Source organism: Urocitellus parryii, chromosome 7 (genome assembly GCF_045843805.1).
Source record: "Urocitellus parryii isolate mUroPar1 chromosome 7, mUroPar1.hap1, whole genome shotgun sequence".
NCBI classification, from domain to species: domain Eukaryota; kingdom Metazoa; phylum Chordata; class Mammalia; order Rodentia; family Sciuridae; genus Urocitellus; species Urocitellus parryii.
The window spans coordinates 103,200,301-103,272,389 of NC_135537.1; positions in this window are offsets into that span (position 1 = coordinate 103,200,301).

Below are 72,089 nucleotides of genomic sequence, written 5' to 3' on the forward strand. Positions count from 1 at the left end.
CATAAATGGTCACAGCAGCATTACTCAAAACAGCCAAACACTGGAAATGACCCAAAATGTTCATCCATTGATGAATAAATAAGTGGTATAGCCATCCAACAGAATTTTATTAATATACACTTTCTAGATGAATTACATCTAAAGTAAAAATTTTAAATTGCTATGATTATTTAGTCCTACCACATTAAATATAAAATGCCCCAATTGAAAAGAAACTTAGGACTTACCAAATTCAATTGTTTTGCCATTGAGTGAATGGAAGATCTCAAATGTAATGGGATAAAATGGGGGCATGTGTGATCACTCCATTCTAGGCTGCTCTCACACCTGAGCAAGCCTGCACAGTCAGCTGCACAGAGATCCTGAATGGATAAGGAATAGGCACAGGATACCACTAAGGAGCACTCCTGGCATGTGTTCCTTTCTCTTTAATTACCACATATTTTATCCTAGATTTTGAGAGTTTTGGGGGATTGGAGAGGTTAAAATGATAACTTTCAGTTTCATAAGTTCCCCTTTTCCTCTTCTCTTATCACCACACAAACAATAATGAATGGAAACTGAACTACTAGAAGGAAGAAAGATGATCAGGGAATATTCATTTGAATATAATACACATAGTACTTTAACCCACAGGCCAACAGAAGGGGACATGGCCCTAGGCTTTCTGGGCACTTAGCTGTATTTACTGAAGAGGTTTGTCTGGAAGGAATCATCCCACCTGCAGGAAGGGGTATGAAAAATAGCTCATCTCTCGTCTCTGAAACAAAGATAATAGCCCTAGAATACTTTCACAAGACACTAGGATAGCTTAGTACAGACTGTTTCAGGTACAACTATTAAAAAGTTAGCCTTGGACTGGGGAGGTAGCTCAGGGGTGAAGTGCTGACTTAGCATTCATGAGGCTCTGGGTTCCATCTCCAGCACCCTGGGGGTGGGCATGGGGTGGGGAAGGCAAAAAGTAGCTTTGGCTAAAAATGTTAGGGTCAAATAAAAATTATAGACAATTAGAGGGGTTTAGTAATATTATTAAGATATTTCTTTTTTGTTTTTGGAAAAGGTCTCACTGTGTTGCCCACAGTCTGGCCTCCAACTCCTAGGCCCAAGGGATCCTACTGCCTCAGTTTCCGTGGAAGCTGGGATTACAGATACATGCCACCACTCAGGATTCTCATTAAATACTTGAAAAGTTATTAGAAAGCCCCCAAGAGAGTCTGTTAAACTTAAAAATAGTTCATTAGGAAAGCAAAAACATTTTATTCATCGTTGGTAACAAAAATTTTCCTAGTTAAAATAGTAAACTCTGAGGTAAAGAGAGAACGTAGGATAATTTACCATTTTCTATTGAAATGTATTAAGAACTCTTAAAAACAGTTTTATTAATCTTCTAAGGTGTTTTAATATTTTTCAACCCCAAATCTGCAGATACTTGTTATTTATTATGATTTAAAAATGATCCTATGGTCCTCCCTTTTCTCCTTTATATCAAGGCAGCTAGGCAAATGCATTCATAAAGAGCCAAGTGATAACACCAGGCTCTGCTGGAGGGAAATAAAAAATGGGGACTCTGTCGCATAGGAAAATTAATAGGCTATATTATTTGTACACTGATTTTAAAAACCTACATACAACCTCTATGAAATATCTTTTATTTTTAAGTTATGAAAAATTATGAGAATTACTAACAGAACCATGGTTGTGTTGAGATGATTCAGTCCATACAAAAAATAGTTCCAATATTCTAGTCATCAGAGATATTGCTTTTGTTCTCTGAAAAATTTAAAAAAAGAAAATAATACTTTTCTTTGCTGTCAAACCTATTCAATTTTCCTCTCAAATGAAGTTTAGATGAAAACAACGTGACTGACAAGCTCCGCACAGGCAAATCTTGGCAACCTTCAACTCTATCTCCTTGGCCTGTTAAGCAAAATTCCTTCACAAACTGTTGGTCTTTGCAATAACTCCTACAAAGCTCGTTACTGCCAGTGTCGCCGTATCCCCCATGTTGTGCATTTATCCCTGGGATGCATATCAACATGTGGCACATGTCCTTGACATGCACAGAAGAGCTGCACCCCAGGACAGCAGCATGCACGACAATAGTGTCGATTCTTACTTCTTTATGGTTGCTGCCATGTAACCGAGAAATCTAATAACTGTGACAGTGGGGCCTTTCGGTTTTTCCTTGCCTTTCCAGACAGTGAAGCTGCACAGACACTAATGAAAGGTTAAATGAATAGGAATAGCTGACAAGAGGTACAATAAAGAAGGAGCTTGGTAATCCACAGACACTGAGCAGAGATCCTTGGCTCAAGCAGAGAAAGGACAGCACATCGTCGAGCCACAATATTTAAAACAGCTTGCTATACACAGAGGCTTTTGTGTCTGGGTACACGTCTGGCTTTGGACTAAAAAAAAAAAAAGATACTGAAAAGGAATTTCAGCATGGGGCACTTTGGCAAATGTAAGGTCATAATAAGAGGAAAATGTTTTGTGTGGGTTGTTACATCTTTGTTCTAAACACAAAAAAGCAGAGACTATGAACTCATGAACCTTAAGTTCCAAGACAATACTGTACATTTTGACAACTATGAAATACAGTATCTAGAAGGCTGGCTTGATGAGATTCCCACTGCTAAGATATATATGCAGAGACTCATTTAGAAAAGTTCCACATTCTGCCTTCCTTGTGGAAGAATTCCTAATAACTAGAGTTCTAGTCTTTATAATGAATGTGATTTGTTACAAATACAACCAAAATTCTCAAGTCATTCCACTCTCCAAAACTTCCCAGTAGTTCTTATAAGGAAACTGAACTTACCATGCTAGTAATTTGTAAACTATAAGGCAAACTCTTTGCAATTTTAAGTTACTACAAATGGAAAAGGGCCTTAACTCGAATTCTTAATTTTGGACAGTTTTTTTTATTGCCATTGCCCTTCTCACTGTACCTTAAGACGTTGTATTCCTTGGGGGAATAACTCATTTTAAATTATTATAGCAAAAACATTTTAAATCACCAAGAAAAAAAATGTTGTAGAATGTCCAGGGGAAAATAAAACAAAAGGAATAAAATTGACATTTCCATGTCATTTTTTTTAAAAGAGAGAAAAAAAAAAGGTTATGTCTCTGCTGTGGCAAAAACTTGAAAAATGATGTATCTGTAATATCGTTCTTATGAATATGCATAAGTTAGAATACAGGATCACACAAATGGAAAAGGATACTGAGAACATGTTTTAAAACAAGGGGAGTTCTTTGAACAGCTAAATTAAATTATAGCTGAACTTTTGAGTGTACTGAGGGTTCTAATAAGTAACAAATAAAGACTTTTATTAGCTAGCAACATAATGAGAGCTACTGTGCAAAAGATTTTTTAAAAAGACAAATCTGGGTAGTTTATCTCACTGGATTATATTATTTACTTAAATTATAAATAAATTTGTCCAAAGTAATGCTCTTAGAAACTAATATATACATAGTAAAGAGCAATTAAGATCAATGACTCTAATATAAACATCACACATTTTCATGGAAAGATAAATAAATGTGAAATTGAATAATAAATACCGAATTTAAAACAATTTAAGTCCTATATTTTAAATTTAACTTACTTATTTATCCCTAACTTATCAGTTTTACACATGACATGAAACACTTATTTGAGCAATTTTCTCTCCAGAATATAGCAGCTGTATAGAGAACTACTTCAAACACATCACATACAGAAAAGGAGTTGTCCCCAATAAACAAAACTAACATATTCTGCTCTCAGTGATTTGGTGGAAAGTCACTTTAATAGAACTTTGAAGGTTGTTCTTCCAACATGAGAATAAGTCTTTCAGTTGATAGAACAACAATCAAAAGTTAGGTAAACCAGAACATATATATTTGATTGCATTTGCCTAATCCTCAAATGATATGAAAGGCGGAACCCTAGAAAGATTAACTGATTCCTTAATTGTTCTTATAGAAAAGTCTGTTGCTCTGTCACCGCTAAAAATACACATATAAAAAAATAACCGCACCTCCAAGCCTAAACTCTGAGCCAGGATGCATTACCTACTCTTTCTGTACAACATTCTGATTGCCAGAGTGCTTTTTATTTACCCTTAAGTATATCTAATAAAATCATTTGGCTCCCTCTAGCTCTTCAGAGAGGAGTTTACTAACCACTGATCATATATAATTCCCATCCAACAGGAAAGATTTGAGGAGGCTGTCCCCCCTTCCACAAGAAATGTTTTCAACTCTGTTTCTTGTCAGGATGTAGATGGTAAATGAGACCATCTGTGGAGGAATTCAGAAAGTACTGCTCCTTATGTATGCAGCAAGTTAAGAATCTATTAATCACTTCCAACCTAAATGTTAGATACTAAATTCTACCATTGTAACTTGCTTAAACTATGTATACATTCCCAATTAAATTTACCTATCTCGTACAAAATTAATCTTAATTTCAAAAGGAAATAACGTGAACATCCACAAAAATTCAAATCTGTGATCTGGTCTCATTTAAAAGTGTACATTTAAACACAAAATCTCAAAAAAAAAAACATTAACAGTGTATTTGTGGAGTTTATATAAAACAAAGATTCTGATGGTAATTTGTAGAAAACATTTTCATGTACCATAATATTTATACACCACACTGGTAATGACTTTTTTATTGTTTAATCTTTTCTGCAATTCAGTATTGGATATTTGGGGATGTAGTTATTTAGAAGACTATAAATAATATAGTTGAAGTATATCATTGATATTTAGTCCATCTTACAATAGCCATAAAAGCCACACAGTCCACTGGCAAATCACTCCAAATAAGTGAATATGAACAATGCTAAATCAAACTCATACTCACTGAGGCCATCTTACAAACACTTAAGGAATATTTAAAGTAGTATTCAACTTTAAAATTTAAAGGAAAGGAAAACCACTAACTTCAAGTCATCACCTATTTTGGACTCCCTTAAAATAAGAAAAATTCCCAGGAACAACAACAAAAAGAATAGCTGCCTCTACCCCACCCCCACCCCCAGCCCCTTTTTGCGCCAGTGTCCAATTTCTTCTTTTCTGAACAGCTGTATTATCCAACTTAAGTTGCTCTGCTAATTTCAGTCCCACAAGGACTAACTTGGAAGGAAAAAAATACAAGAAAAGATCAATTTGCTGGGAAAGATCAAATGAGAAAGCTGTGGGGACAGCACCAGGTCAGCATGTGGAGAACTAAGCAGACCTGTTCTTCATTAACTGCGGCTCTCTGGGGATGTCATACACTACCTGTCCGTGGGCTTTATTGAACCGCCTAACCCGCCTCTCGGGGCCAAGTGAATCATATCCTGCTGCTGACAAGTTAGCAGGGGACTGCAGCTGCAACATGAAAGTACTTTTCTTTCTTGTCTAAATCAGGCAGATTTTTGAAAAGACGACACAGCATTGACTCGTGACATGGCAAGATGAAACGAGAGGTCTGGGCCGGTCGTGGAGCTGTGCAGATAAAAGTAATCAAATGACACTCCTGGAATGCAAATTGGCAAGGCTCCAAAACGCCTAGGAAAGGGCGCGAACTTTATTCCGACTGCAGCAAACCGCCGCAGCTCTTTCTTTTTCGTACACTCGCTGGTCCTCGTCCCCTTTGACCAGTTTCTTCTACCCAACCGCCGCCGCGCCCCAGCCTCTCCTTTCCTTTCGGCTTCCCGGCTGCCCTAGTTCCCCTGGTCCCTCTTCGTCCAGGTCCTCCACGCGCCTTTAGGAAGAAGGCGAGGGAAGCAGAGGAAAACAGGGGACAGAAACTCAGTACGAGAACGTGGTGGGAGAAGAGGCCAAAAGTTGCGTGCAGCTGGGGGGGTGGGGAGTTTCTGGTGGCGGCGTGTTTTGTGCCGGCCCAGACGTCGGCTTGCGGCGAGGGCTTCCTTCCCCTTCCCCTGGTCTGGGCCGCGCGCCTCGGACTTGCGCTGGCGCGGTCACATCTGTGGGTGACACTCAGCCGACCCAAGTCGCCCTGCCCCGGAGACGCAGAAACAGACTGAGAGCACACACGCCTGCAGCTGAAGGACATTTCTTACAAGCAGGCAAAACACACTCCCAGGCCGGCAAGATTGGTGGTAGGGGCGGGTGGGGGGGAGTTAATCTTCATCATCTTTCTAATGTACACCGTGTGCCAAAAAACATCTCTGCGTTGTGCAGATTTATCATAGCTAGAGCAAACTTTCTGCTTATCTGACATGGGAGGAAGACACAGGTTTCACGTATACTCCCTTAGCACTAAGAAATCAGAATCCTGGAAGACTTGCTTGGCTAAATAACAGGTTTGATTACTGGGTCCTACTGGAAAAAAAAAAAAAAAACAACCCTCCTCTTTTCTCTCTTTCGCAAGTAGAGGGAGAGAGAGACTGCATAATTGCATTCAGAGGTCAGAATTAAAATACTTTAGAGATACGTAGCCTAGGAATTGCGGAGTTTTCTTTGATGCACAGTCTGGTCTTGTATTTAATATAAATTTTCACGATTTAAAGAAAACATGTTTTTCAGGAGCCATGGTTGACTGGGTCCCAAATAGCCACAGCTGGGCTGAAAATGTGATTAAGCTTATTCACGTGGATCCAGCTTTTTTCTTTTTAAAGGGCAGGGTCACAGCACCTGCAGATCTGTGTACTAACTGGGTCTAAATTATTGACATGTTCTAGTCTTTTTCAAAGTGGAATTCAAGTCATTTCTGCATTTGTAGATTCCATACATTGCTTTGTTTTGGAACAATTTAGTAAACATTTCTCCTATATTAGAGTAAATGCCTTAGAGTTCTTGGCACATGGATTATCTCTAAGTTCTCAATGAAAGACAAGAGTACTCCTCTCCCTATAGCATAAATTATAGGTAGATAAGATATCTAACCACTACCCATATATATTTAAATACATGTTATCTACGAAAGCTCATCTTTAAAAGACTTGATTTAAGGTGTAGAACATGTTCCTGTTTTCTCTAAACATAAGTGTAACATCATCCTATAGTTTGTAGAAACTGATTACACAAGGGATAATGATGACCAAATGTGCAGTCTGAGCAACTGAGGATCATCACAAGAATTCTCCAGAAACAAGCCAAGTTCTGATGTGTTTTCTTGTATCACGGAAAGATGAGAAAAGCTAGTTGTTAATTTCAGAGTCATTACCCACAGAAATTCATTCACGCACTTACCGCTTTGGACAAGTGACAGACCAGCAATTGCCAAACAATTGTATTCACACAGTGCATTTTTGGCTGTGCACCTATGCTGGCCAACATGCAGAAGTTACTCTATATCAAGCAACCTGTAATTTACATTCTCCTGATTGGTTCCAGATCTGTCTGTTTTGGATGTTAGCATACAAATAATTTACATGAGGCAAGATGTGTCTATTTGGGAGTCCCTGTATCTTTTTAAGACAGTTATCATTACAAATGTGGGGAATGTATTGGGCTGAAGAACAGCTCTTGGAGAAAGTGGAAGAATTTACAGAAAGAACAGAGCCTAGTGTGTAAGAACTCCACAGTTTGATTTTCTCTATCGGGTTTGCATGGCAAATGGAATAAAACTCTCAAGTCCTTACTGTGTCCTGCAAGACCTAATGCTCTATACCTGCCTCATTCTTTCAACTCTTTTGTTTCATTTGTTCATTCCTCAAGTGGACTACACTTAAGCCGTTCTTTCTCTGCCTCTAATTTACCAAGCTCCTTTCTGCTCTTTGCTCCTGTTCTCTTCTACCTGGAATGGTCTTCCATGTTTTCTGATGATTCCTTCTTAGTACTCACATATTAGCTCTAATTTTCCTTCTGAAGACTTTAGTTAAAGTGAGTAGCTAATTGCCCACCAGCCAAAATTATAATTATGTGAAAATGCCTTATCAGTTTATGTACTCATTATTTTTCTTCAACTAAAGTGTAAGCTCCAGTAGGGCAAGGACTGTATCTACCTTATTGAGGCTAGAAAGTACCAGATGCAAACCCTTATAAATATTTTAATTAATAAATAAATATCAAAATCATTACATTGATACATTCTTTGCTCTAAGAATATGTGGGGTGGGGGGAGAGTATGCTCTTTTAGTGGATGTAGCAAATGCTATTGGCTTCCTACACCAGTGATACCCAAAGTGTGATCTGGGGACTCCAAATGGTCCCTGAGGCCCTTTTATGAGTCTATGAGATCAAAACTATTTTTATTTAATACCAAGAAGTTATTTGTCCTTCTCTTATTCTTTCATGTGTATATAGCAGTTTTCAAAAGAGAAGGTGATGTGTGCTATCACAACAAACTGAAAGCAGCAGCAAGATATGGGATTCCACTTATCTTTTATTCAATCAGAGATTAAAGAGATATGCCACAAAAACATAAGTCAGTTTGCAGGTAAATGGATGAAGTTGGAGAATATCATGCTAAGTGAAGTAAGCCAATCCCAAAAAACCCAAGGCTGAATGTTGTCTCTGATATGTGGATGCTGATCCATAAAGGGGTAGGGAGAGGAGCATGGGAGGAAGGGAGAAACTTTAGATAGGGCAGAAGGGAGGAAGGGAAAGGGAGGGTGCCTGTGGATAGGGAAGATGGTGAAATGAGATGGACATCATTACCCTGAGTACATGTATGAAGACATGAATGGTGTGACTCTACTTTGTGTACCACCAGAGACATGAAAGATTGTGCCTATATATGTACTATGAATTGAAGTGCATTCTGCTGTCATGTATAACAAATTAGAATAAATAAATTAAAAATGTAAGTCAATGCCATTCTTCTCACTAAATGTATTTGTTTTTCAAAATATATATTTTTCACTTAAAAATGTATGTATGTGTGCTGGGGCTATAGCTCAGTGGCAGAGCGCTTGCCTAGCATGTGTGAAGCATTGGATTCAATCTTCAACACCACATAAAAATAAACAACTAAAATAAAGGCATTCTGTCCATTTACAACTAGAAAAAAATTTAAATGTGTGTATGTATTTTTTTTTCCTTTTGGTGCTATAACAATTTAGTACACACAGTGAATGAAGCCACAATTTTTTACAATTCTGTTGATCTAAGGTAAAAAATAGACTCCACTAAGCTAAAATGAGGGTATTGCAGGCATGTGTCCCTTTTGGAGACTTTGAGGAGAATTTATTCCTTTCCTTTTATAAATTTTATAACTTCTGGAGTCTGTCCTCATTCCTTGGCTGGTGGCCCCCTTTTCATCTCATGTGCCTCAGGTTCCATTACTGTGGCACTGATGTCTGCCTCTTTCAAATATAATTAACTGCCCTGTGGTTACATTAGACCTGTCTAGATAAGCCAGGATAATTTGCCCACCTCAAGATTCTTAATTTAAGAGTTAGAACATGGACCACTGTTATTAGGGACTTATTATTCTGTCTACCACAGAATAGTAACAACTAATGGGTTTAACATTATTTTCTTTTTTTTAATTGTAGATTTTATATTACATATATTTTACCATAATTATAATATTTGAAGAAATAGCTCTAAAGGAATATGTTAAGATGAATGAGGACAATTAAGATGCAATAGAAGGAAATATTATATTGCTGAAGCTTTTGTGTAGCTATATTTCTTCTGAATTTGAAGGAAAATGTTAAGTTCATAACATTTTCAATAAATAACTTTTTAAAAAATTCCAAATTAAAAAATTTTAATACAATAAATATCAACAGCAGCTATTGCTCACACAAACAAAAACTCCTTAGACTCTTGAAAAAAAATTTAAGAGATTGAAAAAACATTTTAAGAGGTCACCAGACAAAACAGTTGAAAAAAGGCTGGCCTACACAATAGCTTCTGTCCCTTCGGTGCCTTGGATTTAAACTCCAGGGTTTGAAATTTATCCTAGTGGCCATCTTCCCCTTGGCTGTGATTGGCTGAAGAAGCATGTTACTTAGCTCCAATGAGTGAATGTTGAGGGGAAGGGCTTCCGAGAAAGATTGTTCTACTCATTAAAACTAAAAAAGGGTTGACAATAAATTGTCTCTTTTCTGCTCTGGATATTAATGTGTGAGAATGTGCTACCTGAAACAGCTGCACTCATCCTGCCATGAGGAGGGAACTCACATACTAGGGATGATAGAGTGAAGCAGTGGGAAAGCACCTGAGCTAGCTCTTATTTATTTGTTTATTTTTGGTGCTGGGATTGAACCTATGACCTCCCACATGCTAAGCACATCTTGATTGCTGAGCTACATCTCCAACCCAGCACCTGAACACTTGATATTATTGATTTACTGAATTAACTGATCCCAGATTGCTTCAAATTTGTTTTTATGTGATATATTTAACCCCCTCATCATGTTGAGGTTGCCTTTCAATCACTTGCTGCTTAAAGCCTCCTACATGTTATGGGGGAAAAGACATGTCTCTTTGGAATTTTTATGCAAAATTCCCTTCTGTAATTTCCCATGAAATTTAGCTATTTTTCCACATTCTGAGAGAAATCTGTCAAGAAATCAGTATATGAGAGAGCTCAGAATGTGATTCAGTGGTAGAGTGTTTACCTAGCATGTACAAAGCCCTGAGTTCAATCCCCAGTACTGAGGGAGGGAGGGAGGGAGGGAGGAAGGAAGGGAAGGTGGGAGGGAGGGAGGAAGGCAGGCAAATCAGTAAATGGGGAAAAGTGTCAAAATGTCAGAATTCTCCTGTGAGAATTAAAACTTACCATTATAGAGATATAATTATTTAAAATGAATCCCCAAACGAGAAATGCTGACACAGGGAGTTGAAAGTTGCAGATGACATGTCCAGAAGTGGTTACTGTCTGATCAGTTCATTTTGTTTGTAGTTGTGGCCACATTATATATTTGTGTTCCTAGCCCTGTGTACTGCTACTGATGAGTCATTCTTCTTGCAAATTAAGGAAACATAACTGTATTTGCATAATATATTCTTTATAAATCCTATGAGTTGTGTTCCAAGAAATAACATGTTTTGGAAACAGAAGAAGTCTTTAAATTGACAATTTCAACACATGCTTTTGTGTAGTGCTGTTAACCTTACTAAGAGATCCTGAATGTTACATGATTCATACTACTTGCTAAATTCACAACAGACCATAATTCTTTGTAAATACAAAGAAAAGGAAATATACATGTTGTAGGAAAAAAACTGTACTTAAAAAAGAATTAAAGGGGCTGGGGTTATGGCTCAGCAGTAGAGCGCTCGCCTTGCATGTGCAAGGCCCTGGGTTCCATCCTCAGAACCACATAAAAATAAATAAAATAGGGGCTGGGGATGTGGCTCAAGCGGTAGCTTGCTTGCCTGGTATGTGTGGGGCCGGGTCAGCACCACAAACAAACAAAGATGTTGTGTTCACCTAAAAAAATAAAAATAAATAAAAAATTCTCTCTCTCTTTAAAAAAAATAATAAATAAATAAAATAAAGTTATTGTGTACAACGACAAAAAAAGTAAATATTTTTTTAAAAAGCAATTAAACTTCAATGTCAAGTCCAAAATCAGGGCAAACAAAATATTTTCATCATTAAAAAAGAAGATACATTTATGTGCAGCAACATATACACTAACTTTCAACTTGGGGATACTTTCAGAATCACTCTTAACAATTTGATCAATGTCCACACAAAATTAAAAATATTTTTTATAATGTGGAACCTTTATTATGAAACCAGGTTGAAGACTATCAGGACTGTTGATGTTTTCTAAATTTTAAAATTTCATTTTAATCAAAATATATTTTAAATATTAAATACTTGTGTTTGACATTGCAGCTTTAAGTGTCTTTTTTGGGGGGGCATTACTATTATATTAATGTTCCCTGTTTTTAAAATGTTTTCTATAATTAAATGTCCTTATCAGGCAGAGTTAATTTTTATACCATTGAAATATGTATCTTGGGCTGGGACTGTGGCTCTGTGGTAGCGTACTTGCCTTGAATGTGTGAGGCACTCGGTTCAATTCTCAGCACCACATATAAATAAAAAAAATAAAGATATATTTATATATAACTAAGGGAAAATATTTTTTTTAAAAAAGAAATATGTATCTTGTCATAATATATTGGTTCATATACTAATAAACCACATATTGATTATTACTTTTATTTTAGTATAACCTCCTGTGGATGGAGTATGGTTTGTCTCCACCAAAATTCATGTTGAGGTCTTATTCCTTAATGCAACTGCATTTAGAGGAATTGGGACCTTTAAGAGAGAATGTAGTCATGGGGCTTCACCCTCACAAAGCAACTAATGTAGTTCCCAAAAGAGTGTGAACCCCTTACCATGTGCCTCTTTCACATATGCCCACTTGCCTTCCACATTTTTCCAGCATATTATGACACAGGACAAAGCCCTTAACAGATGTAGCCACCTGACCTTGAATTTCCCCTGAGCCAAAGTAAATCTCCATTCTTTATAAATCACCAAATATCAGGTATTCTGTTAAAGCAACAGAAAAGAGAAGAAGAAATCTTATCACAGAAAAAGTTATTCAATATTTATGATTATGATCATTCCTTATTACTTCTTAAAGAATATTTGTGTGAAATGTCATGAAAAATAATCTATCATTTGGAGAATTCTCAGGAATTCCAGTTTCTCATTCTCAAAAGCAAAGATAGATATCTGCTGGAAATTTGTGTCATATCAAAGTATTTTAAAAGTTTTTTTTTTAACCTTAACATGTATATGTTTGCAGTGCTGGGATCAAACTTTAGGGCCCCCACATGTAAGAAAGTGGTTTACCACTGAGCTACATTCCCAGCCCAATATTTTTTTTCAAGTCTGCCTTATTTTATAGTTACCTATTAATCATTTCTTAGATAAATGCAGTAATATTTACCCAAATCCCATTCTCTTTGATGCTGATACATTTGATATTATTGGTCTTTCTAAAACACTGGTCTTAAAAGCTGGTCCTTGTTATATACACCTTAATTCCAGTGACTCAGGAGACTGAGGCAGGAGCATTAAAATTTCAAGATTGGCCTCCACAGCTTAGACCCTATCTTAAAAAAAAAAAAAAGAACTGGGATGAAGCCAAGTGGTAAAGTACCTCTGAGTTCAACTCCCAGTAATGCAAACCAACCAACCAACCAGCCATTGGTTTCTGGTGGTTCTTTTATACTTTCCTATGTTGATGCATCCCCTCCCCACCCTTCACAATCACTTCTTTCACTCACAGTGCCAGAGTGGCCCAAATGGTCAAATGTCTGTTTTCATTTTAATATGGTCTTCTTCTGTGCTGAGCCACCCCAACTGCAAACTGAACTCAATCCATTTCCATTTTCCCCAGATTCTAATCCCTTAGCTTATATTGTCTAAATGGGTCCTGCTAATAGAATGTTCAACAGATAGCTCTTACTCTTAAACTTAACCTGACACTGAAACCATCACTAACCATTCCAAATTTCTTGTTCTCAACTTTCCTTTCTCTGTCTTTACTGTTCAACCATTCACTCAAAGGCAAACCTTATACTCAACTTTGAATCATCTTTTTACTAAATCACACAGAAGTTCCTTCAATTAATTCCTCACATCCACTTACACTTTATTCATATGACCACCATTCTTTCAGGTTAACTATTACAACAGCATTTCATTTATAATCCTAAGAGCCACCTTCTACCCACATTCTAATTCATTTGCTGCCAAACTTTAGCTCTTTAAATTTTATTTTTATTATATGTCCCTCCTCTGAGTAATAAGTAGGTAAATAATCTTCAATCTTGCCCTGTTTTGTACCACATCAAGGTAAATTGTGATGTCTGTTTTTTAGTGCTCACCTTTTTTCATCCCCCACACTTAGTGCTGTGCCTGGTACTTAACAGTTGTTTGCTAAGGTTATGTTGAAGGAATGAATGACTCACCCTATTACACAAATATTCCCCCCATCCCAGCATGAACCCACTGCTCTAGTTGGATAGGCTTTCTTGCAAATGTGTATAATCACGTTTACATTTTTCTCTTGAGTCTGGATGTGTTGGGGTTTTTAGCACACCCCCCCTCCCCATTTCCTCCTGATCTGCAGGAGAGATGGGGAAAGCTGACTCCACTGGTTATGCACACTCTTGAGTTCATCTTCCTGAGTGAACTATGTATGAAGCTCATCTAATGTATACTATGCAGCCAGCAGACATTTGGGGGATATTATCTAATGCACTTGCTGAAGTCATTCCAAAGATCATTATTAGGCAATTTCTTAGAGCAATCCATGGGTTGAAGAGGCATTTCTCCCAGCGACATCATTGATGGCTATTTCATTTATGCAATACACATATATTTAACACTTACTAGATTCCAAGCACTGCTTTTGATGCTGGAGATGAAACCCTGACTCAGGTAGGCAAGGCCAACATTTACCCTGAGCTTAATATCTCAGAGACAGCCAATTAATAAGTCAACAAGTTAGATAAATGCTTTAGTGAACTTAAAATAGGGTCTGTGATCCAGAGTGACCAGGTGCTGTTGGTGTCAGATAACTGTGGAATAAAGATTCTATAGTCACGTGTCAATGTTAGGGATAAATTCTGAGAAATGTTCTATGAAAAAGACACCAAGAATTAGAAACAAGATCAGATTCACCAAATAGGGAGTCCTCTGTTGGGTTGGGGTGACATTGGAACCTTGGGTACATGGTGAGAATCTTCAAAGATTACCCTTCTTGCAAGATATACCTGAAGGCCAGAATTTCTAATCATTTTTATTTCTGATACACAGTTCTATGATTAGAGCACCATACCACCTTCCTTTTATTATTGATGTCATTCTAAATTTTAACATTTCCTAAGCATTCAAATGACAATGTATTTTTTTTAAAGTTTATGCTGGCTTATCACTTTGTTTGCTTTGCACTCAAGAGTAAGTAATGGACATGTAGGACATACAAAGTAACTCGACATTTAAAATAAATATACCAAAAGCCTGTGAAGTATTTGCTAACCACATGTTTTCTAAACCATATTCAGAAATGCTACTCAAACTGCTAGGACGTCATTGGTCCTTATTCTGACTCTCTGAATGACTTTCTGGAAGCCTCCCTGTATGCCTTCATCCTCCCAGAGGTAATGGGTATCCCCTCCAAGGAACGCTGTGTGGCCTCATCAGCAAAAAGACGACATACCTGTGGTTTGGTACAAAGTGAACTGGGCCAGGAATCCAGGGAGCAAGCTTTTATTCCCATCGTTGCCAGTCACTCTGGGATCTTGAGCTAATCAAATCCTCTCTGTGCTTTAATTTATACCCATGCAAAATGGAAAACATAATACTGTAACAGTGCTCTGAACACGCGCAGCCAAATAAGATGGGAACAAAATGTTTAGGGTATTTGATTTGCTTTAAGCTCAAAGACATGACCTGGAAATTTCTGGTCACAGAGACTAGGAACTCTTAAGGGAGCCTAATGTCAAATAGGATAGGAAGATTTTAATCCTAGACTATTTTGGATATTAGCATGTAGATCTGGCCATTATGTCTCTTCCTTTGGAGGTTGTGATGAAGAGTGATGAGAAAGCTAATCGAAGACTAGATTGCATGAATACCCCATGCAGAGAGGCTTAACATTGACCTATCCGTGCCTACAATATCATTTTAAAATGTAACAATCTGCTTTTGCTTAAACTCTCTTTTAACTAGCTGGGCTCCAAAATGAAAGGTTCCATTTCAAGGAAGTTTATCAAATCCTGACTTTAAGCAGGTCATTGTTCTCCCCACTGAGGGGTGATTATAATGTGGTTGTTTAAAGTGTATTAGGAAGATAAGCACAGTGAGGTGGGGAAAGAGAAGTGCCATCAATAAAACATAAATTAAGACTTGCAGCAAGTCCAGAGAAATGAAATTGTTCCTATGGCTGAGAAATAAGTAGGGAGTGGTATTTTAGATGGGCTTGGAAAGAATACAACTGAGAACACAATTCCAGGTAGAGGAAAATGGTATGTAAAGAAAAAGTAGAGGAAGCGAGAAATATCTATGATGAAAGAAAGATAAATAGTATATGGTAAGAACAGTTGTTTTAAAACCTGGCTGCATTACAGAATTAACTGGAGAGATTTAATAGAAACACAAACACAGATTTCTGGGCTTCTTCACAGATCTTGTGAATGAAAATTTTTCAAAGGTGGAGATCTAGATTATGTTGTTGTTAGTATTGTTTAATTTCAGTTCTCCAAATGATTTTAATGTTTCACAGAAGTAGGTTTTGCCAAATTATGAAGAAATGTGCTGTATTTGGCTATGCTATAGAATCATGTTTTCAAAGTTTATGTTTGAGAATCACTTTAGTGGGCTGGGGCTGTAGCTCAATGGCAGAGCACTTGCCTAGCATGCATGAGGTACTAGGTTCAGTCCTCAGCACCACATACAAATAAGCAAATAAAATAAAGGCATTCTGTCCACTTACAACTACAAAAAAATCATTTTAGTGATTCCCATCACATATTAATTTATTTTAATTTTAAGGTATTAACATTGTAGGATGTAGGCTGGTGGTGTACCTCAGTGCTAAAGTACTTGCCTAGCAGATGCACGGCTCAGGGTTCAATGCCCAGCATCACAAAAAATAAAATAAAAAATAATTAAAAATAAAGAATGCTGTGGATGAACAGTATAATTACAGCATAACACTGTGAATGTGCTTACAGTTTTTCTTTTGTGTGTGTATGTGTATGTTTTTGATGTTATTGTTTTGTTTTGTTTTTTGAGACAGGGCCTCATTAAGTTGCTAAGGCTGGCCTTGAATTTGTAATCCTCCTGCCTCAGTCTACCAAGCCTCCTTTCAGCCATGCAGCACACAATAAAGGGTTTTAAAAACCACATTGGGATCCCAATTCACATGCAGTAGGGTGGTTATAACCAAAGAAACAGATAATACAAGTGTTGGCATGGACCATAGAAAAATCAGGAACTTTATATACTTCTGGTGAATGGTAAAGTCACTTTGGAAAATAATTTTGTGAGTTTTTCAAAAAGGTAAACATAGAATTCATTCTTAGGTATATTACACCCAAAAGAATTAAAGAATGTATTTATTTAAAAAGCTTATATGGGAGTGTTCATATCAGCATTATTTATAATATCCCGAAAATGGGAACAATCCCAACGTCCATCAATTGATGAATGGAAAAATAAAATGTGCTATCTGCATATAATGAAATATTATTCAATAGCTGTAGAAAGGAATGAAATACTGATACATGGATAAACCTTAAAATTATCATGGCAACTGAAAGAAACTAGACACAAAAGAGGACATATTATATGACAATATTTATATGAAATGTCCAAAATAAGCTAATTCAGAGAGACAAAGCACATTAGTGGTTGCCAGGAGCTGGGGGAAGAGGAGAAGGCAAGTGACTACTAAGTGTATGAGATTACTCTAGGGTAGGGATGATGGAAATATTCTGGAAATTGACAGTGGTAGTAGTGGTTGCATAACTTTGTGAATATACTAGAAACCACTGAGTTGCACACTTTAAAGGGATGACTTTCATGGTATGTGAATTTACCTCAGTTTAAAACTGGAAAAGCCAGGCATGGTGGTGCACTTCTGTAATCCCAGCAGCTCCCAACACCGAGGTAGGAGAATTGCAGATTCAAAGCAAGCCTCAGCAATTTATCAAGGCCTAAGCAATTTAGTGAGACCCTATCTCAAAATAAAAAATAAGAAAAGAGCTGGGGATGAGACCCAGTGGGTAAGTATCTCTGGGTTTAATCCCTAGTACAAAAAAAAAAAAAAAAAAAAAAAAAAAAAAAAAAAAAAAAAACTTGAACAAAGTTTACCATTATTAGGATTTGTGCAGAGTTTAAAAGTACATGCATGGGGCGAGGTGCAGTGGTGCATACTTGTTTTCCCAGATAATGGGAAGGCTGAGGCAGGAGAATCACAAGTTCAAAACCAATCTGGACTACTTAGCCACATGCAGTCTCAAAGTTCAAAGGGCTAAGGAATGTAGCTCAGTGACAGGGCATGTGCAAGGCCCTGAGTTCAATTCGCAGCACCACAAAAAGAAAGGGCTGGGGGTAGGTGGAGGGAGGATGAGAGAGAGGAAGTAAGGGAGGGAGGGAGGGATGAAAAGAGTAGATGCCAATTAGACTACTTGAATTGGATGCCTGGCTGGATGACTAACAGTAATGTGGTCAAGTGGTGTGCTACAGGAAAGATTACTTCTCTGTGCCATAGATTCCTCATCTGAAAAATGTTGACAAAAATAATATCTATCTCATGGGGTTATTGTAAAAATTAATGAATAAATCCAAGAAAACAGTTCATCACTGTGCACTGCACATAGTAAAAGCTCAGTAAGGGGATGGGGTTGTAGCTCAGTGGTAGAGCACTTGCCTAGCATGTGTGAGGCAGTGGGTTTGATTCTCAGCACTACATATAAAATAAAATCAACATCCATTGACAACTAAAAAATATTTTAAAAGAAGAAATGAAGCTCAGTAAATGATTGCTAGTATTCTTATGAAATGCTCTTTCAAATATATGTCAAAAGTTTTAGCCAGGCTTGATGGTGCACACCTGTAATCCCAGCAGCTAGGGAGACTGAGGCAGAAGGATCAAGAGTTCAAAGCCAGACTCAGCAACAGCTAGGCACTAAGCAACTCAGTAAGATCCTGTTTCTAAATAAACTAAAAAAACAAAAAACAAAAAAACAAAACAACAACACACACACACACAAAAAAAAACAGGAGCTGGGAATGTGGCTTAGTGGTCCAGTGCCCCTGAGTTCAATCCCTGGTACCACCGTCCCCAATGTAAATAAAAGAGGAGGTAGTTGGTCAACCAGACTCTTCAAATTAACATTCTGTCTGGCCCCTAGCCTGCTTTTTTCTTCCTATTAGCACCTGTAACCCCTGACATTTAATGTTTATTTATGTTTCTCTCCCTAGAAGGGTGCCACTGTATAGGATTTTGGTGTTGATCTGCACTCTTGTGGGCACCTCAAAAGCAGTGCCTGGCCCACAATAGCTGCTCCATTGTTGAGTGTACAGAATAACCAATATTGAATTGGTGTGAGTTTAAATTCCTGTTCAAATGTGGTATAGGTTGCTTATCATCAACAATTCCAAAGCTAAGCCTAGGAAGCTGAAGCCTCACCTGTTCATCCCGAGCTTTTCTATGGTCTGAAGTATGTGCCCCAAGTTCCTACTTGGGAATCCTAAGTGCCAATGCAATGGTATTTGGTGATGGGGGCCTTTGATAGGTCATTAGGTTTGGGTGGTCATGAAGAGGGGACCTCTCAGATAGGATAGGTGCCCTCATAAAAGGAAAAGAGACTCGAGTTTATCATTTCTCCACCATGTGAAGGCACAAGGAGAAGGCTGCTGTCTGCAATTCCAGGAGAAGTGCCTCACCACCAAATGAAACCCTGTCACCTTTATCCTGGAATTTTCCACCTTCAAAACTGTGAAAAATAAATGACTATTTTTTAAGCCACTCACCCTCTTTTGTTTTGTTAAAGCAGCCCAAGAGGAATACTGTGAGGGGTGGGCTGGAGTTAAAAAAAATGTCTTTTAAATTCCTATAAGTACTTTCAGATTACAGTAGGATAAAGCTCTTTGTGTTCCGAACTCACACCCTCTGCACCAACCCAAGAGCAATCAATGCAAGTGCAAGGAACCTTCAGATTTTGCCCTCTTGCCTAGGATTGGATCTGCTATCTTACATAGCATATTGTTTTTCTTTTGGTGCACCTGGGCAGATTAACTTCTGGCACATATTGCAACTGCTTCCTTTGACCATTGGAAATTCTGATTCTGAGCTAGAGACCTGATTCCAGATCCTGTTTTGACTCATATTGATTGGTCCTGTGATACTAGACAAGTTACATAGGACAACTGAACTTCAAGGTTGTCACCAGGGAACTTATGATAATAAAACAGTCCACTGTCGTATGAATTCACGGTATGTTTAAATATTTTGTGCATTGCTGTGAGAAGTGTGAATTGGTTGAGCTGCTAACGTGGTTTTGATTGTATTATGAGAAGTTGGGATCTCCAGAGTATTTTAAGTGTATTTCCATTTGGGGAGAGTGACCTCCTCATTCATTGTAGCTTTGTTTGTAATGACAAAAGATAGGAAACAATCCAAATGTCCATTCAATGCTGACTAAATAAGTTAGGATACATGGAGTAGCAGAGAATATTATGTAGCTTTAAAAAAATAATGAAAAATCTCTTTACTGAAATTGAATCAGATATAGTAAAGAAAAAAAGCAAAGTGAGGAACAGCATATAGAGTGTGCTGCCTTTTGTGTATTGGCATATACACGGGTAAAATAAGTATAAGAGACACATAGGAAATTGAGACTACTAATTATCAGAGAGGGAGAAATGAGTGAGAGCAAGACTTTTGACTGGATACATCCCCTTGTAGTTTTTGAGTTTTTGACTGGATACATCCCCTTGTAGTTTTTGAGTTTTCAAACATGGCATGAATAACCTATTCTGAAAACAATTTAAACCATAAATGAATTACATGGTCATCATAATTCTGAAGACTTATTTCCAGAGGACCTATAAATAAAATCCAGTGTTTTAATGTGTGAATTGTGCTCAATTATAGAAATAAAAATAAATTTATTCTACATACAGAGCACATCTAACTTGCCATATGATTAATAGCTTATTTCTTAAATAGTATAATATTATTTTAGAACCCAATATTTTTATTAGAAAATACTCTTTAGGGGCTGGGAATGTGGCTCAGTGGTGGAATGCTTGCCTAGGGTGTTCAAGGCACTGAGTTGGATCCCCAGAACCACCAAAATAAAATTCTTTAAAAGTTTAAAGAAGACAATGCCTTCAGGCTCAAAAAATTAAAGGCAACTGAAGATAAATGGACTTTAACACTAGGAAACTCACAGTTAATTAGCTCCTCTTTGTTTTCAAGGCTCTACAATGATCTCCCTCTAGCAATCTTTTAAGCAGAACTAGCAGTCCACTATTGTTAAACTAAATATTAAGTCAAATAGGAGGCCACTGCATTCAGAACAAACACTTGGAGAAGAAAATCATATATACCATTTTTGTAACGCTTAAACTTATGAAGAAAAGGAACCTGTGTAAACTTCAGGTTTGAGAAGAGCTGGGTTTTGATCAATTTCTTAATCACCTAAAATAATAGAATAGGAATTTTAAAGTACAGAAATAACCCTGGTAAAGGACGAATTTATACATAAGGGTGTTGCATTGCAAAACATGGCATAAATCTTGCTAGGTGCGTATGTTTGTCATGTGACTTTGCTGTATCTTTCATCAAGAGATGCAGTCTGTCTCTCCCACCCTGCAAATTTGGGCTGACTTTAGATGATGTTTTGATCAGCATAATGGGGCAGACATGATGTTATGCAATTTCCGAGGCTAGACCTCAATGGTGTTGCAGCTTCCTCTTTTACCTCTTGGAGCATAGTTCTGAGAATACATAATGGAGCTGATCTAGCCTGCTGGAGGATAAGAGGCCACCTGGAAGAGGAACAAGGGCTCAGCCAGCACTAACTGCCACTTATGTGAGTGAGGCTAGACTTTCCAACCCAGTGACTCTCCAGCAGGATGACCTCTGGCATCACTAAGCCCAGGTAAAACCAGTCGATAAACAGCCCAGCCAACCCACAGAATGGTGGGAATTAATAAATTGCTCTTTTATGCCATTTTTTTCAGAATTGCAGGTTGCCAGACAAAACTAACTCAATTAGTAAGGTACTTTTATCTTGATCTAGCACAAACTATAATTTGTGCCAGGGTAGGTTCCTTGTTTATTTTATACTGTCACTGATATCCCTACCACTGTGCCTATTATAGTCCACCCCACACACCGTAGGCACTCAATAAATACTCGTTAACTAGCCCCAACACACATATTAGCCTTTGGGTATATTTATATTTCTAAATGTACTAATTTACTAATTTGCAAACTGTTGAAAATCAACATAATTATCATCAACAATTTGTATTGCTCTCATATCATAAGTGAAACAATAGAACATATAATTAGGATATTGCTCCCTGGCTGTGGTGGATTATAACAACTGTCATAATAATGCTGGTAAGATTACACAGTGAGCTAGCCCTCAAATGTAGGTTAATAAATGAACCGGTGGACTTCCATAAGAGAAACCCTAAGATGATTTTTAAAATTGCCACTAATATTGTACTGGGTAGGGTTATAATAAACAGATCAATGAATCTTGGCAATGGACCAGACATCTTTCTACTGGTAAACTAATAATGCCTTCTTGCAACTTGTTTGCATAGCTGTCTCATTTAATGCCAAGATCACAAAAACTGGTCCAAAATAGCAATAAATATGCTGCTTAAGAAAGAAAGCAAAAACAAATGAGGAAAACTAGAAAATATCAATATAAAATCAGTTATCTCTATGATGAAGAGCTTCACAGATGCTAATTCACTCTTGGAAGTTGACTGTCATTCCCACTTTGTGTCAAATCAGAAGACATTTGGCACGCCACCAAATATTATTCCAATAATGGAACACTAATATATTTGACCAACAAAGTGTATACTAACGCTAAAAACACACTAATCTGAATGGTGAAGTGTATATACATATATTTATCCCAAGAGGCACTCAGATGTATTACTTCTTTCTTCTTCTTTTTTTTTTTTTTTATCCTCAGAATCTCAGGAAAACCGATCACAAAATTTCAAATAGGCAGTGTGATCTGTGGAGTCAATAATGGAGAAGAAAATCAAAGGAGGCCTCCACATGCTAGTTATGGTGTACACTACAGGATGCTGATAGTAAGACAGTTCCTAGAGCACAGCTGGAGGGGCAGAAGAAGGAGGGTCAACTGTCCCAGATGGTGTTTCTCCAGTCCACCCATCCTAGAAAAAAACTCAGTTTCTAGGTTACTTTTGTTGGGAAAAGTATAAAAGGCAGCCGTACCTCAGGAAAAAAAAAAACCAACATGGCGCCTAAGGACCTCTTATTCCTACCTTCTTCTTTTCTGCAGTGGCACAAAAAGTTCCCCACCATGTGAACTCTCCCACCGGCGCCAATTTCAAATCTCGCTGGCGGGGAACCTTAGCCCCAATAAGAACTAATTCCTGGGCACCGGAGCTGATATCTGGAAGAACTTGCCAATAAACGGGTGGCCTGCCATTTATCTAAGCCCTGTCATCTCCCCCTTAGTTCTATATAAGCACACAGCCTTTAGCAATAAAATTGGAATTCTCTGGGTGAAGTGTCTTTGCGTGGGGAATTCTTTCAATTTTTTTTTTTTTTTGGTGACAGGCATGGAAAAAAGAGCAAACATTCACAAGTAGTTGAATTCATTTGTCAAAACTGGTTACCTGGGTCTGGGGATGTAGCTTGGTGGTAGAGCACCTGTCTAAGATGTGTGAGGCCCTGGGTTCAATCTCATTACTTACAACAAAGCAAACACAAACAGGCAAACAAACAAAAAACTGGTTATCTGAAGGATGCAAGTTCTCTAAGGACTCACAGAAACTTCTGCCTATCTGGCAGGTAAAATATGTCCCCTCAAATCCTGGGATCAATCATCTCTCACAACCAACTTTAAGATGCAAGTTTTAGATGAACTGAAGCATAAAATCCCTCCAAGCTAGCTGTTTGAAGACCTCTGATGTGCAGTGGAAAAACCCAGTTCTAGTTCCAGTGTATCCACATACTTACACACGGTGATACTGGCAATAGGCGAACCCTTCCATAGGCCAATTTTTAATTACCCTCTGGCCCACCTCACAATTTCTCCTTCCCCACCCGAACCCTAGCCCTATTTAAGATGTTATACCCATACATCATCTCTCTTTCAATCTCCTCTGGAAGAATCTCAGAACACACACTTGTAGAATAAATGAGGCCACCTTAGCAAAGAAAATCTGGGACTGGGTGAGTAAAGAAATTATGAATTATATAAACTCCCTTCAACTGTTTATATTTCTTACATTTTGAGTGTTATGACCTAAAATGTGCTTTTGGGAGCTGGGAGCTGCCTTTGACTACATAAAGTATGGTTATCTAATCTTTCCATTTTAAACTTCTTTTAAAAATTACAGAGCAGGGCTGGGGATGTGGATCAAGCAGCAGTGTGCTTGCCTGGCATGTGTGCGGCCCGGGTTCGATCCTCAGCACCACATACCATCAAAGATGTTGTGTCCACCGATAACTAAAAAAGAAATATTAAAAAAAATTAGAGAGCAGATATACTCAGAGTATTAAGGTGAAAAATCATAGGATTGAAAAATATAGAACACAGGTCTCTTTATTTCCACTCCATACTAGCCTCCAGTTGATATTTTGGTGCATATTCCTGACTTGGGAATAGAAGAGAAAGTAGGACCTAATTAATTGGGACTGGCTATAAACTTTGAGGAAGAAGGTAAAGGGCCCCCATGCCCATTCAAATGCAGTTTTAGAGTAAAGAAACAGAAAAGAATCTGGATAAAAACCATTGGTATTCAGTAACAGACACCTAGTATGGTGGCTGGCAAGTCCCTTGAGAAGAGAAAATAATCATTCAGTTAAATAGATACCATGTTTTTTTCTTCTGATGCACGTGCCAGTAACTGATTTCTTCTCCCTCTCCCCAAAGCTCCAGCTGAAGCCTCTGTTTCTTCCATGAAGTTTTTGCACCATACCACTCATTTTAGCCTGCAGAGAAACTCACATGTTGCTTTACACACATTGATGCTCAAATATTTGTCCTAAGAATGAACGAATGACAAAAATCCTTCATTAGGAGCAGAAAATGTGGCTTAAGATAAAACTAATAAAACATCAGACTCGGGGTTAAAAATCTACAACAGCCTATTGTAAGTATTAAATAGTCGAGTCTTCCATCAAGAGAGACTTCCATTTGAAGTAAAGATCGATTATTGATACGTAGACATTCTTATCTGCTTATTTTACTATAACAGGAAAATAAAATAATTCCTTAAATGTCTGTTGGGAGATTGCTGAGTGTAAGCAATGTACCTCTTCAGCTTTGTGTCCCTCAGCACTGAGCACAGAGCCTAGAACCTAAGTGACTCTCAAAAACTGTCAGCTGAATTATTGAGTGATCAAAGAAAGACTCCATTGAAATTAATGCCTGGCATCAACTGAGAAATTCTTTAAATATTATGCAGAATAAAGCATATTTCAATATTCCAGAGCTAAAATATTTCCTCTAATAGTATAAATTAATTTGGGAAGTATGGTCAATATCTGAGAGAAAAAAATTAAAATTGTTATTTTAATTCATTCTTGATGAAATATGTTCTTTTAAAAAAAGCTAGTAAGTTCTTATTTTATGCTTGTGATAGAATTTATGAAGGAATAAAATGAACGATAAAAACGATCCTTTTTGTAAAGTAGGTTTTTTAAAAATTAAAACTCAATTTTTTTTGTTAAAATGTCATTTGAACTTATAAAATCTCATCTGTTTTTCTTTTTAGGAGAAAAATAATAAAACCAAGAGAGTTTATCATGGTTTAGTGTCATCATGATTTGAACACTCTGGGGAAAAATATTGACAAAATTAATTTTGTGTTCTCTTTGACTCAAATTACAGAAAAATAAAATTAAAGGCATCTATCTTTCCAACAATGTAATTTATTTTCTTATACTTTTACCATATTTGTGAACTCTAGCATTAGAGCATCAGTTAAATACTTCTACACAAGAGCAACTTGAATGTTTCCTTATCTTAACAAGTAATTTGGGATTATAAGTATTAAAGCATTGAATGCCTACTAAATGCCATTTCTGAGATAAACCCAGGGATACTGGAGCCAAGATCCATTCCAACCAGAGACAAAGGAAGTCAGCTATGGATGTGAGCAAATAGCAGCTGTTTTCTTGAAAAGACTGGTCAGATTCTTCTCCCAATCAGCCATGAGATAGTTCTGTAAGATCTGCAAAGCAGAACCATCTTCAGGAAAACAGCTTTAAGAACACCAGCTTCTGGAGGTTGAAATTATTAACTAAGAAAGGCAACATACATTGAGTAGTGTATGTTCCAAGGATGGTGATATTGACATTTCTCATTATATCCATAATATCCATAATATAATATCCATTTTTAGAGGAAGATGTTGAGCTCAGAGAAGTTGATTATTGGTTTGAGGTCACACAGTTTATTAGGTAGCCTGAGTGGAGCCCCCCTAGATCTGGCTGAATCTAGAATATGTCTTTAATTGCCATGTTTTACTGGTGATATTTCCCCTCTAACACAAGAAATAAGTGTCACACAAATATTAATCTACCAGAAGAAACAGTAAATACCACAAAAGATCCCAGTAAGGGAGGAATGGAAGAATGGAGATATGACTTCTAGCAAGTGGTTCTTCATGAGAAGACTCCCAAGAAGAGTTGAATTTAACTAGGGAAAATTGAAAGATATGGGGGGGGTTCAGAGTATCAAAAGAAGTACTTTTCAGCTGAGTGTGGAAGCTTCTTGGAAGACTGAGATGAGAGGGTCACTTGAGCCCAACAGTTTGAGACCAGCCTGGGCAACGCAGTGAGACCCCGCCCCCACATTAAATAAATAAATAAATAAAAAGACTTTATGTACTGAGAAAAGCATTCCAGTGGATCTTAATGCTAATTTTCTATCCTTAATGGTATAAAAATCCTGTTCAAATCAATAGCTCAATTTCTGAGGAATAGCTCAACCCTGAAGAAAGATTCAGAATCCTTTCTTAAGATGTTCAAGGTTTTTCTCCTCTCACTGACCCTCCTGGACATGGACATTCTCATGACCAGCAGAGGAGACTTACAATCTCAGGGACACTTAAATTCCTTTTTTTTTTTGGCACCAAGGATTGAACCCAATGACACTCAATCACTGAGCCACATCCCATAGGGTGTCCCTGAGTTGCTTAGGACCTTGCTAAATTTCTGAGGCTGGCTTTGAATTCACAATACTCCTGCCTCAGCCTCCCAAGCTGTTGGGATTACAAGCACATATCACTGCACCCAGCAGTTTAACTCCTTTCTGACTCAGGAACAATCCAGGTGTCCAAAGGATAAACTCAAAATTGTCTTGTCTCAAAAGTGGAATCAATTTGACATGAACTTTTTACTTCATGAGAGCTGGGATCCTGCTTATTGTCCTAATATTTCTGGTGCCTGGGATCATGACACAAACATGGTAGACACTCAAGAAGTGCATATTGAATGAATAAATCTGCTCAGCAAGTATTATTAGACCTATGTACATCTGTGCTTTTACCCTATATGCAATAACAAAAATGAGAAGACTCTCAGATATCCCTCATATCTATGTTATTTCGACCAGGTGTGCCTAGCTACAGGAAGTTAAGACTCTTGTTGCATACTGTCATGCATAAATTATTTTCATTCAGCTACAGAGATTAGAATACAACCAGTTACATACCATTATATACACAGAAAGTAAAGGACATTATAGAAACATAAAATACTCAATATCCTCAACTTATTTTGAAGAAAAAATTCCTTCATCACATAAACTTTTTCTTCGCAACTCATTTGGTCTGTTTGAAGAAAAATTTTAATTTTTTATGTATTAATTTTATTGTAGGGTGGAATCTGTATTTTTGACAGACAATTGAGGATTATTGTGTGTAGCAGAAACAGCTCATTTTCTACCCGATTCATGTACCCTATTTGCATGGTACACAGATGTCACTGGATGGTGGCTGCAAGGTCAGCAACCACATTTTCCAGTGCTTTGCATTTAGGTGAGAATGTAATTGCAACTAAGGCTCCTAAGAGGTGGGTTTGTATTAGGTTCTCTAGCCTCTGTCTATCTGTGGACTCAATACAGGGGAATCCAAAGCCCTATAAGATGGCAGAGTCACAGGATAGGACACTTGACCTGGAGTTATATAAAGGAAAAGCCAGTAGTCAACCTGTTCTGCTTATGTGATCAAGATGTACAGTTTTTTAAAATGAGGTAACTTTTCTATAGCCCTATTTTATTCATTTATTTTTTATGTGGTGCTGAGGATTGAACCCAGGGCCTCACAGGTGCTAGGCAAGCGCTCTACCTACCACTGAGCCACAATGCCAGCCCAAGATGTACATTTTTATTGCCTGCATTCTCTGAAGTTGATGAGTCTTTCACAGCAGCAAATGTGACATGACACGTGTGTGATGTTTTTCCTTCACTCACTCTCTGGTGGAGGTGCAGGGGGAACAAATCTGACATTTTTTCTAAGGCTCACCATTATTAACTTCAAGGAAAAAAATTAAGTATAGATTAGGAGAGTATCAGAGTGTCTCTGTCCATGTTCCAGGAAACAAGTTAGAGGACAAGGCTAGATGGTGACAAGGTACGCTGTGAGCCAGGGTTGAGAGTGAGGCCATGTACCAATAGGGAGAAAGAGATATCTGGGATGTGGGGCAAAAAGGGGCAGAAGAGACTGTATACAAGAGAAGCAAAAATTTTGCACCACAATTTTAGATTCCAGATCACAGAGATGCAAGTCTGAACTGAAGGGAACAGAGTAAAGGCCTGCCTTCAGACTTGGAACTGAGGAAGGGTGATCCTTCTGAGTAAACACTAGCTGTGCATCTCAGAGCCTCCAACTGAATCTGACTGAAGAAAAGTAGGAAATCAGGCTTGTAGGACTGGAAGCCCCGACAAACCAGCTGGGATAGAGCATTCCAGAGACACAGACAACATGGAGAAACTCCAAGTAACTAAGAATCCTGATCCAAAAAGAAAAAAAAAAAAAAGCCAGGCTGATAGAGTTGACCTTGTGATGGTATTTAGGGGTCTGTCATCTGATAATTCCATTGAAACACCAGGTGCTGGCTTCAGCCCTTGGACACAGTCAATAGAAAATTTGTACACACCTCTGGAGGGAGAGCCACAGGCATGATGTTTGGCAGAACTTCTTGGCTTCTAGGAAGGAAAGGGCAGCTTTCTCCTGGGTACTTTTTGTAAATACGTGGGATGGCCCTAGACCTGGGGCAGGGACTGGCACAGACACCCTGCCATTTGGATAAATAGCTCGCTTCACCAACTCCAGAATGCTAAGCATTCTGTAGCTACAGCTGTGCACCAGCAGCAAATTAGAACTAAAGCTGATAGGTCTAACTTTTTACCTCACTTGTGTCACAGTACAGCTAGCTGCCTGACACTCCCTAGAACCAGTAAAGCCCTCAAGGCTGAAGGGAATATTCCTGTATAAAATCTTCTCTATTCCTCTGTTTACACACAGAGAAATATGTATTTGCAGCAGACTTTGCTGAAGATTAGAGGATGACAGAGAATAGTTATCACAGAGATGTGGAAAAAATAATAGAGTTAGTCATCCCACGGTGTCTGTAGGGGATTAGTTCCAGAACTCTCTCCTCTAGGATACCAAAATCTGTGGATGCTCAAGTCCCTTGTATAAAATGACATAGTATTTGCATATAAGTGCACTTCAGATCATCTCTAGATTATTTGTAATACTAACACGGTGTAAATAGTTATTATACTATTGTTTAGGGAATGACATGGGGAAAAAAAAAAGCCTGAACATGCTTAGTATGGATACAGACTTCACAGGTCTAACTACAAAGAACTTGTCAGCAACAACATAACGGAAATGTTGATTTTGATCTGCAGTCGGTTGAATCTGTAGTTATGGAATCTGTGGATGCAGAACCCACAGATATGGAGAGCCATGCTACCGAACTTTTCTGCCTGAATTTCAGCCATTAATTACTCCCCCCCCCCCTTCTCTAACTCAGTGTCTGCCACCATCCTGACCCAATCCTAACAGTTTGCAGTTTTTGTTATGGAAAATAGTTGACTTCTTACAGCTTCTACTTTTTAGTTTTCTGCCCTCACTACCTACCTGTGCTTCCTCAAAGCTGGTCTGCCTCACTTTGCACCTTCTGGCCTTCATTCCCTAGCCCCAACCAGCTTCCAGAAAGGAAGGCAGTAATGTGATCAGTTTCTTCTATAGGGTGTTGATTTAACATTTGAGCAACCATCTTATAAGTTTCGCTTTCCTGTACTTCCTCTTACTGGAACTCCCCCCAAACCCATTAGTGACCTACCCATGGTACCATAACCCTAAGCCAATCCCAGAAGGACAAGACCCCATGGGGCCATAACCTAAGCCAATCCCATGCTATTCCCAACCCACCTCGCTCTGATGCAAGCACCCCTGAGCCTATCCCATAATGCCACAACTACAAGTCCAAACCCCTATCCCATAAAAGCTGAGCATTCAAATATCTTGGGCCTCTCTCTCCTCTAGAGAGGTGGTCTTTATTTGTCAGCTCTGACAAATAAACTCTCCCGTGTATCTCTGCCTGGTCTCCATCTTTCATTTCTTGCTTACCTGTCTCTCGTTCTTCACTTTCCCCTTCACCTTCCCCATTAGGGTTGCTGAATTTAGCAAGTAAAAAAAAAAAAAAAAAAAACAAGAGTTAGGGATGGGAGGTTTGTGTAGAGGTGACTAGGTCAAGCACAGTAGTTCATTAGGTCTGTGATAATACTATGTATGATTCTATAATAAAGCGTTATACAGTATTATTCTATAATAAAGGGTTGTAAATGTTACTACACATTTGTCCAAACCCATTGAATGTACAACACCAAGAGTGAAACTTCATGTAAACTAAGGGGGTCTAGATGATAATGATGTGTCAATGGAAGTTATAAAAAATTTTGCCTCTCTGATGGGGGATGTTGATAACGAAAAGCGGGGAGATAATGCATGTGTGGGCACAGGATGTATATGGGAAATCTCAGTATCTTCCTCTTTTTAAAAATATATTTAGTAGTTGCTGATGGACCTTTATTGTCTTTCTTTATTTAAATGCAGTTCTGAGAATGGAAACCAGTGCCTCACACATGCTAGGCAAGCAGTCTGCCATTGAGCCACAACCCCAGCCTTGTATCTTCCTTTTAGTTTGCTGGGAACCTAAAATTGCTCAAACAATAGTCTTTAAAAATACAGGGATGTGCAGTTAGTTAAATTTGAATTTCATTTGGACAATAAATAAATTTTTGTATAAACATATCCCAGGTATTGCATGGAACTTATTTATATGAAAAATGTTTTTGTCATTTATCTGAAATTCACATTTAACAAACTATCCCAATTTTGTCTGGCAACCCTTTCTTTATCTTTATTTTTAAATTTACATATAAATATTGTGTGTGTGTGTGTGTGTATGTATATATATATATATATATATATATGACAGCGGAATGCATTATAATTCTTATTACACAAAGTACAATTTTTCACTGGTGGCAACCCTTTCTTTAATTTTTTTTTTCTTTATCAGTACTGGGGATTGAACCCTGGGGTACTTCACTGAGCTACATCCCCAGCACTTTTTATTTTTCTTTTTGAGACAAGGTCTCACTGAGGTGCCAGGCCGGGTCAAAACTGTAACCCTCTTGCTTTAGCCTCTAGAGTAGCTGGGATTACAGATGTGTGCCCCGCTGTTGGGCTCTGGCAACCCTATTTACCCACTAATGTGAAATCAGTTACCCTCCTTCAAAAGTAGATCAATTTATATTCTTTGGGGATTGAAATGCTTTGTATCTTTCTTATATGAAACTTCACACTTAGAACAGTGACCAGCTTGGGGTGGGAGCTCAGTAAGTATTTGAGAATCACTGACAACCTCCCTGCTAGTGTTTGTGGTGGATCAGAGTGGTTCAGCAACTTGTCTATTAAATACTAGGGACTGGGGCAGTGGGATACAGGCAAAGGTATGCCAAAACTTCCTCACCAACTGTTTTCTAAAATTTATAGTTCAAGATTAAGCAACTGTCATGTTATGAAGGGTTGTATTTTCTGGTGAAAAAAAAAAATGTTGGTATGAAGAAGAATTGGCCTGTGAAAAGACTTAGGGTATATTTAAATTCTGACTCCTTAGTATTTTTTTCTTTTTGATGAAGTCTTAAAATACCTTTTTCTTGTTAAGATAAATACATCAGAAAGGTATTTTTCTTCATTTAGAATATGATTTATAGCTTTGTCAGAACTATTAAATTTGAAATTTTGATCCAGATTTCTTATTTTTCTTTGAGTCTTAAAACTGCCAGATAAAAGGGGTTTGATTTATGTTGGAAGAAATAATACAGGAAGAAAAAAAAAGGAGGGAGGAAAGAGGAAGAAGATTTGCTAATTCACATGAAAAAAAGGAGAGAAAAATCAAATATTTACTTTCACATCAGAATTTGTTTTAAAGAATGATCTCTGGAGTAAACAAGACCCCCGCCCAAGGGATAAAAAAGACCATTATGAATGAATTGTCATTATTTCAATGAATATAAAAAGTTCAACAAATTATTCAAAACTATTCATTCCAAATTACATTTTTGAGTACCTGTTATATGCCAAACTCCCTGTACTGAGTGGTATTCTGTAGGTTGTTAAAAGATCAACATAGACAAATTAACATTTTGAAGTGTTTATTTGAGCAGATATGACCACACTAGACTGCAGATGAGTTGATTTAGGCTCCACTTGAGGTCTTCCAGGGAAAAACCTTCTTTTTTGGGGGGTGAGGGTGGCAGTTTGAGAGAAGGTGGGAGGGGGCAAGGAGGCCATTCTAGGGAATGGACTTCATTCACGTTATGTAAATGCACTACTACTGAGCTACATCCCCAGCCTCCCAGGGCGGTAGGCAGGGGAATTGCGGGGTTGGGGGGGGTTGGTGCAGGGGGGCAGGTGGGGGAGTGGGGTGAGAGGGGGGAGTGGGGTGAGGAGAGGGGGTAGTGGGGTGGGGAGGTTGGGGGTGGTGGTGGGGAGTGGGGTGGGGAGGTGCGGGGTGGTGGTGGGGAGTGGGGTGGGGAGGTGTGGGGTGGTGGTGGGGAGTGGGGGGACTTCTTTAAAGTGCACGCAGAAAGCAAGACAAAGAAAGTATTTGATTGGTTCAAGAGGAACAGTAGCATTAAATCCCTCCTAGAGATTCCTTAACCTTTTCTGATTGGTAATGTCCCTAGAATTAGTTGTGGATTTCTGATTCATTCAATTATTCTGAGTTGGGTTTTTGTTTCCTTAAGTAAGAACTGGGAAGTCTGGTGCCAACTTAATCTAATAGCTTCCCAGTTGGTTTGTTTTAGCATGGTGAAAATAAAATATTTTCCTTCAAAAAATTTTCTAACTGGTGTTTGTTGGAGTGAAAGGAGAAGAAAAAAGGAGAAGAATGTAATATTAATAAGCTTAATTCAAAAGTAAAATGTATCGGGGGGGTTAGAGCTGTAGCTCAGTGGTAGAGCACTTGCCTAGCATGTTTGAGGCACTGGTTCAGTCCGAAACACCACACAAAAATAAATAGTAAAGGAATTGTGTCCATACACAACTAAAAACATATATTTAAAAAAGTAAAATGTATCATAAGAGGAGGACAAAACAACAAAATGGAGATCACAGCCAGCTGTGGACTTTAGGAAAGAATATGGTACTTGAATGAATTCAGAGCCAAGTTCAAAAAAAAAAGAATGTGGTACTTGAATGAATTGACAATTACTCTGCTTGTTTTCAAAGGTTTTCTTAGTACAGGTATTTCCTGTTTTATTTCAAAAGAGGGTGTCCAAAGCAAAGTGAAAGACAGAGATGTGGGAAATCCAAAGTCTGTTTAGAGAAAAATAAGAGCAAACATTGTAGATGGAAATCACAATTATAATCCTAAACTTTTCAAGCAACTGGAGAATAAGGCATATTAAAAATAATTAGGAGACTAGGGTTGTAGCTCAGTGGTAGAGCACTTGCCTGGCATGTGTGAGGCATTGGGTTCGATTCTCAGCACCACATTTAAATAAATAAAAATAAATTTCCATTAACAACTAAAAGAAATAGATTCCTTAATAAGACAGTTAGCTGGAACAGTAGACACACGGATAATCTTAGCTACTCAGGAGGCTGAGGCAGGTTGGATCACAGGTTGGAGGTCAATCCAGGCAACTTGGCAAGACAATGTCTCAAAAAATAAAAAAGGGTGGAGACTTGGGGAGGGGAGTATATCTCAGTGGTAGAACAATGCTTGCCTAGCATGCTAAAGGTCCTATGTTCAACCCCTATTACTTCAAAAAAGACAACAGGCGAGTATTACATACACGGATGCTTACATACAAACATGCATACACATACCAACATAAATATAAAACATCTTTTTGAAGTGTTTTTACTTTGTTCTTGAAGAGTGTCCAGCACAAAAGCACTTTAATATCTTTATGCCCTTTATACCCAAGAGCTCCATTACAGCAATGGAAGTTTAATTCACATAGGAACTCTGCCTTTGGTTTTGGGAACATCTTCCATGTGCTTTTTGTTAAATAATATGTCAGAATATCAAGAGAACTGAGTTATAATGTTCAATGCTGGAATGCTGAATCTTTAGCTACATATGCCTCCCAGCTACAATTTCATGTTTTTTTGAAAGACTAATCCAGGCATTATATTATTGTCAGTGCCTCCCTAAATATTCCTTGCCAATTACTCTGCTTGTTTTCAAAGGTTTTCTTAGTACAGGTATTTCCTGTTTTATTTCAAAATTAATGATAAATGATAGGCTTTTGAAGGTTTAGAGAATGAATTGTGGTCCAAGAAACTTTTTTTTTTTATTATTGGATAGGCATTGCCTAAACTGTTCCAACAGTTTTCCTTCTGTTAAGTTGAAAAGGTAATTATTTTTTTCCATAGTCAAACATTCTTGAAGACTTGAAGAATATATTTGGAGAAGTTCATTTGCAGAATATATTTTCAAAACGAAAACATCACGACAATACTCTTTCATAACGAGTCTCACTTTTTACATTTATTCAGTTTCTGAAGCATTGTCTTTATAATAGCTACCATCCTAGTACTTAATCATTTTAATATGCGCTAGTGCTTTCATTCTTCTTAATTGCCAAAAAAACTTGAAAGTGGAGAAACATTTTTGAATTAACAAATACCTATTTTAGGGAGGTTCAGTCAATTTTTCAATGTCGACATTGCTAGTAATGGGATGGTCGACAGAATGTCAGTTTCTATTTATTTTTCCTTTAAGGAAATGATAGTATTTCAAGAACTTATAAGATTAAACAGTCCACTGTCCAATGTTAAAGGCTACTAGTACAAAGCCTGAAGGGAAAAGAAGAGTCTTGGAATTTATCATTGTGAAAAAAAATCACATGCACTTCAAGTACAAAAGCTACAGTTTTATTCTTTGCCTGGGTTAATTAATCATAAGCGAGGGTTTTTCCTTTGGAGCCTAATGATTTTATCTTATCCCTCTAATAGTACCTGAATTCTTTCTCTTGCTTTGCTCTGTGCCTGGCTGGTGCCTCCTCTGACTCAGATTCTGTGGCCTGCAACATACAATGTGCTCAAGATCAAGAGGCTCTTTCTGGCCATGAGTGAATGTGTCTGGCGCCACTTTCGATCCCTGCAAACCTGGGCAGAGAACCAGAGAATTACACCTGGCACTCTAGGCCTGTCCAAGGAAGATGGAAACAGGGCCTGCTGAACTTCAGCTGCCAACATAGCTAAGGCTGCCTGGCCTTCCACACACCTTTGTTCTGGTCCTGAAAGATCACAGTGACCCATGTCCACACCCCAGCTTAACACAGAGCCTCTTTTCCCAGCTACTGCCACTGTCTCTGAGATCGCAGAAGCTCATCTTATGTTTGTAGCACTTTTTTGAACCATCGGATCTATAATAGACCTGAAAAAAATATTTTGTGTGTGTGTGTCTACAGGTGCAGATACACACACACACACACACACACACACACACATATGTATATTTAAAAAGTAAACATCTCAAAAAAACTAAGGGAGGGGTTGGGGTTGTAGCTCAGTGGTAGAGCACTTGCCTCACATATGTGAGTCACTGGGTTCAATTCTCAGCTCCGTATATAAATAAATGAATAAAATAATGGTCCATCAACAACTAACAAAATATTTTTTTAAAAATAACTAAGGGAGTAATTTTTTTCCCCAGAATTTAATTGTAATCCTGTGCTGCTTTGAGCAACAATCGGAAGTTTTAATGCATTGGTGATAATGATGTCCTTACATTTACTAAAGTAACTGAATTGCTTGTCACAACCACCTGGTGGGTTGGCAGTTAGGTTTATGTGCTGAGAAGTTGGAGGAAAAGTAGTAATGATTAAAAAGACATTTGAGTGCTACTCTTGCCTCTGGCTGGTTTACTTTGGACATCACAAACCCTCTTTTTTTCAGGATCTAATATTTGGGAGTATGCTTGAGAAAACAGAGCTTCAGGAAAAGCTAAGGACGACCTCTTTTTGGCTGACTCATTCTGACTTTAAAGTAATACGTCTGTACAGACCATGGAGAAAGTTCAAAATCTATTTTTATTTTTCCCATATTTCTTATTACAGAAAAAATTAATATTATAACCCATGCATTTGTTTAATTTTTACTTTTGTTTCCATGGGATAAGCACAGCGTCCTTTTGTCATGAAGGAAAATATGATAGATAGCATCACTCCTTTTTTTTCTTCTTTTTGCAGTACTAGAGATCAAACCCTGGGCTTGTGTATGCTCAGCAAGCGCCTTACCACTGAGTTGCACCCCCACCCCTGCACAGTCCCTTTTTTTCAGTCTTCTTGGTTTTCCTTCACCAAGAAGTAGAGTTAAGATTGTTACCAGTATCCACTATATTGGTCTTAAATCACATAGATAGCAACATAAAAATATTCTGCCACTGGAGATGTTGCTCAGTCATAGGGTGTTTGTCTAGCACTCCTGAGGCACAGGGTTCAATACTGTCTCCTCTGCCCCATCCCCCCCCCAAAAAAAAATCTGTGGTAGAACTGTATCTCAGAAAGAGCACAGGCTTGGTTTAGAAACTGTAATTGTTGACGTTGTACTTGGCACATAGTAGGCATAATTGGTATAACACGTCTCACAGGTATAATTAGCAAGTCAATCTTCTCTATTTGTAGGCAACTGTCAAAGTGCAAATTCTGTTTTCTCCAATTCCTTCCTCCAGATTCTATTGCTAAATCACTTATGAACTGACTAATCATAGCTACTTTGCTACTCTCCAGATTGCCAACCTTTGAACCTGATACATTTGCAAATCCCACTTTCCATTTTAGATCTTGCATCTCATGACCTTGATCCCACAAGACCCTAAGACTCTACTTTCCTATTTTCCTCCAGTGCTTCTCTGTGACCACAGCAGCAAGAAAACCAAATAGCTCCTTGAATCAGAGTTTGTGCTTGGTGCCAGTTCTCCAAACTAGCTAAACACCAGGAATACCTAGGAAACTGTTCTTCAGACTTGAGCTGATTGAGATGCAGTGGTATATCACCCAGTGTAAAAGGAGATGTGTCCCACATTTAATTAGACTAAATCACCGAGAACTCAGATGGAGTTGTTTCACTCTCCCTTATCTTCCGAGAATTGAATTTTCTTCTAAGTCATCAAGTATAATCTTAGTCCTCTTGTTCTGATGAGTAAACCTCTTGACTTTTCCCAAATTATATTGGTTCTCAAAAACCTTTTCCTAGTTCTCATGCTTCTGCCCCTTGTATCTCTTCTTTAACCCTAAAGAAACTATTCTTTCTCATCTACCTTGAGTGCCCCCCACCCCATTGTGATATCCTGACTAGACGTGTTGTAAGGCCCCTCTGGATTCTTCTCTCTGAACTATCCTCAGTGTGGACACACTGACATTCCTGTTGGCCTTGGTTGCCACGTCTTCTTCTGGTTCACCTCCAACTGCATTAAGAATTTCCTGGGAGCTGGTTGTTTGCATGGGGTCAAGCCCTGCTCTGACCTTTCCCTTTCTTGGCAGGACACATTCCTAGGGTATGATGACAGAGGGTTTTGATATTGCCATCCCCACCACTGCCAGCTGGCCCTGCCAGAGTTGCCAAAGAATTAGACTGCCAGCTTCTTGGGCCTGAGTGGACTGTGGAAGCACTCTGTCTCTGGACCCATGCTGGACGCAGCCCTACTGCAAGGGTTGTTGTGTGTGACTGATGTGTATCTCCTCACTACCTGGGACATGAAGCCAGGGGAAAGGATTTTGGTTGCATGGCAGAGCCATGAGTACTCCCAGGACATGCCTAATAGCAAGGGGGTCAGGGAGAAAGGCCCGTGTGAGGGTCAATGCCTTTATTAATGCTCAAGGGTTATCATCCTCATGACTGACTCTGTACTCCTGGCTCTACTCTTACCAAACTAAAACTGGCAATATATTGCCTGCTGGAAACTTCTCCCAACTCTCCTCACACTGTCTGCTTTAAAAGAGAACTTATTATCCCTTTTTCAAAATCTATCTCCTATTTCCAAACTTCCTTCCATTTGTCAGTAATTCCCCTTATCACTCAGGATTGGAAATATAGCCTCGTATCGATTTTCTCATCTGCTTCCAGAACACCAGCCTTTTTTTAAAATATTTTTTTTAGTTGTAGATGGACACAATAGCTTTATTTTATTTATTTATTTTTATGTGGTGTTGAGGATCAAACCCAGTGCCTCACACATGCAAGGCAAGTGTTCTACCACTGAGTTACAGCCCCAGCCCCCCAAACACCAGCCTTTTAATGATTCATTTTAACACCTCCCTTCTTTTTCATTGACTTTATGGGTGGTAAGCACAATAAGTCAATAATATTAAATATATATACTAATAGATATAAAATACCATATACAAAGATATCTGTAAATAGTATTTGCTCAAGTTAATACTCTACTCAAAACCTTTGGTGAATTCTTATTGCTTATGAACTTAAGAAGTTGGGCTGGGGGCATAGCTCAGTGGTAGAGCACTTGCCTCACATGCTTGATGCCCCGAGTTCAATCCTAAACACCACATAAAAAAAATAAACAAATAAACAGATAAAAATAAAGATATTGTGTCCATCTACAACTAAAAAGTGATTAGAAAAAAAAAGAAAATTAAGTTAAATCAAGGCTGGGGGTGTAGCCCAGTGGTAGAGCACTTGCCTAACACGTGTGAAGCACTAGGTTTAATCCCCAACACAGGGGAAGAAACAGAAACCTTAAGTCAAACCTGTCTGCTTTAAAAGAGAACTTATTATCCCTTTTTCAAAAACTCACTACATTAAAAACTCACTACATTCCAGGCCTCATCCACACATCTCTATTAACTCTTGAGTGTTCCTTCCAGGAATTCACTGCTTCCACCAATCAAATCTCTTTATTGTTCATTTAGGATTGAGCTCTTTGGATGATCATTCTGAGGACAACATTCACCTAACACACATTAACATTTCTCCCTCCTGACAGTTCAGGTCTACCCTCCAACCCAGCCGCTCCTGGCCTGCCTTCCCTACCTGCTTTTTACCTCTGGCTTAGGTCAAGCTTCTATTCAAGTCCCCCACCACCTCCCACCCAGGCAGCTCCAGGTCTCTGACTTCCCTCATTCTTTTGCCATCCTGAACCCCAGATTACATGGTCTTCTTTATTGAGTATCTTCTACCTACTAGGTGTGGCGCTGGGTTAGTAGCCATTTTAAATGTGAGGATATTGTAGCACCAACATGCCAAATGTGGTATCTTGGTATCTTCTTTCTATTCCTTTTATTTTGTCCTTTTGTTTCAGTGCACTAATATCAATATCTTCTTTTCTTAGATGTCTCTCATGGAACTATGTCTCTATCGTGCCTTCACATCAGTAGCTAGGAACGTAAATATTCAGGCTCCCTCTTAAATATAGAATTAAAATTCTAGGGGTGGGGCCAGCCCCACCTTCAGGGGATTCTGATGCTTCTTGAAGTTTGAGAACCACAACTCCAGGTCAGGGATTTGAAGAAGTCTTCATAGGCTTGTTTATTTCCCCAGGATATTTTAAGATATTATGGACCTCTCTCTTTCTGACTGCGTATTTGAAAGCTTTGGAAAATGCTAAGCCTTCATTGTGTACATACGCAATAGTTTGCTTTTTCCCTACCTGTTTTCAAAAATTATTTGGGCCAACTTGAAAAATAATAATAAAATGGAATATCAAACAAATAAAAGAAAAAGGAGGCATATATGCAAATCAGACAGTTTGCTATTGTTCTCATAGTATCTCTGAGCTTCCTGGCTGCAAGGAAAGGAAGGGAGTTGATTTCTTTCTTGTCCTATTTCTATTAGAGGAGGTCAAAATTCTATTTGTACATCTTACATGAAATTTTCCAATTGGAGCTATCTAGAGGGGCCACTTAGCTAAAAGATTAAATCCACAGCAAAGTTTTCATACCATATGCATCAATGGTTTTCACATGGCAGCTTTGTTATAGAAATTGTGCCAGTGCTTACTTAGCATTCAAGAAAGTGGAGCTATTACTAAAACATGACAAGGACTCACTGTGCTGTTTCTCATAGCTTGGTCACTGAAAGGGAAGAGTTAATGTTTCCCAGTAAGCCCACCACCAAGAAAATAATACAGAGTCTTGTCTTGGATTATGATTCATTCCAGGTGGACCCTATTGGAGACAGGAAGGATGTGAGAAGGGTGGGCCAATATCCAGAGGAAGAGTAGATATCTAAAGGGGACAGTCCCGACAGGTCCCAGGCCCTGTCTTGACTAGGCCCAAGGCCCAAGGTGAGTTTAGACTTGAACACAGGATTCCACATCAAGTAGAAGCCAAATGTAGTGAGACTGGAACTGGAAGACATCACAGTTAAGACATTAGCCAAATCTCTCCCCAATACTGTTTACCATGGAGAAGCGTTTACAAGAAGAAAAAGTGTTTTTCATGTGGGGATGGAGTGTTTTTATTTGATGCTTGATAATAAAGGACATAATAAAGATTTTAAGACTGGGATGCAGGGGAATTTATCTTCAGTAAGTCCCTATCCACACTGGGCATGGCCCTCTGTATGTGGAATCTAGATCCTATTCTCTTGAATTTGACAATCTTTGTGACCCATGGACACCAGCTGGGGAAAGATGAGAGTTAATTCCTAAGTACCAGACCACTCTTGAATATAGAGTACTTTTACCACCTTTTATAAGTCATCTTGCACATGAATTTTCTGAAGATAGCAGAAATTTTTCTGAAGACAGCACAAGTGAATTTTCTGAAGATAGCAGAAAAAGATAGTTAATATCCAAATATTTGATAGAATAAACAAGTGATGAAGAAAAAAAATTTAGAATCAACTTTCCATGCTCTGTCATTTACCAGCTACATGACCTTATCAGGTGAGATCATATATGAAAATGCTCTGGTAACTTAAACTGGTATGTAGGTTTCATACATGGCAGGGGAAATTAATCTTTTTTTAAAATTTCAAATACAATTCACACTACAGATGATGGTTATTGCAGGAAAGTTGTTTGTGCATTTCTTAGTGTGAGCCACAAATTTCCAAGTTTTCTTCAACCCTGAACCCCAACCTACACGGTCTTCTTTATTGAGTATCTGTTACCTACTAGATGTGGTGTTGGGTCAGTAGCCATTTTAAATGTGAGGATATTGTAGCACCAACATACTAAATTCTTTATCCAAGTTCTCCAGAAAGTCTAGATTTTTTTAGACATGGCTTCTATGAGAAGAGAAGGAGGGTGAGGAATACTAACAACAACAGCTGACTCAATGCTAGGCACTTTGTTTAATATTTGACAGGCACTCTCTTGTTTACCCATCACAGCCACCCTATGAGGCCAGGATTAGGCACCCAGCTTTCTAGCTGAGGAAACAGAAGTCCAGAGCCTGTGAAGGACGTGCCCAAGGTAATTCAGCTGGGATTGAAATCCATCCTTCCTTGGAGATTGGATTTTCACTATGCTCTACTGCCTCCCAGAGTAGAGCAAGGATATGAACCACTGCACCCTTACCCAAACCAACCAATTCATTAATGTCAATTTTCTGAAAAAAAAATTTCTTCCTACAATATGCCTTTCCCCAAATTTAAGTACAGTACCAAAAAGAAAGCAATCTATGTGGTTGTTACCCCTAGAGATGTCTAAGGTGATTTAGACTTATTTTTCTTTTAAAGAGAGAGTGTGTGTGTGAGAGAGAAGAGAGAGAGAGAGAGAATTATTTAATATTTATTTTTTAGTTTTTTCGGCAGACACAACATCTTTGTTTGTATGTGGTGCTGAGGATCGAACCCGGGCAACATGCATGCCAGGGGAGTGCGCTACCGCTTGAGCCACATCCCCAGCCCTGATTTAGACTCATATTGCATTTAAATGGAATCTAAAACTTCCCATGGCAGAGAGTGAATTAAAATCAAACAACAACAAAAACCCAGAAGGCTAACTGCGTTATTTTCACCAAACTAGTTTTATTTCCTATAATATGTAAAAAATGTCAACTCATCCTTCTTCTCCTTGATCCTTTTTTTAAAATACTCTTTAAGATACTATATTCATCTTTGTATAAGATGATCAAGGTGAGGAAAATAATCAAGGCAAGGAAAGGGAATTCTTTTGCTTTTTGGAATGTAGTTGGCCTGACTCTGTGAAAAGAATGCATAGAGGATTAAGTATACTTTTTCTCCCTAAATTGTGCTTGTTATTTCCTTCCTACTAGCTTCATAATTTGCAGGGCCCACTATGAAATAAAAACTAGGAGCTCCTTGTTCAAAAATTATTAAGAATTTCAAGACAGCAAAGGCAGTGCAAAAATGGGAATACAGGGCCTTTCTAACTCAGACTTCCTATGTGACTATGCAGCTCCGGAGACCATGAAGTCAGTCCTGCCTCCCAGTAACTTCATAGCTCCAGGGAGACAGTAGCAAACAGCTTGGTTTCACCGAAGATTAAAAATCTTCAGTGAATAAGCAGTTGATCCTCTTAGCGTTGTCCAGCCAAGGAATCCCAGAAGTTATTGCTTTCAGAGACACCTAAGGCATTTATTTCCCCTCTGAAATAAGAGCTTATGTAAATACATAATTGCTACAAGTCATTTGTTAAAAGACATCCAAGTGTTTTATTAAAGTCAATAATCATATGGAATGTCGTTCCCAAAGGTAAATGGAAAAGATTAGAATAACAATATTGATTTTCTATTTTATTTATGGATATATTTTTGTTCAAGAAGGGGCATCTTGGCCTCTGAGATTGGTGGCTAGTATTGCTTAGTGAGCTAAGAAGGGGAAGACACAAGAGACCAAAGGACCTGGGCAGCACAGGGAGGAAAGTCCCCATCCTGGGCTTGTCCCTGCTTCTGTGCACTCCTCATTCAATCACAAACTAGAGAAGCTCCAAGAGAAGAGGGGGACGGTACAAATTCATGAACAGTTATATCTTCTATGTAGAATTCTAGGTGGGAGCATTTAAAACAAAACAAAAAACGCCCAATCTTCTAAAGGAGATTTTTCTAAAAATTTGTTTCAATGCTTAGAATAATTACATTGTAGAGGAAATTTAAAAAGATAATCTTGCCTACTAAAATTTTAACTAATGAGAAAACAATGTAAACAATAGCAATCTTTACACTACTTCTCCCCTAGTGACTTCCACTTAGATTTTCCCTCAGAGCACTGAAATAGACAAAGGGAAAATTCAATAGAACAAATAAACAAACAAACAAACCCCAATAAGAAAGAATAATGGATAAACCCTAAATTAAAAGTGCAAAGAGATAGACTCTTAATGGAATCCTGCAAGATGAATAATCAATCTATCGGGTTTAAATTTTTAAATAAAGTGACCAGTTTTCCTTGGGTGGATTATAGGATAGAAGATGTGTAGAGAGAAAATGCTATCAAACTGTCACCAAGACCAAAGATACTTTCCTTTGAAATGGGTTTCATACTGTAGTTGAGGATGCTTGTTAAATGTTACCTTGGAAAGCAAAAGTTACCATTGACAGTATGGAGTACAGTCAATAAGAAAAACAGTAGATCAAGTACTGAGTTGTCAGATTTAGACAAAGAGAAGAAATTTTGGAGTTCCATGGGACATTGAAACTCTTCTCATTTATTCAATAAATCCTCTCTCTGTGTCTCTCTCTGTCTCTCTCTGTCTCTCTCTCTCTCTCTCTCTCTCTCTCTCACACACACACACACACACACACAAACACACACACACACACACTACTGGGAATTGAGCCTAGGGCCTTGCACATGCTAGGTAAATGCTCTGCCTTTGAGTTACAATCTTATATAATCCTAGCCCTTTTTATTTTATTTTTTGATAGGGTCTTAGTAAATTGCCTAGGATGTCTTTGAACTTGCCATCTTCCCACCTCAGCCTCCCAAGCTATCCCTCAGCCTCCTAAGTCACTGACATTATAGGCATCCACCACTGTCCCTGCTGGACTTCTCAACAAAAGGCGGCATGTATTTATGTCCCTTCCCTGGATCTGGGAGGCCAATGCCCGTGGGCTATTGAGGACCAATTCCTTGAGTTTTTAAGGAACTCCATGCCCTTGGAGCCTTGGAGCCCTGGAGCCTGATCATCTGTTCAGTTTGCCAAGTCCTTGAAGTAGCCCCTGACAGGTTTCCTCTGAAATCTTAACAAAGGGATTTATAACCACATCCTGGCTTTGTCTTTAGCCAATTTCTTGTCAGAATTCTGGACTTGCCTGAAACTCACTTTAAAAAAATATTCCTTCTTGGGGCTAGGGATGTGGCTCAAGTGGTAGCGCGCTCGCCTGGCACGCTCGGGCCGCTAGGTTCCATCCTCAGCACCACATAAAAATAAAGATGTTGTGTCCACTAAAAGCTAAAAAATAAATATTAAAAAACTCTCTCTCTCTCTTTAAAAAATATTCCTTCTGGGGGCTGGGGTTATGGTTCAGTGGTAGAGCATTCGCCTCGCATGTGCAAGGCCCTGAGTTCGATCCTCACCACATATAAATAGATAAAATAAAGTTTAAAAGCATATTCCTTCTTCTTTCTTTCCTATGTTGGGGATTGAACCCAGGGCCTCACACATGCTAAGCATGTTCTCTACTGCTAAGCTAGACCCCTGGTCCAATTTCTTTATTTTAATTACAAACTAATATACAATAAATGTGATCCTTTTTTGGTGTACAATTCTGTGCATCTTAACACATGTATATATTCATGAAACACTGGCCATCATCAGTACACAGACAATTCTCTCTCTCCAAAAAACCCCCTGACCTTCTTCTTCCACCTTAACCACTGATTTGTTATCCATCACTCTAATGTTGCCTTTTTCAAAGTTTCATACAAATTAAATCATGTAAAATGTGAAAAAAGAGGTACATTTTAGAAATAAGAAACAGAAAGCTATGGGAAAAATTAGTTGCCTACAAAGACTTATTTCTCGGGCAAAAAGCAAAAAAATTATTTACAGAAAGCATAGTTTAGTGGCACAACCTGTAATCTTAGTGGCTTTGGAGGCTGAGGCAAGAGAATCCCAAGTTCAAAGCTAACCTCAGCAACTGCAAGGCACTAGGCAACTCAGTGAGACCCCGTCTCTAAATAAAATACAAAATAGGGCTGGGGATGTGGCTCAGTGATTGAGTGTTCCTGAGTTCAATCCCAGATACCCAAAATAAACAAACAACAAATAAATAAAAAAGCACAGTTTAGGGGTAAAGTCTAACAGAAAAATATTAAATACCTTACTTGGCAGATTATGTGTCTCTATAGTAAACCAGTGTAGAAACATTGACTCCATGTGCTCAATAAAAATTAAAGTTGGGACTTTAAATACAAACTGAATTAGATGATTCAGAAAGACAATTTTCTCAAATTGCCATAAAATTAAACTGAGAATTCAATATGGCCTTAAATAGTCAAAGTTATAGGCTTTGGCCAGTGACTTCACTTTTCTGGTGAATATATAATATTTATCCTATTTATTCAACAAAACTTTCTTTGAACACGTACTGAGTGCCAGGCACTATGTTAAGCTCAGGATGAAAATGACATACAAAGAGTAATAAAAAGATAAGGTGGTAAGTGCAATAGCACAGACCTGCACAAGACAGTGAAGGAGAACCTTACCCAGGATGAGTGAGGAGAATGCACGTGTAGAAGGATGCTATTTGAAGACTTCCCCTTAACTCCATAAGTGATAGAAAAGTAGAGCTGGCCAGGCTAGGCGGGAGTGAGCAAGCAGAAGCAAAGTGCAAAGGCACTGAGATGAGGAATACCTTGGCAGTGTGAACTTGGGACCATAAGCGGTCTGCTATTTTTGGAGCATAAATTGTCAGCAGAGACTTAGGGTATATGGTCTTGGTGTGGAGATATGGAAGGGTTTTAAACATGGGAAGAACCTGCCAAGATTTTTCATTTTATGAATGAAATGAAAGAAAGCCAAAGAGCTCAGAGCTCACTTTGTGTTATCGAAATGGGTTTGAGTAGGACCATTGGAGGCTGGCACTAAAATCTAGAGAGACACAGCAAAGCCCTAAAAAAGACAAAAGTAGCAAGAAGGCAAAACTAAGCAAAGGTGAGATGTGGGAGATGGGAAGGATAAACAGCATGACTCCTAGGTTTAGCTTTGGAGACTGTATTTAGGATGCTGCTGAATGGGTTAAGAAATATAGAAAAAGGAACATGTGTGTCTTTATCAGGGTCCCTGTAGAGAGCAGAAACCACACTCACGTTGGTTGGGCAATTTTATTTACAAAGTTGTAGATAGTGTATTTAAAACCAAAGTACAGCCAGATGCCTGTGATCCCAGTGGCTTGGGAGGCTGAGGCAGAAGGATACAAGTTCAAAGCCCAGTCTTAGCAACTTAGGCCCTAAACAACTCAGCAAGACCCTGTTTCAAAATAAAACACAAAAAGGGATGGGGATGTGCTTCAGTGGTTAAGCGCACCTGGTTTCAATCCCTGGTACCAAACCAAACGAAACAAACCCCACAGTACAATACAGCCCCTTGGAGCTAATGATAGTGGGGAGAGAGTAGCAATGCTGTAATCAACCCAAGACCTGAAGGAAACAGCTACTGGAACCTAGGGACAGAGGGGCTGTTTGGAGAAGGCTGCATGACAGGAATTGTGACCTTGGTCATGGTCAGAGTGCCAGGGAGGCAGCCACCCTACTGTAGCAGGGTGGAGAAGGAGAAACACTGTGAACTCATTTCCTCTCCTTTTGATCTGCTGGGGTTGCCAATCCCAACCAGAAGCAGAAGCAATCAGGCCCCCCAATCCATACAAATGTCCCTGAGGGGCAAGCAGATCTGGTGGGCAGAATAGAGGTTATACAGCCCAGTGTATAAAAAAAAATGAGAAACATAGTTCAGTAAGAAAAGGTGGAGTTTGTGGATTTTAAGGAATATCTGGGGGCTATTATAGCATAATGTTTAGGGAGAAAATGGGCTCTGGGAGCAGAACTGTCTGTATTTGCATATGTGGTTCACTACTTAATAGATGGTGTAAACTTGGACACATTTCTTAACTTCTCTGTGCTTCTGTTTCCTTATCTGTGAAAGAGAGGATAGTAATAGTACCTATCTCATAGAGTTCTGGATTGCACCTAAGTGAATACATGTAAAGACTTTAGAATGGTACTTGGCAGAGAAAACCCCCAATAAGTGTCTAGTGCTATTAACTAGTGTTCATATGCAAATGTGAATCTGAAGGTCAAGGAAGAAGGAAGGTTAGATTCAGATAGTTTTGAGGGAAGTTATGATACTGGATGTTTTCCAGGGACAGTATCCAAAGCATCTCTGTCTAGTAAAAACATATAAAGCATGCCACATGTGTAATTTTAAATTAGAAATTAAAGAAAAAAGGAAAAATCCTATCACATTAAAAAAAGAGGAACAAGTGAAATTTCTCTTTTTTTTGAGAGAGAGAGAGAGAAAGAGAGAGAGAATTTTAATATTTTTTTTTTTAGTTTTTTGGCAGACACATCTTTATTTGTATGTGGTGCTGGGGATGGAACCCATGCTGCACACATGGCAGGCGAGCGCGCTACCACTTGAGCCACATCCCCAGCCCAAATTAATCTTCATTATATATTTTATTTCACATCTTATATTAAAAATGTTACCATTTCAAAATGTATCAATATAAAAAACCTTGATATTTTACTTTACTTCTTTTTTTTTTTTTTTTGGTTCTAGATTTTTTTCCCCCAGTGCCCAGGATTGAACCCAGGGTTGCTTAACCACTAAGTCACATCCCCAGCCCATTTTTATTTTTTATTTTGAGACAGGGTCTCCCTAAGTTGCTCTGGGCCTTGCTAAGTTGCTAAGACTGATTCTCAACTTGATCTTCCTCCCTCAACCTCCTGAACTGCTGGAATACAGATGTGCACCACTGTGACCGGCTACTTTCCTTTTTATGTTCTATACTAAGTGTTTGAAATTTGGCCTATATTTTCTCCTTACAGCACATCTCAGTTTGCATTAGCACATTTAAAATGCTCAGTAGTAACATGTGGCCAGTGGCCTCTGTATTGGGCAGAGCTGGTCTAAAGTCAGAAAAGTCAGCAGAGGTCTTTGAACAACACTCTCAATGAAGACTCTGGGGCAGAACAAAGAAACCAGAATGAAAAAGGAGAGGTTATAAAATTAGAAGTGTGTTGCAACAAACATCCAAGGCATAGAGTTTTTAGTGATTTTGGGGTTCTGCAGTTGCAGCAGCTGTCCAGTAATAACAGACTTAAATTACCTACTGAATTTAGCAAAGAGAAGATTATCAGTGGGAAGGAATTGCTTATAACAAAAATGGTAGTCAAAGGATGCATAGGAAGGATTTATGGATAGGAACGAGCTCTATGAGGGAGAGGCAAGGCCAAGGGAAAGTTTTACAATCTTTTTTTAATACGAGTGACTTGAGTATATTTATAGGTAAAGGGGTTCATGGAGCATCCGGATGGATAAAGATGTCCAGGAGGCATTTAAAAATATGTTTGGTGGGAAGTATGCATATTGGCCCTTCTCAGCTGCATCTTCAAGGAAGGACAAGCTTGTGATAGTCACTCCCTGCCTTCCTCCATCATCCTTCACTCAATATCCACACCTTCTTCCCAGTATCGCTTCTATCATAGCATCCTCCTTATCGATCTCCTTGCCTCTACTCTAGTATTACTTCCAATTACTTCCTTCACACTCACACCAGAGAGTTTATATTAGGTCACATGGATGACTGAAACAATTTTCTATTTGGCAAACTTTTACTGGGAGGAACTTGTATGGTTGTTGGTGACTCTTCAGTATTCATTCCTTCTTTCTCTATAAGACTTTCATTTTCACTTTGAAAGTCAAGTGACTTAGCCTGACATTGGTTGTTTCTTAGGTGACTTTTGACCTAGGCCTGCCAATTAGACTCATTCTTAAGTTCTATTTGAAATGTTACGATAAGGGTGTTCTGAGAGGGTCTAAAGGGTGTGGAATGCAGATGTGAGACTTAATAATTTGCCCGTTATATAAATTCCTCCATGAGGAAAGCTAGTCTGAGGATAAAGTGAACAGAGAGGAAAGGAGAGCCAAGAATCACAGAAAAATGGATCCAGAGACCAAACTATGAGAAGAAACTCTAGCTAAAGTCGTATGTGGACATTTTATTACATAAATCAATAAATTACCTCTGTGTGTGTGTGTGTGTGTGTGTGTGTGTGTGTATTGGAAATTGAAACCAGAGCTTTGCACATATTGTGCAAGTACTCTACCACTTAGCAACTTCCCCAGTCCTTATTTATTTATTTATACCAGGGATTGAACCCAGGGGTGCTTCTTAACCATAAAGCCACATCTCCAGCCCTTTTTACTTTTAATTTTTAGCCAGAGTCTTCCTAAATCGCTGAGGCTGGCCTTTAACTTGCAATCCTCCTGCCTCAGCTTCCTGAGTTGCTGAGATTACATGTGTGCAACCCACCTTAATTTTTTAAACTAGGTTGAATTACATTTTATATATCTTGTAACAAAAAAAAGAGTTTGCAATATTCCAGGATTTATGCTAGAAACTTGAGTCATTGTGCCACTTAAAACTCTTCAATGGTTTTGCTTCCTATACTTTAAAACATCTAGAGCATGTGTGGAGAATTATAAATAGCTGGGCAAACAGGCAAAGTCATTGCATGGAGGACGTTTTTGACACATCAAATGAAAATGGAAACACAGCATAGCAAAACTTGGGGAAAAAAACAAAAGCAGTTCCAAGAGGGAATTTAAAAAACAATTTTTAATATACGTTTTTAGTTGTAGATGGACACAATGACTTATTTTATTCATTTATTTGTTTTTATGTGGTGCTGAGGATGGAACACAGTGAGTGCTCTAACACTGAGCCACAACCCCAGCCCCAAGTTGTTTTTTTTTTAAAAGACGAACAACATCAACAAACCTATAGCTAGACTAAGAAAGAAAGAAGACTCAAATAAATAAAATCAGAAATTAAAGCGTAGATACTAAAACTGATACCACAGAAATACAAAGGATCATGAAAGACCATGATGAAAAATTATATAACAATGAATTAGATAACTTAGAAGAAACAAACAGATTTCTGGATATATATAACCTTCCAAGAATGAATAAAGAAACACAAAAATTGAAACAAACCAATAATGAATGAAGAGAATGAATCAATAATAAAAAGTTTCTCATCAAAGAAAAAGCCCAAGAACTGGTGACTTCATTGCTGAATTCTACCAACATTTAAAGAACTAATGTCAATCCTCAAACTCTTCCAAAAACTGAAGAGGAAAGTGTACTTCCAAATTCATTTACAAGGCCAGCATGACTCTGATACCAAAACCAAACATCAACACTTACAAGAAAATGACAGGCCAACATTCCCAATAAACATGGGCAAAAGTTCTCAACAAAATACTAGCATACTGACTTCATAGCACATTGAAAAGATCATGATCAAGTGGAATTTACCCCAGGGTTGCAAGGATGGTTCAACCTATAAAAAAAATCTATAAACGTGATACACTGTATTAACCAGAATGAAGGGAAAAAACATCATGCAATCATTTCAGTAGATATGTAAAAAGCACTTAACAACATTCAACATCACTTCATGGTAAAAACTCTCAACAAATTAGGCACAGAAAGGAATGTCTCTCAGCATAAGAAAGGCCATATACGACAAGCCCAAAACAGATATTATACTCAGTGGTGAAAAGCCAAAAGCTTTTCTTCTAAAAGCCAGACCAGGATACACACTCTCTTTGCTTTTATTCTACATAGTACTGAGAATGCTGGCCAGAGAAGTTAGGTAAGAGAGAGAAATAAAAGGCATCCAAATTGGGAAGAAAGTAGTTAAATTATCCCTGATGACACATTACTTATGTAAGAAACCCTAAGGACTCTACCAAAAACTTGTTATACCTAAAAAGCAAATTTAGTTAAGTTGCAGGATGCAAAATCAACATACAAAAGTCAGTAGCATTTCTATTCATTAACAACAGATTATCCGAAAAAGAAATCAGAAAAACAACCAGAAAAGAAAACTTACAATAAGCAACAAACAAAACAAAAGAGTAAATTTAACTAAAGAGGTAAGAGGTAAAGTAAATTTAACCAAAGATCTATAACTGAAAATGTAAAATCCTGGTAAAAGAAATAGAAAGTATCTAATGTTCCTGGATTGGAAGAATTGATAGTGTCAAAATTTCCATATTATCCAAAGTGATCTATATATAGATTCAATGAAATCCCTATCAAAATTCTAATGACATTTAAAATAACAGAAAATAACAATCATATCATTTGTATGGAACCAAAAACGAACCTGGATAGACAAAGATACTTTGAGCAAAAAGAACAAAGCTGAGGTATCACACAACCTGACTTGAAAATATACTGCAAAGCTGTAATAATCAAAACAGCATGGTGCTGGAATAAAAAAAAACACTGACCAACAGAGCAAAACAGAAAGCCTATTTATGGACAATTGATTGGGTTTTTGTTTGTTTGTTTTGGTGGTACTGGGGGTTAAACTTGGGTGCTCTACCACTGAGCTATATCTCCCATCCATTACTCATTATTTATTGTGTCTTGAGACAGGGTTTCACTATGTTGCTCAGGCTGTCCTCAAATTTGTGATCCTCATGCTTCAGCTTCCCAGGTCTCTGGGATTATAGGTGTATATCACCATACCCAGCTAGAAAATTGTTTTGTTGGCAGGGGGTACCAGGGATTGAACTCAGAGGCACTTAAACACTACGCCACATCTCCAGCCCTTATTTTGTATTTTATTTAGAGGCAGGGTCTCACTGAGTTGCTTAGTACCTCAATGTTGCTGAGGTGGCTTTGAACTTGAGATCCTCATGCCTCAGCCTCCTAAGCTGCTGGGATTACAGGTGTGGGCCCCTGTGCCCCACTTAGACCATTGATTTTTGACAAAATACAGAGAACACAAAATAGGAAAAGGACAGTCTCTTCAAAAAAGGTGTTAGAAAACAACATCCACGTGCAAACAAATAAAATTAGACCCTTACTTCATGCACAATAATCAGCCCAATGTCAGTTAAAAACTTGAGAAAGGAAACTGTTTAATTACTAGAAGGAGACATAGGGGAAAGCTACTGGACATCCAAGTAAACAAGCAACAGAGTAAAGAGGTCAACCTATAGAATAGGAGAAAATATTTTCAAAGCATACATCTTACAAGGGAATAATATCCAAAATATATAATGTACTCAAACAACTCAACAGCAAGAAAATAGACAACCAATTTAAAAATGAACCAGGGGGGCTGGGAATATAGCTCAGTAGTAGAGTGCTTGTCTAAGATGTGCAAGGACCTGAGTTCTATCCCTGGCACTACAAGGGAAAAACAAAACAGCAGCAACAGCAGAGAAAAGAACAAAGGACTTGAATAGACATTTCTCAAAAGAATACACACAAGTGGACAGCAGGAATATTGAAAAATTCTCAACATCGCTAATTATCAGCTATATGCAAATGAAAACCACAATGAGGTATCATCTCACATTTGTCAGTATGTCTATATAAAAAATATGAAAGATAAATGTGGGCAAGGATGTGGAGAAAAGGAACCCTTGCACACTTGGTGGGAATGTAAATTAGTTTAGTCATTATGGAAAACAGTACAGACGCTCCTCAAATAATTAGAAAGAGAACTACCATATGATCCAGGGATCCTACTTCTGGGTGTATAACTAAAGGACAAGAAATCAGTCTTTTAGAGTGATACCTGCATTTACATGTTCATTACAATATTATTTGCAATTGTCAAGACCTGAAAAATCAGTCTAAGAGTTCCTCAACAGATGAATAGATAAAGAAATATATATAGACACAATGGAACATTATTCAGCCTTAAAAATTAAGACCTTATTTTTTGACAACATGAATGAACCTGGAGGTTATGATGTTAAGTTAAATAAGTCAAGCATATAAAGACAAATTTCACATGATCTCACTTTTATGTAGAATCTAAAAACGTTAAGACTAAGTATGTTGCTTATCAGGAGCTGGAAATGGGGTGCTAGTTGGAGAGATACTGGACAAAGATTATAAAATTTCAGTTGGATAAGAATAAGTTTAAGAGATATATTTGCAATATGGTGACTGCAATCAATAATAATTTATTGTATATTTGAATATCACCAAAAGTAGTTCTAGGGGCAGGGGTTGTGCTTACCTGGCACATATGAAGCACTGGGTTCAATTCCTAGCATCATATAAAAAAATAAGTAAATAAAATAAAGGTATTGTGTCCTTCTACAATTAATATATATATATATATATATATATATATATATAATATTTATTTATTTATGTATCTTTAGTTTTAGGTGCGTGTGTGGGGACTTGGGTTCTCTAGTCATTCTCAGCCTTAGAGGCCATGTACCTGTATGGTTGTTTTTCTTCCCACCCACTGCACGAGTGTCCTGATGAGGACAGGGTTTTGTTACTCTTCCTCCAGTGGCTTAATGGTTTTATTTCTCAGCAGAGAAGAGACCAAACTGAACTTTGTGCTTTTCCAGAAGTGGCTAGTTTCCCGTCCCCAGGACTGTACTTTTTCTGTTTCTTGTCTCCAGAATTCCTTGTGAGTAGTGAGTGTGATCCTTGGGGGGAAACCTGCAGTTGTGCACAAATCCCCTTCATGTCAGTGGCTGCTAGAGATGATATTCTTTTATACTTAATAGTTCAGCCAACATTTTAATCTATAATGAAGTTTTCTAAGCAGTTTGTATGGCATCTCTCATCTACCCCAAGGAAGTGAAAGCTTATGATCTAGCTCTCCTTGGAAGTACCTGTCTTTCATTACATTTGTGGGTTAGTTTGTTGTCCTGCAACCTTAGCTCTTTGAAGCATTGAGGAAGTGATTTTCTGGATTAATCAGTTCTGTTATGACACTGGGAATAATGCTCTTTATAGCTCTCTGTATCCTTAGTGGATGTCTGTGCCCTACACTAAGGTGTTAACCCACCCCCATCTCTACTGTTGCTTCCCACTGAGTATTTTAAATTATTTAATAAAATGTGAGATTCAAGAATCTTAATTGATCTGTGAACCTCTCATGTTCCCTCATGTCCATGAGAGTTTGCCTGGTAAAGTACTTCTAAGCTCCTGCCTCATCTCTGTAATTTCCTGCACAACCACTATTTGCTTGGTAAAAATGAGGCTCCTTTTTGATGAAGTTGTTCCCCAAAAGCCTGGTTCTGCAGTGGGACATTTTACTCAAGAGACTATAGACACGTTCCAGAGCAAAAACTCTTTCATATGTAAACAATTTGTCATTAAGACAATTTGTAAAACACATGGACAAACTGCATAACAACAAAACATATTAAACCATATATTAACGCCATAACCATTATTAAACCATATATCTGTACCTAGTTTTCTGACTCCAGTTCCTGAAATTAGAAAGCTTAAAAGGACTTCAAGTCCTTTATTATTTTCATCCAAGTTCTTTTTTTTTTTTTTTTTTTTGGATGAAGAAACTAAAATTCAGATTGGTAGAGGGACATGTCTTATGTTGCAGAGTGGTTAGATATGGGATCTTCCCTCTGTTCCTCAAGTATCAGGATTCGGGGATTTAGAAAACATTAATAAAACTGAGACAATTCTAGTGTGAAAATGGCAAATACACACAGCTTTTACTTTCACAATTATTGAGTTAATTTTCACTCGACTCTAAGTTATAATATACTTGCTGGGTAGGTAACTTGCCTGGCATGTGAGGTCCTGGATTCAATAACAGTACCAGGAGAAAAAAAAAGAAAAAAAAACTTGACCGCTCCTATGATCAACTTGTATTATCTCATAATGCAAGAGGTCTAGGGTGGGTGGCTGGCTCCAGGTGTAACACTCAACAATGTCAGGTTATTTCTCTCTTGGCTCTGCCACCCTCATTGTTGATTGCTTTTTCTTGAGCTTGTGAACATGATTGCAAAGTGATTGTTGCAGTTCAAGACACTGTGTCCTCACACACTTGTTCAAAGTAGGCAGAGGAGATGGGTCTCTTTGCCTTTCTCTTTCAGGTGGAAGTAAAATTCTTTTGAGAACCCACACATCAAACTTTTTCTTATGTTTCAAAGACTGGAACAAGGTCATATGCCCATTCATAAACTAATCAATTAGCAAAGGGTCTTTGGTACTATCTTTGGTTGAGAGTCTAAATCAATCACAATCTAGTCCTTGGGGTACAAAAGAATCCATCTCCCCCATGCATGTTGCTTCCTTGGGATTCTATACTAAAGATGAAGACAGGATTTGCTATGGTGTACAGTCAATGGTGCCCAACTCAATGGACTTCAGTAAATCATGTTTTGCTGCATTAGAAATACCAAAATTAAATAAAAGAGAAATAATCAGATTTGGAAAAAACTAATAATTATTCCACTAAATTTATGTTTCTAACTATTCAGTTGAGGATGGTCTTTTCCTACTGCACAGTCCAGGAAATTATACCTAGCTTCTTCAAATTGAATAGCATGAAGAGAAATAAAAATCAAGAAATAATTAAAGTTAAAATTTATCTTTATGATGTGATTGCATTAGCTAACATGCCTATCATGCCTTCAAATAAAGACTTGGAAAAATGACAAGAAGGTAAATTTAAGATAATAGGACTGCTACTATTTTTAATATTAATAGGTCTTTTCCCTTCAGATATTAGCTTAATAAAAATTGTTAAATAAGAGTCTCATTATAGAGTGTTTACTCACACAACTTCAAATAAAAGAAGACATGAGTAGAATTATTAAAACAGTGGGAGAAGAAGGGAAATAAAGATGCTACAGGTTGGGGCTGGGGTTGTGGCTCTGTGGTAGAGTGCTCGCCTAGCATGCACGAGGCACTGGGTTCGAGCCTCAGCATCACATAAATGTGAAATAAAGGTATTTTGTCCACCTAAAACTAAAATAAATAAATAAATAAATATTAAAAAAAGATGCTACAGGTAGAAGTACATAAATGATGGAGGAATTTCTTCATTTCCTATTCCATTTCCACTGTGGGCTCTCTCTTCTAGAACTTCAAACATAGGCTATGTTACGGTCATATCTAAGTTTAGTTTTCACTCCCCTATTTATACCTTTTGACCTTGAGCATGTTCTCAGAACAGGAGATGGTTCCTGTACATTTCTATGAGCACCTGCCTCCTAGGTCCATTAGTAATTTTTCTTTTCTCTTTTGCTTTCTTTAGTGCTGAGGATTGAACCCAGCGTCTCATACATACTGAACATACACTCTACCCCTGGGCCTATCTCACTCTATCCTACCCCATTAGCACTTTGAATATTGATGATTACATATAATTATTCAGCTATATGTTTACGTCTCCATTTTTAAGTTGGTTTCTAATGGAAAAGATCTTCCCTCAGCTTTTGATTCCCATTGTTTAAAACAGTAAGAACTTTGGTTGAAAAAAAAGGAGGAGGATGTTCAGTGAATGTTTTAAATGGCTCCACAATAATACCTACCTTGTAAGTTGTTGTAAGGATCTTATGAGATTGTGAATGTGACAGAATATTATAAACTGGAAAGTGCTTCCCTGATTTGATTACTATTATTATGTGGGAAACTGCTCTTAGTAAAAGGGCTGAGCTGGTAACATGACTTCCACTGATATCAAGGATTCTGTGAAGAAGTTGTTACAATGATCATCATGGCCACCCAGTGAACACTGACACAGTGCCTGGCTGGCAATAGTGCTTTTGGCTGTGGTTCCCTGATATGTAAGTTTGTTCTTAGAGCACATCTCCTTTCCCATGAATCTGTGTCTTTTGCTCCGATCTTCATATTTTGTACAGATCTTATCAGCTCTCTCCTCCCTCCATGGGCAAAGCTTGCTTCCGTATCCCATGTGATGCCAAGGGTCTGCTCTGGGTAAGACTAACTGCTTGGAACAGGAGGCGGCTTAGCTGCCTAGCTCCAGTGGTGACTTCTCCTTGGGTATATTGTCAGTTCCTGTCCGCTGAATTGTTGGGTATTAATATAAATTTAGATTAAGCCACAACTTTTTCTTGTTATTGTTGCGGAAATTGAAGCTAAAATTCATATTGAATTTGATTTCATATGGAACCCTAAAATTCATATGGACACAGAATGACCAAAACAATGTTGAAAACTATTAACTAAATTAGAAGACTCACACTTCTCAATTAGAAAACTTACTACAAGACTATAGTAATCAGGGGGCATAGGGGTAGAAAAGATGGTGGAAGGTTTATCATTACCCTAAGTACATGTAAGAAGACATGAAGGATGTGACTCTACTTTGTGTATAACCAGAGATAGGAAAAATTGTGCTCTATATATGTAATATGAACTGTAATGCATTCTGTTGTCATATATAACAAATCAATTTTTAAAAAATATTCGAATCTTCAAAATGAACCCCATTATTATGTATAACTATAATGCACCATTAAAAATTGTACAAATAAAAAAATGATTTTTATTTTACAAAAGGATGACAGTGAGCGGAAGTAGCATAGAAGAATATAATTTCTTAACAATTTGGTAGTTCATTATTAGTCAGTAATTTTCTCCCTCCACCAAACCACCAAGCAAGCTTGATATTTATTGATTTAAAAATCCTAAATGCACTATTTCTGTCATAAGAGATAGAGATATTTATTTTTGAATAAGCATCATAACAAACACATAACATCATAACAAACACAAATTGCTCCTGAGCAATTAAAGTTATGAATACAACTCTATTCATATGTTATTAAAATGCTTTCAAACTTTTGAATGTGGACCCTAATAAGAAATATGTTTTATATCCAATCAATACCCATAGACACATAGGTATTTATGTAAGTGAAGCTAAAGATATAGTACAATAATGTGCTCTTACCATTATTCTCTTAATCCTTTTTTAAAAAAAATTTAAACACTTATTTTTTAGTTGTAGTTGGACACAATACCTTTATTTTGATTATTTATTTTTATGTGGTGCTGAGGATTGAACCCAGGGCCTTGAATGTACTAGGTGAGTGCTCTACCACTTAGTCACAACCCCAACCTCTAATCCTTTTCTTTATATAACTCTATTGTATTCTACTTCTTTTTAAATTTTTTTGGCTTTTAAAAATGTTAATTCTATGTAATAAGTGGTCAAAATTGTTTTGCCCCTTACCAATGAATCAAGATCTGCAGTTTGGAAAACCGTATGAAAGGATCATGTCTCACGACAAAAGACTTTTCATATTAATTTCTGTAAGAATAATAATTTGTTAATTGGTTGTTTTTTATAGTCCAGGAACTGAGCCAGTATTTTACAAAACTGCTCTTATTTACTTTATTTTTAATATGTATATATATTTTTTAGTTGTTGAGAAAAAAAAGACTACAGTATTCAAGACTATGAGCATTGGCATCAGGATAGATGTATAGGTTAAAAGAAATGAATAGATTGAAATATTTCATATAGACAGAATAGGATTGAGAGTTGAGAAATAAGCCTTTACATTTATGGTGAATTGATTTTTTACAAGAATGCCAAGACAATTCAGTGGGAGAAAGAATTGTCTTTGCAGAAAGAATGGTATTGGGGCAATTGGGTATCCACATGCAAAAGAATGATGTTAGGCTAGGAGTAGTGGCTCATGCTACTCAGGAGAGAGGTAGGAGGATCCCAAGTGGGCAACCAGTCTCCCCAACTTAGTTACCCTCTCTTAAAAGTAGAAATAAAAATGGCTGGGGATGGATATAGCTCAGTGATAGAGTGCTCTTGATTTCAATCCCTGTGCCCGCCCCCCAAAAGTGAAAAAACATACTATAGAATAAGATAAATGATTTGTAAATGATTTATCTGATAAAGGATCTATATTTATAGTATTTATATCTCAACAATTAAAACACACACAATCCAATTTAAAAAATCAGCAAAGGAGGTGAATAGAGATTTCTTCAAAGAAAATGTACAAATGGTCATTAAACAAGGGAAATGGTATTCAACGTCATCAGTTATTAGAGAAATTCAAACCAAAACACAATGCAAGACTACTTCATACCCACTAGGATGGCTTTCATAAAAAAAAATAATAAAATGTTGGCAATGGTGTAGAAAATTTAGAACACTCACCCATTGCTGGTAGGTGTGTGAAATGGTAACTCCACTTGGGAAAACATTTGAGTAGTTCCTTTAAAATGTCAAACATATATTTATGTGTTATATGATGCAACCATTCTATTTCAATAGTATTAAAAATTATGTCCAGATAAAAAATTGTACATGAATGTTCATAGAAGCAGTATTCATAGTAGTCCAAAAGTGAAAACAACCTAAATGTACATCAACTAATGAACAGTTAAACAAAATGTTGAAAATAAATAAACTAGAATATTGTGCAGGAATAAAAGGAATAAATTAACTACCACATATATCAACATTATGCCAAGTAAAAGAAGCAAGTCACAGAAGGTCTCATATTTATGATCCCATTTATATGAATTGTACAAATGCAGGGAGACACAAACCAGACTAGTGGTTGCCAAAATCTGGGGTATGAGGTGGATTTAAGCTAAGAATTTGATTACTAAGCTGGGTGCAAAGGCACATGTCTGTAATTTCAGCAACACAGAAGATTAATACAGGAGGACTACAAGTTCAAGGTCAGCCTGGTCAATTTAGTAAGACCTGTTTCAAAAATAAAAAGGGTGGTAGGTGTGTAGAATGATAACTCCAATTTGGAAAACATTTGGGTATCACAGTAGTAGGGAGACCCTAGTAACACACACACACACACACACACACACACACGGAAAAAAGAAAACATTTAATTACTAATTATTTGCCCAATTCTGTAAAATACTAAAACTGACTAAATTTTACAGTTTAAAGGCCAATTTTTTTAAGGCACATGAATTATATGTGAATAAAGCTTTCAGTTTAAAAAAATAAGCCATAATTTCCTTTCATCCCTTAGAATTTATGCCTCCATAAGACTAGCTCTGAAGTCTTGTCTACTTGCACAGACATGGCTCTGAAATTCTTATACACTTCATTGACAATCCTGAATCAGAATAATTTAAAAATTTTATTTTGCTAACCCACAACAGTATTTTCAGACTCTTGAATAAAATACACACTATTAAGCTGCAGCACTCTATTTCAATCCATACCTAAGTTTGTTTGTTTGTTTGTCTTCCCGGTACTGGGGCTCAAACCCAGGAGTCTCTCCCAGGGTAAAGCAAGCACTCTGTTGAGCCACACTCCCAGCCCTTAACCATTTTGATATATTGACTACATTTGGGAGATTTATTTTACCTATCAATTGAGGTCACTAAGTCAGATATCCAGAAAAATTAAAGGACTGACATGTCATAATGTTTGCATAAAAACCTAACTTATTTTAAATTTTTAATTTGATCATTAAAATTCTTTGCACATTGCCATTTCATTACCATTCCTCCAAAGAAATCTTTCAAGAAACAGTATTAAATGGTGAAAAGACACTTATATCTATATGAAAGCCTTTCTTCGAGCTGATTTTTAAAATAAAATCTTAAATTTGCCCTCTTTTCCTAAACCATGGGCCCACCAGGAAACTTGGGGGCAAAGCATAATTATGTGGACTTCATTCTTAACACGTTCCTCTAGGCCACTGTTCAGTAACCCTTATTGCAATAACAGAGAATATAACCTCACAGTTTTTCTACTGAACAAATACAATTTGAGTCTGAAATGAATGACACTGCACATCATCAGGTGTATGTTAGAAGGCCATAACCTAAACAGTGAACCTGTTTATAATGTACACTAGACTCCTAATTTCTGTTTTGGTCTTCTGAGGCCTGTTGCTAAATCCCTTTCTAGATTAAAAACACTAACCACACTTTCCACTTATCTGGCAGACTGCAAAACAGTAGAGAATAAAAATTCTGCTTGGATATCATGTCTTCACTGTACATGCAGCAGCCACACAATGATGGTCAGTAATGACTGAAGTATGGCACTAAATACCATCCCCTCCATGTGAATTGAATTAATTGATTTATTAGGTGCAAAATAGCCAGGTGGATTTAAGCTAATTAAGAATTTGATTACTAATTGCCATCAAGAGGGGGATTGAAAAAAATAAGTAAGTTATATAAGGGATATACTTGTAGTACATACAAACTGCAGGCTGTCTCAGCAAGGAGAGCAATGATAACATAGAGTTGGGTTGGGGCTGTAGCTCAGCGGTGGAGCGCTTGTCTAGCATGCAAAAAGCTTGGGTTCTATCCCCAGTGACCAAACAAACTAATTTTTTTGAGAGAGAGAATTTTTAATATTTATTTTTTAGTTCTCGGCGGACACAACATCTTTGTTGGTATGTGGTGCTGAGGATCGAACCCGGGCCGCACGCATGCCAGGTGAGCACCCTACCGCTTGAGCCACCTCCCCAGCCCCAAGATTTATTTTTGTACACTGGTATTGTTTCCTGTAGCCTTACTAAACACTTTTACTATTTCTAATAATTTTTTTAGTGAATTCTTTTGGATATTTGTATTCAAGATAGTTTCTTATGTAAATAAAAATGAATTTCATTCTTTCTTTCCAATCTGTACACTTTTAACTTTCTTGTGTTGTACTCTAAAACCTCTAGTACAACATTGAGTAGAAATGGCAAAAGTGGGCATTCTTATCTTTTTCCTTATGAGAAAATACCCAGGCTTTCACTGTTAGATAAGATGTGTATTTATTATAATTATTGGTTAATTAAGTTCCCTCCTCTTCCCAGCTTGTTGGATGTTTTCTTCATGAAAAGGTGCTGGGGGGACCAGGGTTGTGGCTTGCCTAGCATGCTTGAAGCACCTGGGTTCAATCCCCAGCACCACATAAAAATAAACAAATAAAGGCATTGTGTCCATCTACAACTGAAAAAAAAGGTGCTGAAATTTGTAAAATGCATTTTGACATATAGTGAGATGATCATATAGTTTTGTTTTTTATTCTACTGACATGATATATTACATTATTTTCAAACATCAAACCAACCTTGCATTCCTGCTATAAATTCCATTTGATCATAGTATATAATTCTTTTTATATATTCCTGGACTCAATTTGCTACTATTTTGTTTAAAAATGTTGTGTCTCATAAGAGTATTGGTATTTAGTTTCCTTTTTTGGTAACGTCTTTTTCTGGTTTTGCTATCAGGGAATAGCAGGCTTACAGAATGAATTGGGAGATATTTTATCCTCTTCTAATTTTTGGAAGAGCTCATTAAGAATTAATAGTACTTTTTCTTTAATTTGTAGAATTCACCTGTGAAGCCATCTGATTAGTTTTTTAAAAAAATATTTTTTAAGATGTATGGACCTTTATTTTACTCATTTATTTCTATGTGGTGCTGAGAATCAAACCCAGTGCCTCACACATGCTAGGCAAGTGCTCTACCACTGAGTCACAGCCCCATCCATGATTATTTCTTTAGATTATCTATCCAGAAGTAGAATTATTGTATTAAACATACAAACATTTGTAAAACCCTTTATACATATTGTTAAGTTATTTACCCAAGGGGAAGAAAGATACTGATTCATATCTCCACTTGCAATATCTGAGCTATTACATAGTTTTGTTCAAGGTAGACTCTCAATAAATGTATGGGGTTTTTAATATTTTTTTAGTTGTTGATGGACCTTTATATTTATTTATTTGTAAGTGGGGCTGAACATTGAACCCAGTGCCTCATGCATGCTAGGCAAGCGCATTACCACTGAGCCACAATCCCAGCCTCAATAAATGTATGTGGAATTGAATTTTCTTAATGGATGGTTCTTCTCAGCCCTGAAAAACAACATTCATTAGTATATCAAACTTTTTGAAAAAAGTTTATATCTCTTACTTGTGTAACAAAAAATTTGTGGGTTTTCTGTATTGATTTCAGGTCAATCTCAACCATAACAAGTGTTATATTTTTTTAGGTCCAGCATATTTTAGCATTCAGTGAGTAATGATGGCCCCTGCCTGCCTAATATTTCTGCACTTTAGAGAGTCTTTTCACCTATAGCATAGCTTTCTTTGGTCACAAGCTAGCCAAGTTTGTTTTGCTGTTGTCTTCAACAAAGAGTCACAAAGGATTTATGACATTAACCATTATGAATATTAATAAGCAATTCTTGCTAAATTCTTGTATCACAGTTGTCATAAATAAGAGATTTCTTATTTTCATCACAAATTTCACGAGTATTCTGGATTCATTTTCCGTATGGATAAACTTATGCTCTTAGACTATTTAATTTTAATCTTGATTGTATACTAAGAATTCGCTGATGAGTTGAGACTCTTAATTGTGGAATGTAGTAAATCTAAGTTATGTGTGTTTTCTCTTTACCTTCAAGCTCATTCTCCTCTTTAAGTACTCTCTTGATGGAGGGAGTACTCCCCTGTACATGAAAGGCCCTGAAACTTGTTACCCAATGTCCACCTAAGCACAAGGTCCATTTTAAGCCCTCCAGGTCATTATTTTTCTTCTCTGGTCTTTGTTTTAGTTCTAGGAAGAATAACTCATAATAAAGTAAGGTATGTGTCATGTAGGTTTATTCCAGTGACTTTTAGACAACCAGGTAAATATATTCCTTTAATCATTGTGGCTGCAGAAGCTTATGTTACTTAAAAATGGCATTCCAGGCACTAGTTGTTATAAGTCTTGCTTCATTACATTTGAATATCTTATTTTCCTTCTCTTTTTTTGCCTTTCACTTTGGTGTTGTTTATTGCCCTGTTGGGCTCACTTGTTTCTTTATTTAAGAGTTCACTGGGTTTGCATCTGATCTTATCTTAGTGTCACCACCTTACCACCTCTTGCTGGTTGATTTAATATTCACAGTGTTATCTCCAACTCTCTTGTGAGTGAATTCACATCTCCAACTCTCTTGTGAGTGAATTCACATCTAACTTAGAGCAAGATACTGCATGAATAATACAAGAAACATTGCCAGTTGAAGCAGTTGAAAAAGTTAAATTTTGGATGTATATTTTTCTTGTGACTAATCCCATCCATTCCCCACCCCCACCTCGTGTGTGTATTAAAGTCCCCTAGGTTTTATAGGAATTCATTAAATATATACAAATTTCTCTCTTAAACTTTATTGTTCTTCAATTGTAGATCTGAAAGTAAAATGACCTCACATTTAATTTCAAGTGTAGCTGTTTCTGGAGCCTGCCTGTAGTTTCCCTCTCATGTTCACCAAAGAGTTCACTGGGGATGAGGGCCTGTATCACACGAAGGTTCCAAGCACATTACAGATGTGTTTAGACCCTGTGTACTTCCCATTTCTTAACTAAGTTGTTTTGATTGGAAGTAAGAGAAACTAACAGCTTAGTTAATAAAGGGAATTTATTGGGAGGATGTGGGAGTATCTCAAAGAACTCAAAGGCAGCTGGCCTGATCAGGGACCAAATGCAAAACCTGGAGAGCCACCAGGCACTTATGCAGTCATGGTTGCTCTGTGTCTCCAGCTCTGCTCTCTCTCTTTGCTGCTCTAGGTCAGCTGCACCTGGTTGACTGGGTACCTGGTAGAAGAGGCTCATGCAAAGCCTGAGATTCACTCCATCCCACTCCTATTTCCAGATTTCTGTGAAAAATTATTAAATGAGCCTAATTTGGATCAAGTGTTCATCTCTGTCATTTGTGACCAGTAATCCAGAGCTCCCTGTGAGTAAGAATAGAGGAGAGTGGTTCTCAATAAAATGGTGTCGCATGAACTAGACACATACCCATCTGGTTTGTTTACTATACTGTTAGGTACTATTTCTTGAATTACAGATAGTTACCATTTAATAGACAATGAGCCATATCTGGTCTCCTTCAGAAACGTGTATAAAGTCAGGGCTTCATCAGTATGATGGTGTTTGTTCTCTTAATTGCCTTTCATCTGTCATGTTCACACTTATCCATATGGCCTCTTGGGCTCATCTTTTTATTCATTTATATTCCCTTTCCAGATATAAGGGGAAATCATAAATCATTTGCAGAAATTTCTGATTCATTCATTTCTGGATAGTGCTAAGTAGAAGGAATAGAACTGCCCTAGTGAGATTCAGTTTCATGGTCTTCAAAGTTGATCTGGGTATTATTTTTCCAATAAGCATTCTTAATGTTCTCAATAATACCAGCTGTTGTGATTTCCTTACTAACATGGTCTTTAGTGAATTGCACTCTCTAGCTTGTTACAGCACATCTGTGTGACAATGGAAATTTTTTGATAACCGTGAAATTGAGATTGAATTTATGTTTCTGAAGAGGTCTCTGTTTAGAATATGGTGCTGGTAAGTTCTATATCTCCATGTAGTATGTTGCTAGAACAATATTTCATATTCATTTGTTGATTAACCTTTTAGTTATTGAGAATATAAAATGAAGATGATACTCTATAGGCTTAAAAGAAGTGGAAAACTATTCCACAAACTGCTTTCAAATAATAAAAGAATGGCCTTTAAGATAACAATTTGGAAGATAAAGGATATAATGAAATTCAGTCAGGAAGTTAAGATGTGAGACCTTCAAAGAGGAGGAGTTCAATGCCATTAAGTAAAGGTATTGTCAATTAAAGTGGAACTATCAGGGTAGACTTGGAGTAGTTAATTCTTAATTATTTCAACAGATCTATTTTAGCTATTCACATTTCCCCTGTTTTGGTCACTGTGCATTTAACACTTTCGAAATACCACTTTTAAGAGCAATGGCTGTTAAAGGACTATTTTCCTAGGAATTCTCCTAATCATATTAAGATTGCAAAAATAATTGTTTAGACACTTTAATTCATTATTTATTCTTTCCATCAGTATGTAGATTAGATTCATAGGGGTATGGGGAAGAAATAGGCTCATTCCTGTTATTTGCAGGGTCTGGGGCAAGAGGACAAAAGGAGATGAATATAGCATATGTCTAAATATTTAAAATTTAAATTAATCTTATAACATTTTAAGTTTATGCTTTAATTTAAAATGTTCTTTAAATTTAGAATGAAAACTTGTTTAAATTTTATTTTTATACTTTTTCTAAATATAAAATTATTTTGAATTTTAGCTTGAATAGCTTTTGACATGTAATATTTAGGCCTATTGGTATACAATGTGAGAATAATAGAAATTATTTAATTTTACAAAACTGTCTTCAAATGTCATCATGTGCAAGTGCTGCAAATATTGTGGTACATTTGTGGTTATCTCCAGAACTTTGTGGTAACATGAAGTTGAATTCATTGGAAAGTTAGTGTTGAGATGCTTGGCATTAATAGGAAAGGATATTTCCTATGCAACAATCTGCTGAATCCAGGCTGTCTCTAAAGGGTTTGGCAATTTATTTGCCTTTTCTCTTAAGCATTTTTATGTCTCAATTCTTTCCCTTCTTCTGGAGTAGAACCCTTTTCTGAAGCTACAGTGGTTCAACCCTTAAACCCTTATGATATTTGGACCCAGTCACCTTTTAGTTTGAATTCATAGGGAAAGAGATGTGGGAGCCAGGCACAGTGGTGCATGCCTGTAGTTCCAACAACTCAGGAGGCTAACACAAGAGGATTGCAAGTTAAAGTCCAGCGTTGGCGATGTAGTGAGACTCGGTACAAAATATAAACAGAAAGGTTTTAGGGTTAACCTACAGTGAAAGAGCACTGTAAGTTCAAGGTATAATACTGAAAGAAAAAAAAAGAAAGCGGGGGAAGAGACAAGGATGTTCCTGAGCCTGAAAGGTATTAGCCCCCAGGAGGTGGGGTTATTTATGATTTAAGTCAGGCAGAGTCAGTGCTGGAAGCCAGGTTCTCAGTAACAAAAGCACCCTGAGTTCATTTTGTTGTTAGTGTGTGTGTGTGTGTGTGTGTGTGTGTGTGTGTGTGTAGGGGGATGGTTCTAGGGATTTAACCCAGAGCCTCATGCAAGCACTTTACCCTTATGATATATCTCTAGACACACCCCTGTGCCCTGGAATATGTTTATTTGTATGTATGTTTGGGAAATATGGGACCCAGCACAGAGTCTCCTTTTGCTCAAGTACAAGAGTTCTCCTGGCAAGGAAAGGAACGAAACAAATAAGGGGAGTTTAGACATTCCCACTAGAAAATAGGTTTGACAAGAGGACCGATTCCTCTATCATGCCTTGCTGTATCCTGAGCCTAGGATGAGTCGGGCACACGGTAGATATCCAAGGAGCATTTGTTGAATGACTAGCATAGTGGTGGTGAGTAATGCCTTTCCCTCCTAAACACTAACTGAAAGCTCAATGGTAGCCCCCTTCAGCTGGCTCTGTCTTTCAATACCATGAGTCTTACTGTACTTTTTAGAGCAATATCTGTTAGAGGACTATTCTAGGAATTCTCTTAATCATATTAAGACTGCAAAAATAATTGTTTGGACACTTTAACTCATTCCTCAAATTTGAAACTTTCTTGCTTGGCCCAGGCATCAGAGAACATAGTCTCCTCATTCCTGCCTGACTTTGACTTATCCTGATGTAGTCAGTGATGCTGAAAGCATGCTGCAAGAGCCTCAGAAGGGCCTGTCTGAAAGGTGCCACATAAGCGCACCGTGTTCTGCATATGTAAGTGAGGAGCTGCTCCGTGGTTTCCCTGCAGGGACAACTGTATTGTTTTTAATTGTCTAATTTAATAGGCCTGAATAAAATACTCTTCTGTTTTATTTGATCTGCATCCCCTAGTGGGATTTCTCCCTGCCTTCTTTTTACTGCTGTGACAGTTTCCGAGTTAGACATTTAGTTCTTTCGACCGGGCCTCTTGATTATCAATGGCAGTGAGGGTTTCTCCATCTACCGACATTCAATCCTAGTGGTCCTTGACCTACAGGATCATTTACAAAAACGGGCTGAGTTTTAGGGATCTGGGATGAATGAAACAAATACCATAAAATAGCAAACAACAACAACAACAATGAAATCAAGCACAGGTTTGGTTTAATCGGCTAAACTAATCTGGATTGATTTTTTTTCTCAAGTGTTCCCAGCAGTGATCAGAGGCATCCATGATTAACCCTAGTTTAACCACCCCCAACCTTCAATATGTGGCTACTTGAACAAATGTAAGTCCATGTTAGAAGGATCTTGTAGTTGGACAATTTCCTTCTAGGAGAAGTCTTTAACTGATGGAGAATGATGTAATGAAATACAATCAGGGATAGGAGAAAGATGCAAATTTTAGTGCTAGCCTGACCACTGCATGACTGTGTGGCCTTTGTCAAATCAGGCCGTCCCTCATCTGAAAATATAAGCAAGTTGGACTAAAGCACTTCTCTGCTTCCAGTTTTATGTCTGCTGACAAAGCACACCTGGCTTGACACATATGCTGTCCTGTATTTTCAAAGCAAATCTAAAGGTCTGCTTTGTATCACTTTACATATTTGTAAAGATCTACACTCCTTTATTTAAAGGTGACTCCAGTGAAGAATTATATTCTGTGACTTACATTTTGATTGGAACCTGGTTAAGAAATGGGCAAGCTTTGCAAAATCCTGTGGAGGATTAACTGTATTCTCTGTGTGCACGTTATCCATAAAACATTTGCTATTCACACAGGAGGTCTCCTCTTGGAGAGACAAAGCCAGGAAGCCCAAAACAAGTCTGTGAAATCAGTGGAATCCCTTGGGGCCAGCTTCTTTCTTTTACCTATTTCTCTAAAGATCTCTTTATCCAGGTCCCAAGGCCCTTAAGTTGCTTTTCCCTGAAGAAGGTGACCCTCTTTCATCAACCAGGCCTAAAATCCTCAATCAAGGCTGTCCTCCAAGATCCCTCAAGTTGAATGGCAGCAAGTAAGAGTGTTCAAAATCCATCCTGCCCCTCTATAGGGTTTTGGCAACTCCATGCCCATGACTAGGCCTACCTGTCAGAGCACTCAGGTCTTCCTGGACAGAGCCATTGGTTTAGTGATGGACATGCATCCAAGGAGGGAAATTAGATTCCCATCTGGTACTTTTGCTGGCCTCTCAGGAAAAGCATATGTCCTCTTCTCATCAAGATACTAAATAAAAGGAAAGTAAACCCAGAGCTGCTCTTAGCACTCCTAACTGTCCTGTGGGCTATTGGCCTCACCCATGCTATAATAGAATCTTGCATAAAATGTGTTTGTTTTTAATTTTTTTTACTGTGTTTTGGTTTGTTTGTTTGCCTCAGGGGTGAACCCAGAGGCATTTAACCACTGAACCCCATTCCCAATCCTTTTTATTTTTTTTATTTTGAGACAGGGTCTCGCTAAGTTACCTAAGGCCTTGCTAAGTTTCTGAGGCTGGCTTTGAATTTTGGTCCTCCTGCCTCAGTCTCCTGAGCTGCTGGGATTACAAGTGTGCTCCACTGTTTTCATCTAAAAGGGGTGTTTAATATAATATGTATTTCTTAGAAATCCAAAGGAAAACTGAGTTGGTTGTAGGGGTTGATACAAATTGGTTTTGGCCAAGAATCCTACCCAATTAGCAGTCCTTCAATGGAGTTCCCGCCTCCTTCTAGTGTCTTACCTATACATTCATTCATCCCTGCTGTCTCACCCTCAAGCTTAACAGGACTCCACACCCCTGCCCTCACATTGCAGTGTGACTCTGTGAATGCTTTAATTACTGCTGTCAGAGTGACAATTCCCTATTCATCTTTCAGTATAGTTTTCATGTTAACCTTCTTTTGAAGATTTCCTGACCACCTTCCTACCCATCCTCTGCCATCGATCCTGGAAGAACTGACTTCTCTCCTCTCTGCCCCTTACACTTTGTGAAACTGCTTTCACAGCAGTGTTGTCTTGTGATCTCTTGTTTTTGTTCATGTGGTCTCTTTTTTACCACTCCTCCATTTCTGGAGGGCAGGGTCCTTGGCTTACTCATCTGTGGTTCTCAACTGCCCTACTCAGTGTTTGAAATGGATGTTTTGCTTTGCATTATAAAGACTTCTTTCTAAACGCAACAAGAGGATAAGGTCTTTGAGGTCAGATAGTTTATCTACTTCATATTTGCACTATTCACATCTACTCAATAATCGCAGAATAAACAAAGAGCAATTCATAGACCTGGGCCAGGTGAACCTAGGACCAATGGAAACAGACCCATCTGTGCAAATAAAGTAGCACCTCGGCCTGACCTGGTATTACATTGCCTTTTGGCTTCAGAGAGACTGATTTTGATTCTCCCCATTCTCCTATGCCCTTTCCATCAATCCTTCATAGCTTTCCAAGTTAACAAAAGAAACTTTAAAAATAGCTGGGGCAGAGGAGGAAGTGCGGACAAGTTCTGTCTTTATCCATGGACTTTCTTCTGGCTGCTTCTGGTTCATTTCCACTCTACGTTCTTTGGCATTCTTTGCTTCCTGGCCCCCAGCTCTGTCTTCCATAGCTTGACTCCTGTGTTTAACTTGGCCTTCTGATAGATGTCCTGGGTTTAGCTGCCCATCCTTCACCCAACATTTTGTGTCTTTCAGTTTCATAGCACAGCCACATGTAAGAGATGCCCTTTCCACATGCCCCACAGTGGTCCTAAGGGACAGATTCCTGTCTTGCTCAGTCCTTACCTGACACCCATCCAAAAGAGGAAAAACATCCGTCAGAACCCTAATTTCCCATTGTGAGGCCTCAGCTTGTCAAAGTAATTCTGACTTGGTGTCACCTGAATTGGATTTTATGAGCACAACGGAGGCATCGGTTTCATCTTGCACTGCTGGTTTACGATGGTTAACTTTGTTAAACACTTTGGTATGTTGTATATGTATGAATCCTTAGAAATCATTGGTTCGCCTAGTCACATTGAATCATTCATCTGGAGCACAGCTGAAGGGGTTAATTAAAAACAGCTGCATCTGAAAATGTATATACTTCCTTCTCAGAGAGCACAGGAAAGACAGACAGAACCCAAAAAAATAAAAAGGAGAACTTCCATGGAGATGGGAGTTCTCCAGAAGCCAGGATGAGTGTGAGTGGAGGCTGCATGCTCTGAGAATCAGGAAAGAATCAGACTGCGCAAATTTAAGTGGGCTGTGGGTAAGTTTAAAGCTTGTCCTACAGTGGTGTTAAAGTGGAAGAGCACATTGCGGTTGAAGAACAAAGCATGGTTGGTTCTATGAATGGTGCTTTTCTATTTGAATTACTCATGTATAAAAACAGCCTGGTACTCCTTATCTTAACTGCATTTTATAGTTAATTTGAAAAAAATTGAGTTAACTATAACTAATATTATGAGTTTCTTTCTTTATAATTCCCCACTCCCACCCCTGAGGTATTGGGGTTTAAATCCAAGGGTGCTCTACCCCTGAACTACATCCCCACCCTTTTTAATTTTTAATTTGGAGACAGGTTCTTTCTAAGTTACTGAGTCTGGCTTTCAACTTGTGATCCTCCTGCCTCAGCCTCTGGAGTTGCTGGGATTACAGGTATATGCCACCATATCTGGCACTTTAAAATTTTAGTTAATTAATTTTAATTTTATAGTCTTAAGAACACTAAATAGGAGTTCTACCCTCTTAAATTTTAAGTGTGTAATACAATATTATTGACCATCGGTATCATGTTGTATAGCCAATCTCTAGAGCTAATCCATATTACTACATATTATGCCATGTCCTCAGTCCCTGGTGATAATTCTAGACTTTGGTTTTCTGAATTTGACTATTTGATATCTCAAATAAATGAAGTCATACAGTACTTGTTTTTTCCTATATGGCTTATTTCACATGTTCTTGAGGTCCACCCATGTTTTCACACATTACAGAATTTCCTTCTTTGGTAAGGCTGAGTGGTATTCCATTGTACATACATGCTACCCTTTCCTTATCCATCCTGATGTTGATGATGTTGAACTTGTTTCCATATCTTAGCTATTGTGAATAGTCCTGCAATGAACACGAAAGGGCTATTATCTCTTCAAAATCGTAATATCAATTTCTTTGGCTACATATGCAGTAGTGGGATTGTGGGATCTTATGGTA